This window comes from Oncorhynchus keta, unplaced genomic scaffold (assembly GCF_023373465.1).
Source record: "Oncorhynchus keta strain PuntledgeMale-10-30-2019 unplaced genomic scaffold, Oket_V2 Un_contig_8889_pilon_pilon, whole genome shotgun sequence".
NCBI lineage: Eukaryota > Metazoa > Chordata > Actinopteri > Salmoniformes > Salmonidae > Oncorhynchus > Oncorhynchus keta.
In genome coordinates, this window is record NW_026290289.1 from 6,532 (window position 1) to 78,620 (window position 72,089).

The following is a 72,089-nucleotide window of genomic DNA, read 5'->3' on the forward strand; positions in this document are numbered from 1 at the left end:
CGGGAACGCACTGGTAGAGAGCTTCTCTTTCATGGTCTGGCAGCTGGGAAAGTGGCTCAAATTTTCTTTCCGCATCTGCGTCTCCCACAGAGTCAGTTTGGTTTTAAATGCCTTCACTGTACTGTACATATCAGAGATGACACGATCCCGACCCTGCAGCTGCAAGTTCATTGCATTCAGATGACTCGTAATGTCACACAGAAAAGCCATTTCACACAGAAAAATTTCGTCTCGGAGTTGTGTTGTGTCTTTCCCTTTGCTGTCCAAGAACAGACAAATCTCCTCACGAAGCTCGAAACATCTTTGAAGCACCTTTCCCTGGCTTAGCCATCGCACCTCTGTGTGATAAGGCAAATCACCATGCTCCGTTTCTAACTCCGTCAGAAATGCCTTGAACTGGCGGTGATTCAAACCTTTGGCTCTGATAAAGTTAACTGTGCGCGTGATGATGCTCATTACATGCTCCATTTTCAAGGCTTTACCGCACAACGCTTCCTGGTGTATGATACAATGATAAGCTGTCAGCTCACCTGTCGCGTTTTCCTCTTGCATCTTTTCCCGTATCTTCGCCACCAGTCCGCTCCTGTGTCCACACATCGCAGGTGCTCCGTCGGTTGTCAAACCCACGAGTTTTTCCCAAGGCAGCTCCATCTCATTTACACATCTTGACACCTCTTCATACAAATCATGCCCCGTAGTTGTGCCATGCATAGGACGTAAAGCCAAAAACTCCTCTGTCACGCTTAGGCTGGAGTCCACTCCGCGGATGAAAATTGACAACTGGGCAATGTCAGAAATGTCGGTGCTCTCATCCACAGCCAAGGAATATGCAATGAAATCTTTTCCCTTTTTCACAAGCTGCTCTTTTAGATTGATGGACAACTGGTCTACTCTCTCGGCAATGGTGTTTCTGCTCAGACTCACATTTAAAAAGAGTTGCCTTTTTTCTGGGCAAACTTCGTCACAAACTTTAATCATGCAGTTTTTGATGAAATCCCCTCCGTAAATGGCCGGGCTGATTTAGCGATCTCTTCTGCCAAAATAAAACTGGCCTTGACAGCAGCCTGGCCTTGTGATTTGGCTTTTTTTGAACAGAGCCTGTCGAGATTTGAGGCCTCGTTTTAATTCCTCTGCCTTTTGTAGCCTTTGTTCCATGTCCATATTCTTGTTTTTGTCCGCGTGTTTCGTTTCATAATGTCGTCTCAGATTATACTCTTTCAGTACCGCCACACTTTCTCCACACAGAAGACACACAGGTTTTCCAGCTACCTCCGTGAACAAATACTCCGACTCCCACCTTGTTTGAAACCCCGGTTCTCAGTGTCCACCTTCCGTTTTGCCATTTTTGATGGGTATCTGAAAGTTAATTTTACTGTGATGCTGACAACTGCTGTGCCAATAAATATTGAAATGAAGCAGCCTACTGCTCGGTGCGTCACCGTTGCATTGTGGGAAATGTAGTATTGGTGCGTGTAAAAGATCTGCGGGCTGCCGGCTTGCTGCGGTCTGCGGGCCGGTTCTAATAATAAATCAAGATCATCCCAGGGGCCGTAAAAAACCTTCTCGCGGCCGGATGTGGCCCCGGGCCTTGACTCTGACATATGTGTGCTAAGCATTCAAAATGTAACGAGTACTTTTGGGTGTCAGGGAAAATGTTTGGAGTAAAAAGTACATACTTGTCTTTAGGAATGTAGTGAAGTAAAAGTAAAAGTAGTCAAAAATATAAAAAGTAAAAAATGACTTAAATAGTACTTTGAAGTATTTTTACTTAAGTACTTTACACCACTGCTTTGGATGCTTACGTAGATATAATAGACAGGCTCCACAGGAACAGATTATGTTCCAGAGGCATGCAGAGTTGCATCCACATGTCAATCAATAAACTCAATCCACAAAAGCATTATTTTCCAGAGCTCAATATCTAGCCTAACCTCAAGCTAAGGGGTCAGTGAGTCAACGAACGCTAACAGCTAATCAAATCCTATTGTGATGCAGAGAGGGACACCATTTGGCAAGAGGACACTATTTGGCATGACAGGCGCCGCAGGCTGAATGAAGAACACAGCTTCCTTCTATGCTCTGGATAAGATTATAACAGAGGAACTGTCAGGGTTTACCAGAATTGGACCCAGAAGCAGACCAGGACAAGGTGAGTATAAAGATGGTGAGTATTTATTAATGAATGAGAACGTGGAGGTAGATAGTTCCGGGTGGAGGAGAGGGCAGCGGAGGTGGGTTGATGGGAGTGGATAGGCTGATCCAATGGATAACAACACACTGGTGACGAGCAGACAGAGATGGGGTATGTCAGGGATGGGGTATGACAGGGATGGGGTATGACAGGGATGGGGTATGACAGGGATGGGGTATGTCAGGGATGGGGTATGACAGGGATGGGGTATGACAGGGATGGGGTATGACAGGGATGGGGTATGTCAGGGATGGGGTATGTCAGGGATGGGGTATGGGTTCTGGGTGGAGGAGCGGGCAGCGGAGGTGGGTTGATGGGAGTGGATAGGCTGATCCAATGGATAACAACACACTGGTGACGAGCAGACAGGGATGGGGTATGACAGGGATGGGGTATGTCAGGGATGGGGTATGACAGGGATGGGGTATGACAGGGATGGGGTATGACAGGGATGGGGTATGACAGGGATGGGGTATGACAGGGATGGGGTATGTCAGGGATGGGGTATGGGTTCCGGGTGAATGGCTGTAGACAAAACAAACGGCAGTAAGTTAAAGGCAAGCAAGACGTACAAAACAATAAAACAAAACAAAACAGAGTCTCTAAACTGGAGGCTGGTTCGTGGGCACAACATACTGTTCATGGCTAACGATCCGGCAGGGAATGGATGTCAGGTCAGAGCTTTTGAAGGAGAGAGGTGATGATCAGGACAGGTGTGCAGATTACTGATGGGATACAGGTGCGGGTGAACATCGATCTCCCAACAAGCTAATTCGCCCGGCAACCAGACAGGGTGCGTTCCAGGACACCGGAAACACACTCCAGGACAGAACCACAGGCAAACACAGACTCAGGAAGCGGGATTCGTGACAGTACCCCCCCTCCGACGAACGACCACCGGGCGGACTACCTGGAGCGCCAGGGTGGAGGCGGTAGAAGTCACGAAGCAGGTCGTCATCAAGGATCTGACGCCGAGGAATCCAACTCCTCTCCTCTGGACCATATCCTTCCCAATCCACGAGATATTGAAACCTCGACCCCGCCGTCTGGAATCCATTATGCGGCGCACCGTGTAGGCAGGCACCTCCGATCATCCGAGGAGGAGGAGGGGGCAACAGAGGACTGAGGAGAACCGGCTTGAGGCAGGAGACATGAAAGGTGGGGTGTACTCGAAGCGTTGCCGGCAATTTGAGTCGGATCACAACAGGGTTAATGATTCTCTCCACCACAAACGGACCAATGAACTTTGGTGACAGTTTCCTCGACTCAGTCCATAGAGGAAGATCCCGTGTAGCCAATCAAACCTTATCTCCGATGGTATAAGCGGGAGCAGGAATACGGCTACGATTCGCCTGGATCTGATACCGGTCAGAAACTCTAAGGAGGACCTTCCTGGTCCAATACCAGGTCCGGTGGCAACGACGAATGTGGTCCTGGACAGAAGGAACCGAAAGATCCCTCTCCTGAGAAGGAAACAAGGGAGGTTGGTATCCGTACAGGCATTGGAAGGGGGACATCCCAGTGGCAGATGAGGGAAGGGTATTATGGGCATACTCGACCCAGGGTAATTGAGATGACCAAGAGGTGGGATCAGAGGAGACAAGACAACGCAGCGTGGACTCCATCTTCTAGTTGGCTCTCTCCGCCTGACCATTAGATTGTGGGTGAAATCCAGAAGTGAGACTGACTGTAGCTCCAATGGCCAAACAGAAGGATCTCCAGACAGCAGAGGTAAACTGAGGACCACGGTCAGAAACAATGTCACAGGCAAACACAGACTCAGGAAGCGGGATTCGTGACAGGAACTTTAACACATGAGGTATTATAAGTGACTACTGCATTCTACATGGCTATTTAATAGATTTTAGATTCAATAACTTCTGCTATTTATTCATTCTCAAATGGGAAAGCATGCAGTATGTACAGTATGATTTCTGGTTTAATACTAAATCTCAGCTGTTTTCACAAGATAAAACATAAAAAGTCAATGACGTTTTCCAGGCTGTAGTCATAGTTACAAAATAAAAACATTGAAAGCTCTTAGCCTGAGACTGAACTGCAAACTATCATATTCAGAAACACAAACCAAATGCATCTCTGAAAAATAACAAATATATTACTTCATGGGCATTGCTTTATTTCTCTCTGTAAACTGCAATTTTTTGTGGGGACATGATAACCAAAATATTGCATGTGCTTATCCAACCTTTTCTGACCACAGTTGACAACCCTGTGTACACAAACTGTCACATCTTGACAATATTCAGTGGCGGCCCCTTCAACAACACGTTTGACAAGTGATTTAAAACACAACCTGGTATGTATCCACAGAAACAAACTAACTACAGTCCCACGGTAACGTTTGACAAGTCATTTAAAACACAACCTGGTATGTACCCACAGAAACAAACTAACTACAGTCCCACGGTAACGTTTGACAAGTCATTTAAAACACAACCTGGTACGTACCCACAGAAACAAACTAACTACAGTCCCACAGTAACGTTTGACAAGTGATTTAAAACACAACCTGGTATGTATCCACAGAAACAAACTAACTACAGTCCCACGGTAACGTTTGACAAGTCATTTAAAACACAACCTGGTAGGTACCCACAGAAACAAACTAACTACATTCCCACGGTAACGTTTGACAAGTCATTTAAAACACAACCTGGTAGGTACCCACAGAAACAAACTAACTACAGTCCCACGGTAACGTTTGACAAAATCATTGCTACAAAAAAATGGATAAAATATAAAGCCTACATTTTAGGCTTTTACATTGTTCAAGTTCAAGTCTATTCATCATATACACATGATATACAGAACATGGAGTAGACATTTGGTACAAAGAACATGGGGTACACTTAGATATTACCACTCCTAATTGGACGATGTTACCACTCCTAATTGGATGATATTACCACTCCTAATTGGATGATATTACCACTCCTAATTGGATGATATTACCACTCCTAATTGGATGATATTACCACTCCTAATTGGATGATATTACCACTCCTAATTGGACGATGTTACCACTCCTAATTGGACGATATTAACACTCCTAATTGGATGATATTACCACTCCTAATTGGATGATGTTACCACTCCTAATTGGATGATGTTACCACTCCTAATTGGATGATGTTACCACTCCTAATTGGATGATATTACCACTCCTAATTGGATGATATTACCACTCCTAATTGGATGATGTTACCACTCCTAATTGGATGATATTACCACTCCTAATTGGATGATGTTACCACTCCTAATTGGATGATATTACCACTCCTAATTGGATGATATTACCACTCCTAATTGGATGATGTTACCACTCCTAATTGGATGATATTACCACTCCTAATTGGATGATGTTACCACTCCTAATTGGATGATATTACCACTCCTAATTGGATGACGTTACCACTCCTAATTGGATGATGTTACCACTCCTAATTGGATGATGTTACCACTCCTAATTGGATGATATTACCACTCCTAATTGGATGATATTACCACTCCTAATTGGATGATGTTACCACTCCTAATTGGACGATGTTACCACTCCTAATTGGATGATATTACCACTCCTAATTGCCATCTCTTCAGTCTAAGCCTACATGAAAGTGGGTGCCTCAGGCCCAGAGGGAAGCAAAAGTAATTCTGCTACCCAAGAATAGTAAAGCACCCTTCACTGGCTCAAACAGTCAACCAATCAGCCCTTAGTAAACTTTTTTTTTTTTACCAGATACAATACTATTTCTCAGAAAACAAATTAACAACAGATTTTCAGCACGCTTGTAGGGAAGGGCATTCAACATGTACGGCACTTACACAAATGACTGATGATTAGCTGAGATCAATTTATAATAAAAAGATTGTGGGAGCTGTTTTGTTAGACTTCAGTGCGGCTTTTTACATTATTGATGATAATCTGCTGCTGGAAAAACGTATGTGTAATGGCTTTACATCCTCTGCTATATTGTGGAACAAGAGTTACCTGTCTAACAGAACACAGATGGTGTTCTTTAATAGAAGTGTCACGGTTCATGAATCCACTGCCTCCCTTTCTCTCTCTCTCTCTCTCCCGTGTTTGTGTGGGCGTGGTTCCCAATCTCGGCCTGATTGTCTGCGCCAGCTGGAACCACTTATCTTCCCTTTATATGTTCTGTAACCAGTGTTTCTTGTTGTCAGATCGTTGTTACTTCCTGAGGTTGTGTCGTGTGTCTGTGCTCTTCTCTCGCCGTCCTTGTGTGGATTATCTGCTGTGCTCCTTCCTACCCATCCGGACACACTCCCTGGATTTCTCAGCACGCTATCATTGGAAGATGCGCCCTAGTCCCTGGGTCGGATTCCGTCTAAGTACAGTCTGTCTGTCCTGTTGCTGTTGTAAACTGTATTCATTAAACCATCGTTGCTTGCATCTTGCATCCGCTCTGTGTTGTCACAGAACGATCTGACCAGACCATGGATGCAGCGAGTTCAACGAGTCTGACCGATTCATTTCCCGCAGTATCACGAGAATGGATCAACAAGAGGAGAACATCTCCAGCACCGGTCAGGCAGTACAAGCCCTTGCGACGCAGGTAGCCCAGCTGATCCAACAATTACACCATCTGAGGGGTTCCGCCACGCCACCTACACCGGCAGTTCAACCCGCCCCGCCAGAACCGGGATTCCCAGCTAGAGCCACGGCTACCGACACCAGAGGGTTATTCAGGTGATCCTGACTATTGCAGAGCCTTTCTTACGAGATGTTCCATGCATTTCTCGTTGCAGCCACGGACCTTCAACCGTGAACAGTCTAAGGTAGCATTCGTACTCACACTGCTATCAGGCAAAGCGGCCCTTTGGGGAACGGCGGTGTGGGCGAACCAGGACCCATGCTGCACCTCTTTCCAGACACTCTCCGAGGAGATGAGAAGGGTCTTCGATCGGGCCGTGGCGGGTAGGGAGGCGGCCAGACTACTCGCTGACCTTCGCCAAGGAGACCGTTCAGTATCGGAATACTCCATCCATTCCGCACTCTGGCCGCAGAGTGTCAGTGGAACGAGGAGGCGCAGTGGGACATGTTCCTGCATGGGCTGGAGGACCGGATCCAGAAGGAGATTTATGTTCTGGACCTTCCCAGGAGTTTAAACGGACTAGTGGAACTAGCCTTGAGGGTCGACGCTCGTCTGAGTCGATTGGCCGCCGAGCATGCCCTAACAGACCGTATAACGACACGGGAGGGCGGGCATGCCAGCGGCGGGAACACGGCCAGTTCAGCCTCCGCTCACGAACCCATGCAGCTGGGAGAGCTCGCCTCTCCCGGGAAGAGAGGGAGAGGCGGAGATCCCAAGGACTCTGTCTCTACTGTGGTAGAGCGGGCCACTTTATCCACTCCTGCCCGGTAAAAGATCAGGCCCGGTAGTAAACATGAGGCTACTATCGGGTGGTGTCACCACAGAGAAGACCTCATCATCTACTCTCCTCCCGGTAAGACTAAGATGGGCCACCCACACGCACGACACCCAAGCCTTACTGGACTCAGGAGCAGAGGGTAATTTCATGGACTTCAAGCTCGCTCACAAACTCCAGATTCCTATCACCTCACTCACGCACAAGATATCCGTCAACGCTCTCAATGGTCAAGAACTCCCCAACATTTCTCACACCACTGAACCTATCACACTCATCACTTCTGGCAATCACACTGAGACACTATCATTTCTACTCATGGACTCACCCCTTGCACCATTAGTCCTCGGCCACCCTTGGCTCACCTAACACAACCCCAGAGTTGACTGGGGTCATAACTCTATATCCATGTGGAGTAACAAGTGTCTTGAGTCCTGTTTAGTGTCTGCCTGTTCGTCTGTGTCTGATTCTGTGTTTCTAGAGGAGGCAGTGGATTTGTCTAACGTGCCCGTTGAATACCTCGACCTGAAGGAGGTGTTCAGTAAGTCCCGTGCTGCTTCTCTTCCTCCGCATCGTCCCTATGACTGTGCAATAGAATTATTGCCAGGTGAGTCTCCGCCTAAAGGCAAGTTATATTCACTCTCTGTTCCTGAGAGGGAGGCTATGGAGAGATACATCTCTGATTCTCTGGCATCTGGATTCATTCGTCCTTCCTCTTCTCCAGCGGGGCGGGGTTCTTCTTTGTGGGGAAGAAGGACGGATCTCTGCGTCCTTGCGTTGATTACCGTGGGTTGAATAACATCACAGTGAAGAATACCTATCCCTTACCGTTGATGTCCTCAGCCTTTGAAAGGTTACAGGGAGCATCCGTGTTCACTAAGTTGGATTTACGTAATGCATATCATTTGGTTCGCATAAGGGGGGACGAATGGAAGACCGTTTAACACCCCCAGAGGGCACTTCGAATATTTGGTCATGCCTTTTGGGCTATCCAACTCCCCAGCGGTTTTCCAGGCACTCGTCAATGACGTGCTGAGAGATATGATTGATCAGTTCATATATGTTTACCTGGATGACATACTGATTTTTTCTTCTTCTCTCCAGGAACACGTTCAGCACGTCAGACGAGTGCTTCAGAGGTTGTTGGAGAATGGACTTTTTGTCAAGACGGAGAAATGCATTTTTCATGCACAATCCGTTCCATTCCTAGGTTACATCGTCTCGACTGAAGGTATTCGCATGGATCCTGACAAGGTTAAGGCTGTGGTGGATTGGCCAAGTCCAGATTCCCGTAAGGCCCTACAGAGGTTTCTGGGATTCGCCAATTTCTACCGGCGTTTCGTTCGCAACTTTAGTCAGATAGTCGCTCCTCTTACCGCCTTAACCTCCCCCAGAGTGACGTTCAGGTGGTCCGATACAGCCGAGGCTGCATTCGCCAAACTCAAGAGCCGCTTTGTTTCGGCTCCCATCCTCATAGCTCCCGATCCCGCGTCAGTTCGTAGTAGAGGTGGACGCTTCAGAGGTGGGGGTAGGTGCGGTACTTTCCCAACGTTCCTCTTCTGACGACAAGATGCACCCTTGTGCGTTCCTTTCCCATCGGTTATCACCTGCGGAACGCAACTACGACATTGGCAACAGAGAGTTGTTGGCAGTGAAGTTAGCACTGGAGGAGTGGCGCCATTGGTTAGAGGGTTCGGGGTACCTTTTATAGTTTGGACCGATCACAAAAATTTGGAATATATCAGAACCGCCAAGCGACTCAACTCCAGGCAGGCGCGGTGGGCACTCTTTTTCGGACGTTTTGACTTCTCTCTCTCGTATCGCCCAGGTTCCAAGAATGTCAAACCCGATTCCCTTTCTCGCATTTTTGACCATTCCGAACGCCCATCCACTCCCGAGTGCATCCTACCCGGGACCCTAGTAGTATCCACACTCACATGGGAGGTTGAATCGAGGGTCAAAACGGCCTTAGAAGGGGTCACGCCTCCGCCCGGTTGCCCGCCTAATCGGTTGTTTGTGCCGGAGGGGTGTCGGTCCGATGTTATTCGGTGGGGGCATTGCTCCAACGTAGCGTGTCATCCAGGAGTCAGCCGCACTAGCTTTTTGGTTAAGCAACGCTTTTGGTGGCCACTGATGGCTCGTGACATTCACAGTTTTGTCTTGGCTTGCTCGGTTTGTGCCACTGGGAAGACTTCTAATCGACCCCCAGATGGGTTACTCCAACCGCTGTCGGTCCCTTCGAGACCCTGGTCCCACATCGCGCTAGATTTTGTTACCGCCCTCCCGCCCTCCCAGGGCAAGACGGTGGTGTTGACCGTGGTGGACCGGTTCTCGAAGGCAGCTCATTTTATTCCCTTGCCTAAATTACCATCTGCCAAGGAGACAGCGGTAGCTGTCGTCGATCACGTCTTTCGCTTACATGGCCTGCCGATGGACGTAGTTTCTGACAGGGGGCCCCAATTTGTGTCCAAGTTTTGGCAAGAGTTTTGTAGGTTACTGGGAGCGAGTGTCAGCCTGTCTTCAGGGTTTCATCCCCAGAGCAACGGTCAAACGGAGAGGGCCAACCAAGATTTGGAGAGAGTGTTGCGATGTTTGGTTTCTAAGAATCCCTCTTCCTGGAGCCAACAACTCTCTATGGTTGAGTACGCTCACAATTCGTTGCCAGTGGCAGCTACGGGTCTCTCTCCGTTTGAGTGTAGTTTAGGTTACCAGCCACCTATCTTTCCCAGTACGGAGTCCGAGGTCACTGTTCCTTCCGCTCACGCTTTCATCCAGAGGTGCCGTCACGCATGGAGCAGAGCCCGTGAGACTCTTCTCCGGGTGGGGGCGCGCACCAAGGCTAAGGCCGATCGCCACCGGGTCGAAGCCTCCGGTATACGTCGTTGGCCAAAGAGTGTGGCTTTCTACTAAGAACATTCCACTCCGATCCGTTTCGAACAAGCTTGCCCCCAAATTTATCGGCCCGTTCAAAGTCATCAGGATCATTAGTCCGGTGGCGGTCCGGCTCAAGCTTCCTCCAGCGTATAGGAGAATTCATCCTACCTTTCATGTGTCTAAAATAAAACCTGTGTTTCAGGCACGCATTAACCCGCCGGTCCCGGTTCCCCCGCCGCCACGACTTGTTGATGGGGAACCCACCTTTTCTGTCAATCGTATTTTGGACTCTAGAAGGAGGGGACGCGGATTCCAGTACCTGGTGGACTGGGAGGGTTACGGCCCGGAGGAGAGAAGTTGGGTACCTGCTAGGGACATTCTGGATCACTCCCTTATCGATGATTTCAATCGACAGGTAAATTCGCCTGGGAACGCCAAGAGGCGTTCCTAGGGGGGGGGGGGTATTGTCACGGTTCATGAATCCACTGCCTCCCTTTCTCTCTCTCTCTCTCTCTCCCGTGTTTGTGTGGGCGTGGTTCCCAATCTCGGCCTGATTGTCTGCGCCAGCTGGAACCACTTATCTTCCCTTTATATGTTCTGTAACCAGTGTTTCTTGTTGTCAGATCGTTGTTACTTCCCTGAGGTTGTGTCGTGTGTCTGTGCTCTTCTCTCGCCGTCCTTGTGTGGATTATCTGCTGTGCTCCTTCCTACCCATCCGGACACACTCCCCTGGATTTCTCAGCACGCTATCATTGGAAGATGCGCCCTAGTCCCTGGGTCGGATTCCGTCTAAGTACAGTCTGTCTGTCCTGTTGCTGTTGTAAACTGTATTCATTAAACCATCGTTGCTTGCATCTTGCATCCGCCTCTGTGTTGTCACAAGAAGCCTTTCCAACATAATCCATGTAGAGTCAGGCATTCCCCAGGGCAGCTGTTTAGGCCCCTTAATTTTTTCAATCTTTACTAATGACCTGTCACTGGCTCTGAGTAAAGCCTGTGTGTCTATGCATGCTGATGACTCAACACTATACATGTCAGCTAACACAGCAAGTGAAATCACTGCAACACTTAACAAAGAGCTGCAGTCACTTTCAGAATGGGTGACAAGAAATAAGTTAGTCCTAAATATTTCAAAAACTAAAAGCATTGTATTTGGGACAAATCATTCACTAAACACTAAATCTGCCTTCTTAACAATGCTATTAACAAAGCAGGAACTACAGGCCCTAGTTTTGTCGCACCTGGACTACTGTCCAGTCGTGTGGTCAGGTGCCACAAAGAGGGACTTACAATTGGTCCAGAACAGGGCAGCCCAGCTGGCCCTTAAATGTATATGGAGGCTTAACATTAATAATATGTATGTCAATCTCTCCTGGTAGAGGAGATATTGACTTCATCACTACTTGTTTTTGTGAGAACTATCGACGTGCTGAATGCATCGAGCTGTATGTTTAAACTACTAGCACACAGCTCGGACACCCATGCATACCACACAAGACATGCCACAAGAGGTCTCTTCACAGTCTCCAAGTCCAGAACAGACTATGGGATGCTCACAGTACTACATAGAGCCATGACTACAAGGAACTCTATTCCACATCAAGTAACTCAGGCAAGCAATAAAATCACATTTAAAACATATAAAAATACACCTTATGGAACAGCGGGCACTGTGAAGAGACACACACACAGGCACAGATATACACACACACACACACACGCACATTATAACATACACAGTATACACACACGTACACATGGATTTTGTGTTGTAGATGTGTGGTAGTAGAGTATTGGCCTGTGTTGTGAAATCTGCTGTGAAATGGAATGTTTTTAATTGTATATACTTGCCTTCATTTAGCTGGACCGCAGGAAGAGTAACATTACATTTACATTACATTTAAGTCATTTAGCAGACGCTCTTATCCAGAGCGACTTACAAATTGGTGCATTCACCTTATGACATCCAGTGGAACAGCCACTTTACAATAGTGCATCTAAATCTTTTAGGGGGGGTGAGAAGGATTACTTTATCCTATCCTAGGTAACTGCTGCACTGCCAGGAACTAATAGGGATCCATAATAAACCCCAGGAAGAGTAGCTGTTGTATTGGCAGGAACTAATAGGGATCCATAATAAACCCCAGGAAGAGAAGCTGCTGCCTTGGCAGGAACTAATAGGGATCCATAACAAACCCCAGGAAGAGAAGCTGCTGCCTTGGCAGGAACTAATAGGGATCCATAATAAACCCCAGGAAGAGAAGCTGCTGCCTTGGCAGGAACTAATAGGGATCCATAATAAACCCCAGGAAGAGAAGCTGCTGCCTTGGCAGGAACTAATAGGGATCCATAATAAACCCCAGGAAGAGAAGCTGCTTCCTTGGCAGGAACTAATTGGGATCCATAATAAACCCCAGGAAGAGAAGCTGCTGCCTTGACAGGAACTAATAGGGATCCATAACAAACCCCAGGAAGAGAAGCTGCTGCCTTGGCAGGAACTAATAGGGATCCATAATAAACCCCAGGAAGAGAAGCTGCTGCCTTGGCAGGAACTAATAGGGATCCATAATAAACCCCAGGAATAGAAGCTGCTGCCTTGGCAGGAACTAATAGGGATCCATAACAAACCCTAAGAAGAGTAGCTGCTGCCTTGGCAGGAACTAATAGGGATCCATAACAAACCCCAGGAAGAGAAGCTGCTGCCTTGGCTGCCTTGGCAGGAACTAATAGGGATCCATAATAAACCCTAAGAAGAGTAGCTGCTGCCTTGGCAGGAACTAATAGGGATCCATAACAAACCCCAGGAAGAGAAGCTGCTGCCTTGGCAGGAACTAATAGGGATCCATAACAAACCCCAGGAAGAAAAGCTGCTGCCTTGGCTGCCTTGGCAGGAACTAATAGGGATCCATAATAAACCCCAGGAAGAGAAGCTGCTGCCTTGGCAGGAACTAATAGGGATCCATAATAAACCCCAGGAAGAGAAGCTGCTGCCTTGGCAGGAACTAATAGGGATCCATAATAAACCCCAGGAAGAGAAGCTGCTGCCTTGGCAGGAACTAATAGGGATCCATAACAAACCCTAAGAAGAGTAGCTGCTGCCTTGGCAGGAACTAATAGGGATCCATAATAAACCCTAATACATAATAAATACGAATACAGTGCAGTGAAATGTGTCCTTGCAGGTTCACTTCTCGACAATGCAACAACAATAGGAGAAGTAAGTCAGTGAATATAAAGAGTAATACAAATAAAAAAACTCAATGAATAAAAATGAGGAGAAACACTTCCCTATAGTACAGTTCAAGAAGGCAGTCAGATGACTTGAAGTAGGGTGTTTACACATGCAGGGAGATTGTTCAATAGATTGTGCATGAATGTATCAACAGAGATAGTACTATAACAGAATACTGTGATGTCTCATTGGGAAATTTCCCACACAACACAGGCATAACTTGCTGCATGGTGTCCGAAACTCAGTCCCCCCACAACCCCCTGGGTGCACATCTTGGTTTTTGCCCTAGTACTACACAACTGATGCTAATAATGAAAGCTTGAAGATAATTTGGTTATTTGAATTAGCTGTACAGTTCTAGAGCAAAAAAAAAAGGTGTACCCAGGGAGGGCCTCGAGACCCAGTTTGGGAAACCCTGGCCTACTTGGTACACAGACATAGACATTGCAAGACATAAAGGCAAGACAGACTAAATACCACACAGTTCACTTTTGCACATCTATACTCTTATGACTCCTCTACGTATGTATTAACAGCCCTGGCTTCAATGAGCAACACTCACTGGTCCAGTGTTTGGGGGTAAGAAGGCAAACAATTAAGACAGGGTCGTAGTTCACAGCAGTGTTTACATTTCTGATGAATGAAAGCCTCTGTTCTCCAAAACTTCCTATAGAAACAACCAGGTTCAATCAGCACAACACACCAAGGTGCAGCCGTCGATCAGGATACTTGTTAGTAGGAGTGTGTGTTTGTGTGTGTGTGTGTGTGTGTGTGTGTGTGTGTGTGTGTGTGTGTGTGTGTGTGTGTGTGTGTGTGTGTGTGTGTGTGTGTGTGTGTGTGTGTGTGTGTGTGTGTGTGTGTGTGTGTGTGTGTGTGTGTGTCCACACCAAACCTGTGTGTGACATGACATTCTATGACCTGTAAATTACAGCAGTGTTTTGTTATGGACGATAAAAGGCAACATGAAACTTGAACTCAGCTGCAGAGCCGTGAACTTGGAGAAGTGGAAAAGAGAAACAAACACTTCTCATTTAGCTAATTAACCCACCGGACTAAACATCTCCTCTACTACCACCATGCTGTTACCCTCAACTACCACCATGCTGTTACCCTTCAACTACCACCATGCTGTCTACCCCCTCTACTACCACCATGCTGTTACCCCTCAACTACCACCATGCTGTCTACCCTCTACTACCACCATGCTGTTACCCTCAACTACCACCATGCTGTCTACCCCTCTACTACCACCATGCTGTTACCCTCAACTACCACCATGCTGTTACCCCTCTACTACCACCATGCTGTCTACCCTCTACTACCACCATGCTGTTACCCTCAACTACCACCATGCTGCTACCCTCAACTACCACCATGCTGTCTACCACCATGCTGCCCCTCTACTACCACCATGCTGTTACCCCTCAACTACCACCATGCTGTCTACCCCCTCTACTACCACCATGCTGTTACCCCTCAACTACCACCATGCTGCTACCCCTCTACTACCACCATGCTGTTACCCCTCAACTACCACCATGCTGTCTACCCCTCAACTACCACCATGCTGTTACCCTCAACTACCACCATGCTGTTACTACCCCTCAACTACCACCATGCTGTCTACCCCACAACTACCACCATGCTGTTACCCCTCAACTACCACCATGCTGTTAGCCCTCAACTACCACCATGCTGTTACCCCTCAACTACACCCTCAACTACCACCATGCTGTTACCCTCAACTACCACCATGCTGTTACCCCTCAACTACCACCATGCTGTCTACCCCTCTACTACCACCATGCTGTTACCCTCAACTACCACCATGCTGTTACCCTCAACTACCACCATGCTGTTGCCCCTCAACTACCACCATGCTGTTACCCCTCAACTACCACCATGCTGTCAACTACCACCATGCTGCCCTCAACTACCACCATGCTGTTACCCTCAACTACCACCATGCTGTTACCACTCAACTACCACCATGCTGTTACCCCTCAACTACCACCATGCTGCTACCCCTCTACTACCACCATGCTGCTACCCCTCAACTACCACCATGCTGTTACCCCTCAACTACCACCATGCTGTTACCCCTCAACTACCACCATGCTGTTACCCCTCAACTACCACCATGCTGCTACCCCTCTACTACCACCATGCTGCTACCCCTCAACTACCACCATGCTGTTACCCCTCAACTACCACCATGCTGTTACCCCTCAACTACCACCATGCTGTTACCCCTCAACTACCACCATGCTGTTACCCCTCAACTACCACCATGCTGCTACCCCTCAACTACCACCATGCTGTTAGCCCTCAACTACCACCATGCTACTACCCCTCAACTACCACCATGCTGTTACCCCTCAACTACCACCATGCTGTTACCCCTCAACTACCACCATGCTGTCTACCCCACAACTACCACCATGCTGTTACCCCTCAACTACCACCATGCTGTTAGCCCTCAACTACCACCATGCTACTACCCCTCAACTACCACCATGCTGTTACCCCTCAACTACCACCATGCTGTTACCCCTCAACTACCACCATGCTGTCTACCCCTCAACTACCACCATGCTGTTACCCCTCAACTACCACCATGCTGTTACCCCTCAACTACCACCATGCTGCTACCCCTCAACTACCACCATGCTGCTACCCCTCAACTACCACCATGCTGCTACCCCTCAACTACCACCATGCTGTTACCCCTCAACTACCACCATGCTGTTACCCCTCAACTACCACCATGCTGTTACCCCTCAACTACCACCATGCTGCTACCCCTCAACTACCACCATGCTGTTACCCCTCAACTACCACCATGCTGTTACCCCTCTACTACCACCATGCTGTTACCCCTCAACTACCACCATGCTGTTACCCCTCAACTACCACCATGCTGTTACCCCTCAACTACCACCATGCTGTTACCACCATGCTGTTACCCCTCAACTACCACCATGCTGTTACTCAACTACCACCCTGCCCTCAACTACCACCATGCTGTTACCCCTCAACTACCACCATGCTGTTACCCCTCAACTACCACCATGCTGTTACCCCTCAACTACCACCATGCTGTTACCCCTCTCAACTACCACCATGCTGTTACCCCTCAACTACCACCATGCTGTTACCCCTCAACTACCACCATGCTGCTAGCCCTCAACTACCACCATGCTGTTACCCTCAACTACCACCATGCTGCTACCCTCAACTACCACCATGCTGTTACCCTCAACTACCACCATGCTGTTGCCCCTCAACTACCACCATGCTGTTACCCCTCAACTACCACCATGCTACCCTCAACTACCACCATGCTGTTGCCCTCAACTACCACCATGCTGTTACCCTCAACTACCACCATGCTGTTACCCTCAACTACCACCATGCTGTTACCCCTCAACTACCACCATGCTGTTACCCCTCAACTACCACCATGCTGTTACCCCTCAACTACCACCATGCTGTTACCCTCAACTACCACCATGCTGCTACCCCTCAACTACCACCATGCTGTTACCCTCAACTACCACCATGCTGTTATGCCCCTCAACTACCACCATGCTGTTACCCCTCAACTACCACCATGCTGTTACTACCCCTCAACTACCACCATGCTGTTACCCTCAACTACCACCATGCTGTTACCCTCAACTACCACCATGCTGTTACCCCTCAACTACCACCATGCTGTTACCCCTCAACTACCACCATGCTGTTGCCCTCAACTACCACCATGCTGTCAACTACCACCATGCCCCTCAACTACCACCATGCTGTTACCCCTCAACTACCACCATGCTGTTACCCTCAACTACCACCATGCTGTTGCCCCTCAACTACCACCATGCTGTTACCCTCAACTACCACCATGCTGTTGCCCTCAACTACCACCATGCTGTTACCCCTCAACTACCACCCCTCAACTACCACCATGCTGTTACCCCTCAACTACCACCATGCTGTTACCCTCAACTACCACCATGCTGTTGCCCTCAACTACCACCATGCTGCTACCCCTCAACTATGCCCCTCAACTACCACCATGCTGTTACCCCTCAACTACCACCATGCTGTTACCCTCAACTACCACCATGCTGTTACCCCTCAACTACCACCATGCTGTTGCCCTCAACTACCACCATGCTGTTACCCCTCAACTACCACCATGCTGTTGCCCCTCAACTACCACCATGCTGTTACCCTCAACTACCACCATGCTGTTACCCCTCAACTACCACCATGCTGTTACCCCTCAACTACCACCACTCACTACCACCATGCTGTTACCCCTCAACTACCACCATGCTGTTACCCCTCAACTACCACCATGCTGTTACCCTCAACTACCACCATGCTGTTACCCCTCAACTACCACCATGCTGCTACCCTCAACTACCACCATGCTGTTAGCCCTCAACTACCACCATGCTGTTACCCCTCAACTACCACCATGCTGTTACCCTCAACTACCACCATGCTGTTGCCCTCAACTACCACCATGCTGCCCCTCAACTACCACCATGCTGTTACCCCTCAACTACCACCATGCTGTTACCCCTCAACTACCACCATGCTGTTACCCTCAACTACCACCATGCTGTTGCCCCTCAACTACCACCATGCTGTTACCCCTCAACTACCACCATGCTGTTACCCTCAACTACCACCATGCTGTTACCCCAACTACCACCATGCTGTTGCCCCACCATGCTGTTGCCCCTCAACTACCACCATGCTGTTACCCTCAACTACCACCTCACCCTACCACCATGCTGTTACCCCTCAACTACCACCATGCTGTTACCCTCAACTACCACCATGCTGTTACCCCTCAACTACCACCATGCTGTTACCCTCAACTACCACCATGCTGTTACCCCTCAACTACCACCATGCTGTTACCCCTCAACTACCACCATGCTGTTACCCCTCAACTACCACCATGCTGTTACCCCTCAACTACCACCATGCTGTTACCCCTCAACTACCACCATGCTGTTACCCCTCAACTACCACCATGCTGTTACCCCTCAACTACCACCATGCTGTTGCCCTCAACTACCACCATGCTGTTACCCTCAACTACCACCATGCTGTTACCCCTCAACTACCACCATGCTGCTACCCCTCAACTACCACCATGCTGTTACCCTCAACTACCACCATGCTGTTACCCTCAACTACCACCATGCTGTTACCCCTCAACTACCACCATGCTGTTACCCCTCAACTACCACCATGCTGTTACCCCCTCAACTACCACCATGCTGTTACCCTCAACTACCACCATGCTGTTACCCTCAACTACCACCATGCTGTTACCCTCAACTACCACCATGCTGCTACCCCTCAACTACCACCATGCTGTTACCCTCAACTACCACCATGCTGTTACCCTCAACTACCACCATGCTGCCCTCAACTACCACCATGCTGTTGCCCCTCAACTACCACCATGCTGTTGCCCTCAACTACCACCATGCTGCTACCCCTCAACTACCACCATGCTGTTACCCCTCAACTACCACCATGCTGTTACCCTCAACTACCACCATGCTGTTACCCTCAACTACCACCATGCTGTTGCCCCTCAACTACCCCCTCAACTACCACCATGCTGTTACCCTCAACTACCACCATGCTGCTGCCCCTCAACTACCACCATGCTGTTGCCCCCTCAACTACCACCATGCTGTTACCCCTCTACTACCACCATGCTGTTACCCTCAACTACCACCATGCTGCTACCCCTCAACTACCACCATGCTGTTACCCCTCAACTACCACCATGCTGTTACCCTCAACTACCACCATGCTGTTACCCTCAACTACCACCATGCTGTTGCCCTCAACTACCACCATGCATGCTGTTACCCCTCAACTACCACCATGCTGTTGCCCCTCAACTACCACCATGCTGTTACCCCTCAACTACCACCATGCTGTTCTCAACTACCACCATGCTGTTACCCCTCAACTACCACCATGCTGCTACCCTCAACTACCACCATGCTGTTGCCCCTCAACTACCACCATGCTGCTACCCTCAACTACCACCATGCTGTTACCCTCAACTACCACCATGCTGTTACCCCTCAACTACCACCATGCTGTCTACCCCCTCAACTACCACCATGCTGTCAACTACCACCACCCCTCAACTACCACCATGCTGTTACCCCTCAACTACCACCATGCTGTTACCCTCAACTACCACCATGCTGCTACCACCATGCTGTTGCCCCTCAACTACCACCATGCTGTTGCCCCTCAACTACCACCATGCTGTTACCCCCTCAACTACCCCTCCACCATGCTGTTACCCTCAACTACCACCATGCTGTTACCCCTCAACTACCACCATGCTGTTACCCCTCAACTACCACCATGCTGTTACCCCTCAACTACCACCATGCTGTTACCCTCAACTACCACCATGCTGTTACCCTCAACTACCACCATGCTGTTACCCTCCTCACCACTACCACCATGCTGCTACCCTCAACTACCACCATGCTGTTACCCCTCAACTACCACCATGCTGTTACCCTCAACTACCACCATGCTGTTACCCTCAACTACCACCATGCTGTTACCCTCAACTACCACCATGCTGTTACCCTCAACTACCACCATGCTGTTGCCCCTCAACTACCACCATGCTGTTGCCCTCAACTACCACCATGCTGTTGCCCTCAACTACCACCATGCTGTTACCCCTCAACTACCACCATGCTGTTACCCTCAACTACCACCACTGTTGCCCCTCAACTACCACCATGCTGTTACCCTCAACTACCACCATGCTGTTACCCTCAACTACCACCATGCTGCTACCACCATGCTGTTGCCCCTCAGCACCACACCCTCAACTACCACCATGCTGTTACCCTCAACTACCACCATGCTGCTACCCCTCAACTACCACCATGCTGTTACCCTCAACTACCACCATGCTGTTGCCCCCTCAACTACCACCATGCTGTTACCCCTCAACTACCACCATGCTGCTACCCTCAACTACCACCATGCTGTTATCCCTCAACTACCACCATGCTGCTACCCTCAACTACCACCATGCTGTCTACCCCTCAACTACCACCATGCTGCAACTACCCCTCAACTACCACCATGCTGCTACCCTCAACTACCACCATGCTGTTACCCTCAACTACCACCATGCTGTTACCCCTCAACTACCACCATGCTGTTACCCCTCAACTACCACCATGCTGCTACCCCTACCCCTCACTACCACCATGCTACCCTCAACTACCACCATGCTGTTATCCTCAACTACCACCATGCTGCTACCCCTCAACTACCACCATGCTGTTACCCCTCAACTACCACCATGCTGTTACCCCTCAACTACCACCATGCTGCTACCCCTCAACTACCACCATGCTGTTACCCCTCAACTACCACCATGCTGTTACCCCTCAACTACCACCATGCTGTTACCCCTCAACTACCACCATGCTGTTACCCCTCAACTACCACCATGCTGTTACCCCTCAACTACCACCATGCTGTTACCCCTCAACTACCACCATGCTGTTACCCCTCAACTACCACCATGCTGTTACCCCTCAACTACCACCATGCTCAACTACCACCATGCTGTTACCCTCAACTACCACCATGCTGCTACCCCTCAACTACCACCAACTACCACCATGCTGTTACCCTCAACTACCACCATGCTGTTGCCCTCAACTACCACCATGCTGTTACCCTTACCACCATGCTGCCCCTCAACTACCACCATGCTGTTACCCCTCAACTACCACCATGCTGTTACCCTCAACTACCACCATGCTGTTACCCTCAACTACCCTCAACTACCACCATGCTGTTGCCCTCAACTACCACCATGCTGTTACCCTCAACTACCACCATGCTGTTACCCTCAACTACCACCATGCTGTCAACTACCCCTCAACTACCACCATGCTGTTACCCTCAACTACCACCATGCTGTTGCCCTCAACTACCACCATGCTGCTACCCCTCAACTACCACCTCAACTACCACCATGCTGCTACCCCTCAACTACCACCATGCTGTTACCCCTCAACTACCACCATGCTGTTACCCCTCAACTACCACCATGCTGTCTACCCCTCAACTACCACCATGCTGTTACCCCTCAACTACCACCATGCTGTTACCCCTCAACTACCACCATGCTGTTACCCCTCAACTACCACCATGCTGTTACCCCTCAACTACCACCATGCTGTTACCCCTCAACTACCACCATGCTGTTACCCCTCAACTACCACCATGCTGTACCACCATGCTACCATGCTGTCTGCCCTCAACTACCACCATGCTGTTACCCTCAACTACCACCATGCTGTTACCCCTCAACTACCACCATGCTGTTACCCCTCAACTACCACCATGCTGCTACCCCTCAACTACCACCATGCTGTTACCCCTCAACTACCACCATGCTGCTACCCCTCAACTACCACCATGCTGTTACCCCTCAACTACCACCATGCTGTTACCCCTCAACTACCACCATGCTGTTACCCCTCAACTACCACCATGCTGCTACCCCTCAACTACCACCATGCTGTCTACCCCTCAACTACCACCATGCTGTCTACCCTCAACTACCACCATGCTGTTACCCTCAACTACCACCATGCTGTTACCCCCCTCAACTACCACCATGCTGTCTACCCTCAACTACCACCCCCCTCACTACCACCATGCTGTTACCCCCCTCAACTGCTACCCCTCAACCACCATGCTGTTACCCCTCAACTACCACCATGCTGCTACCACCCTCAACTACCACCATGCTGTCTACCCCTCAACTACCACCATGCTGTTACCCCTCAACTACCACCATGCTGCTACCCCTCAACTACCACCATGCTGCTACCCCTCAACTACCACCATACTGCTACCCCTCAACTACCACCATGCTGTCTACCCCTCAACAACGGCCAGGCTGTCTACCTCTCAACAATGACCAGGCTGTCTACCTCTCAACAATGACCAGGCTGTCTACCTCTCAACAACGACCAGGATGTCTACCCCTCAACAATGACCAGGATGTCTACCCCTCAACAACGACCAGGCTGTCTACCCCACAACAACGACCAGACACTTCAGGGTCAAAGCCAAGCACAATCAGCTGGCCGGAGATTCACTGAGAGGTACACTATTCAGTCTTCTGTGTCTATCTGCATATAGAGACCATAGCTGGACAGGCACATATACACACACACACACACGCGCACGCTGCAAACACACGCACGCGCACACACACACGCACGCACGCGCACACACAACACACAAACACACGCACACACACGCACATCACTGCTCAGACAGTGCTATGGTGGTGAAGTCAAAGTAGTTCACAGACACTCCTGGTCAATTCAGGCCCGTATTTTCAGGTTAAGAGATGCTATTCAGTCTGTGTAGAACAGGGCTGGGGCTGACATAACATCCACTCGTTAAAACACATTCAGGTTGATGAGAGGGAAGAGTCTGAGGCCCAGGGATGTGGGCTACATGCTCCACGAGGGCTGTTGAATTCAGGCTAGTTAGTGGGACATTCACATCTCACTGCTAAGCAGGGCACAGACACAGACAGAACCATCCCAGTTCAGACTTCAAACCCCAAATCAAAACACCACCTACAACCAAGACTGCTTGATGGTTGACCTCTAAACACTATGTAGTCCCTTAGGAAAGGCCCTCCAGTTGTACTATCCTGTAGGGAGGTGTACCACCACGCTATTAAGACGCTATGACGCATTATGTAGCCTTATGTCAGCCTGTCATATCCAAAACAACACTTTCCACGTCCGTCTAATCCCTCCAAGGCCTTGACGTGCAACATATCAGAGGTACTGAAACATAAATAGATCCCATTGTTCAGGGGAAAAGTCCAGTACAGAAAATTCAGAAGCCACATTTCATTTGAGATTTCCTCAGGAGGAGTTAATACTGTCTGCTGTACACTCCTTCTGTTCTGACACTCAGACACTCTGCCCTAACCCTACAGGCAGGTACGCTGCTTAGGACTGAGTCTCCACTACAAGTCAGAACCCACAAACCCAAACTCAGACATGCCACACTTACACTCTCTACAACAGTACGCTGCTTAGGACTTTCGACTACATCACAGAACAGAAGCCCAAACTCAGACAATACAGGAAGTACGCTGCTTAGGAAGAATCAGAACCCACAAACCCAAACTCAGACATGCCAATGATTCACAGACAGTTTTCACAAACAGAAGCTAAATATGGTCCTGAATCAAATTAAATGATTCATGAAAAAATTTGATAGTGGTCCTGCCTTTAAAAAAATATAGTCTGAAATCTACCAAGGACCCACAGGAGAAACGCTGTCGGTCCCAAAAGGCATCCTATTCCCTTTACAGTGCACTTCTTTTGACCAGAGCCCTGGCACTATAAAGGTAGTAGGGAGCTATTTGAGATGCTGCATAGCTGTCTGAATTTTATTTCGATTTCAGAGGGCCAGCCAGAGGCTAGAGCATGATGAGGGGGAGAATTATATTATATATATTGGGTTTATGCTTCATTACATTTCATATTAGTTCTCTTGAATATTCCCACAGCTGCTGTTGCAATATTTTTTTTAAATTAAAGATTAGCATAGCAATGAACATGTTCTATCAGATCAAATGATCATTATCCTACTATAGCTTGGCAAGAGTTTGTCCAGTACTGGCATCAAAAGAGAAACAGACGAGTGTTAACATGTTTTACTCAGTTACTGTACCTTCAAGTAGGTATTAATTCACTTGTTCACCTGATAAACAACTCATGAGGCACCATCACCCTCTAGTGACCATGCTGTGTAGGCTGAGATCACCCTCTAGTGACCATGCTGTGTAGGCTGAGATCACCCTCTAGTGACCATGCTGTGCAGGCTGAGATCACCCTCTAGTGACCATGCTGTGTAGGCTGAGATCACCCTCTAGTGACCATGCTGTGCAGGCTGAGATCACCCTCTAGTGACCATGCTGTGCAGGCTGAGATCACCCTCTAGTGACCATGCTGTGCAGGCTGAGATCACCCTCTAGTGACCATGCTGTGTAGGCTGAGATCACCCTCTAGTGACCATGCTGTGCAGGCTGAGATCACCCTCTAGTGACCATGCTGTGCAGGCTGAGATCACCCTCTAGTGACCATGCTGTGCAGGCTGAGATCACCCTCTATTGACCATGCTGTACAGGCTGAGATCACCCTCTAGTGACCATGCTGTGCAGGCTGAGATCACCCTCTAGTGACCATGCTGTGCAGGCTGAGATCACCCTCTCGTGACCATGCTGTGCAGGCTGAGATCACCCTCTAGTGACCATGCTGTGCAGGCTGAGATCACCCTCTAGTGACCATGCTGTGCAGGCTGAGATCACCTTCTAGTGACCATGCTGTGCAGGCTGAGATCACCCTCTAGTGACCATGCTGTGCAGGCTGAGATCACCCTCTAGTGACCATGCTGTGCAGGCTGAGATCACCCTCTAGTGACCATGCTGTGTAGGCTGAGATCACCCTCTATTGACCATGCTGTACAGGCTGAGATCACCCTCTAGTGACCATGCTGTGCAGGCTGAGATCACCCTCTATTGACCATGCTGTGCAGGCTGAGATCACCCTCTAGTGACCATGCTGTGCAGGCTGAGATCACCCTCTATTGACCATGCTGTGCAGGCTGAGATCACCCTCTAGTGACCATGCTGTGCAGGCTGAGATCACCTCTAGTGACCATGCACACAGGCTGAGATCACCCTCTAGTGACCATGCTGTGCAGGCTGAGATCTAATCCCTCTAGTGACCATGCTGTCAGGCTAGATCAGCATTTTCTAGTGACCATGCTGTGCAGGCTGAGATCACCAAACTGTGACCATGCTGTGCAGGCTGAGATCACCCTCTAGTGACCATGCTGTGCAGGCTGAGATCACCCTCAGTGACCATGCTGTGCAGGCTGAGATCACACAAGTGACCATGCTGTGCAGGCTGAGATCACCCTCTAGTGACCATGCTGTACAGGCTGAGATCACCTGTCTAGTGACCATGCTGTGCAGGCTGAGATCACCCTCTAGTGACCATGCTGTGCAGGCTGAGATCACCCTCTAGTGACCATGCTGTGCAGGCTGAGATCACCCTACTAGTGACCATGCTGTGCAGGCTGAGATCACCCTCTAGTGACCATGCTGTGCAGGCTGAGATCATCCCTCTCGTGACCATGCTGTGCAGGCTGAGATCACCTCTAGTGACCATGCTGTGCAGGCTGAGATCACCCTCTAGTGACCATGCTGTGCAGGCTGAGATCACCCTCTAGTGACCATGCTGTGCAGGCTGAGATCACCCTCTGTGACCATGCTGTGCAGGCTGAGATCACATTCTAGTGACCATGCTGTGTACAGGCTGAGATCACCCTCTAGTGACCATGCTGTGCAGGCTGAGATCACCCTCTAGTGACCATGCTGTGCAGGCTGAGGTTCTTCTACATTCATACAACTAAATTAACTTCAACATTCAATGTGATTCTACCTCTAATCCACTGTGAAGAATTCTCATTCAGTCAGTAAATTAACAAAGCATTTTTTTATTAACGACATGTCTGACAAATCAGGCAACGAATCAGCAAACTGATCACAATACTGTAGCAGTATCCTACATGTACACAAGAGGCCATACTGTGTACAAAACACAATACTGTAGCAGTATCCTACATGTACACAAGAGGCCATACTGTGTACAAAACACAATACTGTAGCAGTATCCTACATGTACACAAGAGGCCATACTGTGTACAAAACACAATACTGTAGCAGTATCCTACATGTACACAAGAGGCCATACTGTGTACAAAACACAATACTGTAGCAGTATCCTACATGTACACAAGAGGCCATACTGTGTACAAAACACAATACTGTAGCAGTATCCTACATGTACACAAGAGGCCATACTGTGTACAAAACACAATACTGTAGCAGTATCCTACATGTACACAAGAGGCCATACTGTGTACAAAACACAATACTGTAGCAGTATCCTACAATGTACACAAGAGGCCATACTGTGTACAAAACACAATACTGTAGCAGTATCCTACATGTACACAAGAGGCCATACTGTGTACAAAACACAATACTGTAGCAGTATCCTACATGTACACAAGAGGCCATACTGTGTACAAAACACAATACTGTAGCAGTATCCTACATGTACACAAGAGGCCATACTGTGTACAAAACACAATACTGTAGCAGTATCCTACATGTACACAAGAGAGGCCATACTGTGTACAAAACACAATACTGTAGCAGTATCCTACATGTACACAAGAGGCCATACTGTGTACAAAACACAATACTGTAGCAGTATCCTACATGTACACAAGAGGCCATACTGTGTACAAAACACAATACTGTAGCAGTATCCTACATGTACACAAGAGGCCATACTGTGTACAAAACAATATTAACAAAATACTGTACAGCAGTATCCTACATGTCACATTTCAACCTCTCTGAGGCCATGCTGTGTAGCAAAGTCCAGGTCACAAGGTCAAACTAGTTGTATCTGTGCAGTACTCCTGACTCCCTCCTCATGTCTCTCCAGAGGCCATACTGTGTCAAAACACAATACAACTCTCTGTCCCCAGACCTCCAGGTATCCTACATGTACACAAGAGGCCATACTGTCTGTACAAACACAATACTCAGGGTAGCAGTACTCCCCTACATGTACACAAGAGGCCATACTGTGTACAAAACACAATACTGTAGCAGTATCCTACATGTACACAAGAGGCCATATCTGTGTAGGGTAAAACACAATACTGTAGCAGTATCCTACATGTACACAAGAGGCCATACTGTGTACAAAACACAATACTGTAGCAGTATCCTACATGTACACAAGAGGCCATACTCTGTACAAAACACAATACTGTAGCAGTATCCTACATGTACACAAGAGGCCATACTGTGTACAAAACACTCCTCTCTGTCCAGCAGGTCTATCCTACATGTACACGTTGAGGCCATACTGTGTACAGACCTCCAGGTCTAATATCTGTAGCAGTACTCCCCTACATGTACTCCAGAGAGGCTAGTTGTATCTGTGTAGAAAACACAATCCCCTCCTCTCTGCAGTCCAGACCTCCAGGTCATGTATCTGTGTCAAGAGGCCATCTCTGTCTGTACAGACCTCCAGGTCAGTTGTACTCAGGGTACTGCACCGTTGACTCCCCTCCTCTCTGTACTCAAGAGGCCATCTGTGTATCAAACAGGGTACTGCACCGTTGACTCCCCTCCTCTCTGTCTCTCCAGAGAGGCCATATCTGTGTCACAAACGTTGACTCCCCAATACTGTCTCCCAGACCTCCAGGTCATGTATCACAAGAGGCCATCTCTGTCTCCCCAAAACACAATACTGTGTAGCAGTATCCCTACATGTACACAAGAGGCCATAGTTGTATCTGTGTACAAAGTACAATATTAAACAAAATACTGTCCACTCTGCCTGTCCAGACAACATCTGAGACTCCAGTTTAAGGGTCACATTTCATGACCTCTGAGGCAGATGGTGGTACTGCAGGAAGACTCCTCCTCAAAGTTCAAGGTCAAACTAGTTGCGTCTGTGTCAGGGTACTTCACCGTTGACTCCCCCTCTCCATTACCCTGCACGCTCTCCCCTCCTCTCTGCCTGTCCAGACCTCCAGGTCTAGTTGTATCTGTGTCAGGGTACTGCACCGTTGACTCCCCTCCTCTCTGTCTCTCCAGACCTCCAGGTCTAGTTGTGTCTGTGTCAGGGTACTGCACCGTTGACTCCCCTCCTCTCTGTCTCTCCAGACCTCCAGGTCTAGTTGTATCTGTGTCAGGGTACTGCACCGTTGACTCCCCTCCTCTCTGTCTCTCCAGACCTCCAGGTCTAGTTGTATCTGTGTCAGGGTACTGCACCGTTGACTCCCCTCCTCTCTGTCTCTCCAGACCTCCAGGTCTAGTTGTATCTGTGTCAGGGTACTGCACCGTTGACTCCCCTCCTCTCTGTCTCTCCAGACCTCCAGGTCTAGTTGTATCTGTGTCAGGGTACTGTGTTACCACTCCACTAGCCTGTGACTTTCCATTCCACTCCTGTTGCCTCTCCCCAGCTCTCTGGCCCTGCTCCAGCCTGTAGGTCAGGCTATGTGGGATGGCCAGTAAGGGGCGGTAGCAGCCAGGGAGGTTCAGTTTGAGAGGAGTGACTCTGAAACGACAGCTCTGTAGTCCATCCCTCGCCAGTCTCTCCTGGTACCAGCCCCCTACAGGGTTCTCTGGGTACTTCACACTGTTGCCAAGCATGGGAAGAACCACCTGATGGAAGAGCACAGCAGAAGTGAACAATGGATTCAATAGAATCATAAGCCATTTGATTTGTGTAGTGTTTTGTGGATGTAGGTTTCAACGGGCTCGGCAACACACTCAGACAACACACTCATGTTTGCAGAGTAGATTAATAGTTAAAATGGTACAAGGTACTGTCGAACAGGGGAGTGGACAGGTGTGTGTGTGTGTGTGTACATACCTGTCCTAGTGAGTAGACTTCCTCCTCCTCCTCTGCAGCAGTAACAACATGAATCTGGGGGAATAGAGAGTGCAAAGGTCCATCTCAGTACCATCTTTATGACTGGTTCAATCTCAGTGAGCGAGTATCACTGGGTGTCACACTCAAAGATAGAGCCGAGAGGCCAACTCTCTAGCACCGATTAAAAATGATTTACACAAGTGACTTTGACTGTTTATTTGACTCCGTTATTAAGTCATCCTGGAACTGAACTACCTGAGGTAAGCTGGTTTCTCCCGCCTCTATCCCCTCCTCTCTCCTCTGCTTCCAGACCAGATCTCCCTGCCTGGCCCTGTGGCCCAGCGTGGTCAGCCTGTGTGCAGCCGCCTCGTTCCAGACCCGGCTGCAAATCAAAACAATCTTTATTGATATAGTATACTTCAAACAAAGTGAGTGAAGAGGAAGAAGGAAATACAAATGAAAGTAGGAATACAAAATAGAACCATAAAGGATTCAGAATATTTAAATCAGTTAAACAGGTGATATGAATCCCAGACCTGCAGTATGCGTGGGGGTAGAAGACCCTCATCCCATGGGGTAGGCTGAGCCAGGCACGGGTGCAGCCCTCTGGGCCCGTCCCATAGCGATGTAGGGCCCTCAGCATCATCCTCTCTCTGGCCTTGGACATGGGCATCAGAGACAGGGCCTCCTTGGCATTATCTGAGGAGGTGGGGGAGGAGAGGGGTGGAGGAGAGGGGTGGAGGAGAGGGGTGGAGGAACAGGGTCAGAATGGAGAAGAGTAGAAAATGAAAAACATAAAAAGAAAAATCCTACTGTATTATTGACTGTATGTTTGTTTATTCCTTGTGTAACTCTGTGTTGTTGTTTGTGTCACACTGCTTTGCTTTATCTTGGCCAGGTCGCAGTTGTAAATGAGAACTTGTTCTCAACTGGCCTACCTGGTTCAATAAAGGTGAACATTTTTTAATCTGAAAAAGGGGTCCATATAAACAGAGAACATGGTAAACAGGAAATGGTGACTAGTGTAAGCAGGAATTTCTCACCAGTCTGGAGGAAGTGTCTCTTGGCAACGCTCTGAGGATCATCACCCTCTTCTGGTGTGAAAAACAGACGGACAGCTGCCACCTGAGACACATGAAAGACAACCCAGTCCAACCCACACCACGAGTCAGACAGAACAAATAGAAACATTGACATCCACTGTTTTCAGTTTCTTGTAATATAAGACCACAGAAGATGTAACTGTACCATTTCCTCTTTGAGCAGGGCCAGTCCGACGCGGTCAGACTGAACACTCTGTCCAGTCCCAAACCTCTGAGGTCCATAGTAGTTCACAAACCCCTTGACCTAAAAGAATTGACATTTAATTACTTCTCACTACAGATCAGAGAACAACTCTCCTCAATTACACACAGTGCAGTGGAAATGACTATTAAAGTGCACAGAGAAATCTACATTTGTTTCCAAGTTTGGGTCTGGGGGCCAACAGGGTCTGATGTTTTTATTCAGCCAATCAAGCGCTTGGTGATTAGGTTGATTAGTTACATTGAGTGCTTCAGTGCTGGGCTGGACAAAACCCTGCATCTCTCCAGGACCAGGGTTGAATGGAGGCCACAGAATAGGAGTGTCTCACCTTTACGTTCTCCACAGCCTCCTGCACCAGTGAGTCCAGCTCCATCAGTGTGCCATGACCCTGGTGTGGCCTCAGATCCCGTACCACCAGGTCAAAGTGGTTCCCCTGGAGTCTACCCAGATGAAGAGGCTCAGAGACGGAGCGGACGGAGGAGAGGACCAGCCCTCCCCCCTCTTCTCAGTGAAAACTCAGCCCTCCCATCAGCACTAGTCTTCTCAGTGGACAGTGAACTCAGCCTGACAACACACAGCCCTCCCATCAGCACTAGTCTGACCGGTCAGTGGACAGTGAACTCACTGGTCTTCTCTCTCAGCCTGACAACACACAGCCCTCCCATCAGCACTAGTCTGACCGGTCAGTGGACAGTGAACTCACTGGTCTTCTCTCTCAGCCTGACAACACACAGCCCTCCCATCAGCACTAGTCTGACCGGTCAGTGGACAGTGAACTCACTGGTCTTCTCTCTCAGCCTGACAACACACAGCCCTCCCATCAGCACTAGCCTGACCGGTCAGTGGACAGTGAACTCACTGGACTAGCATGTTAGAAATGCATGAATGTGGTGGTGATGGATGAGTTGAGTTTGCCCCCAATAGAATGTAGCACTTTGTAAATATTCATCATCATCATCATCAAACCATAGCCAAGGATAGCCTGGTGATCCAGTCTGTTAGTGCTTTTGTCAGCTCTCTGTTTGTAGTCTAGGGGAGTTGACCACAGCACATAGGCTAAGCCAAGGACTTTGAATGGAAACAGCAACACATTCTATCTAACAACTGTACTGTATCTACCGTTGTGGTGAGATCTTCTTGACCACCATGGACTGGTAGGTGATGGCCCTCTTGTCCTTGATGCCAGCGTAGGTGAAGTCAGAGGGCAGCACCCCCAGGACAGCTGCCATGTAGCTGATAGCCTCCAGAGTCTCTAGGTTCTCCTTCCTCAGAGTGAACGCTGCAGGGGAGGGAAACCCATGCTAATAGTATCCACACTAACTTCATAGAATACATGCCCAACACATTGCTTCATTCTAAGCAGTATGCAAGTATGGCCAGGGGAATAGAGTGTTATGAGTGGGTTGAGGTTCGTCTTAGACACGGGTTTAAGGTCAGTTTTCTGGGGTCCATGTTCAGGATTTGGGAAGGATAAATCCAAGGATATGTTTTTTTTTTGTCACGTACAGTTTAAAGCAGCTATATAAATGCTTACTTGGGCTAATAACATTTTTCTTGCTGTACATACAGAATCATAAGAGAAAAACATCAAGTAGGAGAGAGAAATAGGAGAGGGAGTAAACTGGGAGAGAGAAATAGGAGAGAGATATAGAAGAGAAACAGGTTCTCTATAGACCTCTCACCTGTATAGACCTCTTCCTCTTTACTGTCATCAGCCGTCCTCTTCCTGGGTTTCCCTTTTTCTCTCAACCGGACCGTAATGGCCGTAGTCTTCTGCTGCTGGTCACTGAAGCTCTTGGTCTCCACCAGTTTACCAAACCGTCTACTGAGGAAGTGGTGCACTGCCGTCCTGTGCTCCTTACTGTCATCACTCCTGAATGTGTACACAGAATTAGGCATCTTGGTGTCGATGAACCTGATAAAGTCTTCGGCCTCCTCCTCGGAGACCAAACCTGATAGGAGCTTAAAGTCAGGGTCCTCCTTAACCCTGATCTCTGATTGGTTGGTTACTGTCAACAGGAAGGGAAAGCTGTGTCGGACAGCGCGGTGGACATTAGCTCTTTGGTGTTTGTCTGGGAATGAACCCAGGGATAACTCTTGATTGGCCATCTTCTTCTCACTGCCATTGGATGATTCTTGGTTGGCCAGCTTCTTCTCAACGCCATCATTGGGACTTGATGACATCTCTCTCAATAAAGCAGTGAACTGCTCTAGCTCTTCACAGACAGCCTGACCCAGTATTATGCTCAGGTCAAAACAGTCTTGGCTGGCAGTGGATGCGATGTCTCCATTCTGACTGGGTCCAGGTTCTGAATTCTCTTCTTTGAGGATGTGTTGATGTTTTGGGCTAATAATATTTGTCTTTCCTTCAGACTTGGCACCTGGACATGCCTCAGTAATGATGGATGATTGAGAAACATCAGCTACACTGGGTTTAGTGACCATCTGGCCATGGATGTCTATCTCTGTGACTACAAAGTCTCTGCTGAAGTTCTTGATGGTTCCATAGAACCCTTCATGTTCTGAGATGTAGCACTCAGGGACACTCGGTGCTTCCTCCGTCATAGTCATGGTAGATTGACTGTCCTGTCGCAAAGAAAGGGATCAAACCAATATTATACCCCAAGTTATGTAAAAATCAATGAATTGATCATCAGAAGCCATGTATTAAGCCATGGTCTTACCAGTTATGTGACGTGTCAGTGCTACAAATGTTTCATGTGCTAAATGAATCAATGTGACACCATAACACACTATAACATTGTAGCTAGCTAGCACTGTTCAAATACGTTACTGTTTACCAAGCTCAACCAACAGCAGAAATCGTAGTCTTTAAGCAATTTGTCATTTCACTTATATCATCTAATTATAAATTAATGCAATAATAAATGTCCTAAAACGACATATTTCTAGCAATAAATGTCTAATACACAAACACATGTGCAACTGTAGCATGAGATTGTAATTCTTCCGCATCATGTCATGTGACGAAAAGTTCTTAAAGGGAAAGTGCTCTTTTATTTATCTCAAACTCCTGTTCTGGTCTTCTGATGACTAATCACCTGTTAATAATTATATTGCACAGTATAGACTAGAGAGATAGATACACCATAAGTAAATCATTAGTATGTTTTGACAAACAATTTGCATTTAAAAGGTCATTTCTGATTTGCTGAACTGTATGAACAGGCTACTATGTATCTAACTGATGCGAGTCATGGTAAAATAATGTTCTGAGATAACTGGAAAGACATTTTCATTAATTGAGATCTACATTACTACAAAGGTTTATTAGAGATTAGGCATGTAGCAGGTATGCCTTTAATTTGTATCATCTGACATCAGCTGATCTGCAGCCAGCCAACATGACTTATTCATTGTAATCTTTTATGTGCCAGGCCAAAGGTTGACCCTTACCACCGCTGCCAATGAGTGGGATTACAACGTGATGGGAAATGAAGATTTGGCCTACTATTCCCCCCTTCACTGCCAACTCTATTCAGAGAGCAATGCTTTATTCAGTAAGCTCACACCTCTCAGTGGTCACTAAGCTTGCATAGTAGTTCTGATACTGCTACTAATAATATATCAGGCAAGAAACACATTAGTGAATAGAATTTAAATATTTTAATGTATTTCATTTCCTTACACAATTTAATTCATAGAAAAAAAAAACATTTGAGACATTACATAACATGATAGTTTCAAGGTACTAGGACTCCTTCAGAATGACATAATGCCATAGTAATCTAGTACAGCATGAACATGTCATAGTGGTTTGCCTTTTCATGGAATCAGTAGACAGATTCTCCATGACATTTTACCTGGGAATCACAGTCCCTTCCCTTCGTTGTGGTTCTAATAAACATCACATGCGTACACACAGTGTCACGTGGGGAAAGACCTGCAGCATTGTGGTTGAAAAGCATTGCATATTATGTGGGATTAATATCACTGATGTGAAATGCACAAACGAGCAACCCTGACAAACAGGTCTGCGTCTGAAATGGCACCTGGGTCAAAAGTAGTGCACTATATAGGGAATGGGGTGCCTATTCTGATGGGCTCTGGTCAAAAGTAGTGCACTATATAGGGAATAGGGTGCCTTTTCCGATGGGCTCTGGTCAAAAGTAGTGTACTATATAAGGAATGGGGTGCCTATTCTGATGGGCCCTGGTCAAAAGTAGTGCACTATATAGGGAATGGGGTGCCATTCCGGACGCACACAGGCACTCTCTCTCTCACACAGACCGACAAACAGATAACGGTTGCCATTCAACTGATTCAGAATGTGACCTCTCAGTCGCAGAACACCACACACACATACAGTACATCACAGACCTAGAAAAATACTTTCTATAAGATGTTTCATTCTTCAGTAAAAGAACATGGAAAGAGAAATCACTAACTAGATTTTGGACTGACATGTAATCATATAGTTGTTATGGACATGGTAGTGGTAGTACAAATTAGATGCATACAGTAAAATGTAGGCTTCTTAACAACATCCACAGACCCACACATGGCCTCTCTTTCTCCCAATTCAAGATTCTACATCAGCATGGTCCTATTCATTAGGCACAGCATAGCTAAACGTTTTCAAACATTTATCAACGGAAAGCGAAAACAAGCTATTCTTATTGGACAAGTCTAGGTGGTCCCTCTCTGTTTTCTCCATTTAGTGTCACATGAATAGGACCCAGTCCTCAACTCTGATCCTGAAGGGCTAGCGGTTGTGGAACAACATTCTCTATTGATTGACTTTACACAAGGCATTATACAATTGCTACAACATTGTCGGCATTGAATCAGCACTAATAACAAGGTGAAGTGTTCAGATCAGTATCACATGCTCACTAGAAAAATCACAAGGTCTTTCCTCTCACACACCTCCAGAACCTCTAGCTCTCCAGAACCTCTAGCTCTCCAGGACCTCCAGAACCTCTAGCTCTCCAGGACCTCCAGAACCTCTAGCTCTCCAGGACCTCCAGAACCTCTAGCTCTCCAGAACCTCTAGCTCTCCAGGACCTCCAGAACCTCTAGATCTCCAGGACCTCCAGAACCTCAAGCTCTCCAGGACCTCCAGAACCTCAAGCTCTCCAGGACCTCCAGAACCTCTAGCTCTCCAGGACCTCCAGAACCTCTAGCTCTCCAGGACCTCCAGAACCTCTAGCTCTCCAGGACCTCCAGCTCTCCAGGACCTCCAGAACCTCTAGCTCTCCAGGACATCCAGAACCTCTAGCTCTCCAGGACCTCCAGAACCAGGATTGGGAACCATATATCTTAAAAACACATCCAGCTCTCCAGAACCAGGATTAGGAACCATATATTTTAAAAACATTGTCAAATAATATGAGAAATAAAAAATCATTAGCTATTATAGCTCTAAAGGGAAATGTTGGCTCTCTCTCTCTCATCATCATGAAAACACAGCACCGACTGTCTGTCTAAATAACAAGCTACTAATGTAAGTAAGTTCACAGGTTTGAGTGTCATGGCTTATATTAGTGTGGTGGTCTGTGTGTGCATAGTTCATATAGTCTACAGGCTGGTTGTCTATGAGGTTAAAGGGCATTAGGAGGGATTCATGTCAATGGTCTATGTCCTACATGGAACCCTATCCCCTATATAGTGCACTCCTTTTAACCAGACCCCTATAGGCCCTAGTCAACAGTAGTGCACTATAAAGTGAATAGGGGGGCCATTTGGGAGTCAACCAGATAAAGGGTTCTTATATACTAAGTGGAATGTTCCATTGTGGACTAAAATGGAGGGGTGTTTTATTAGTCTTCTTCGCCATCCCCTGGTGGTCTAGTGATCCGGCGCCCCCCTTTCTTCCCCGCGGGGCCTTTAGGTTTGGGAAAGGCCTGCTTGTGTGCATGCTGCTTAGGGTGGACCTCTTCGTACATGAATTCTGCGGTGAGCTCATCACCGTTATCAATCTCCAGCTAGGGGAGGGAATCAGAATGCATCAGTTAGTAGGGATACTCCTACTAATAGGAATACAATAAATCACATCACGGAGGGGCAAACTAGACTTACTCTATAAAAAATACATTGCAGCAAAAATCCAGTCTACACTGGCATAATGTTACAGTATTTTCACAGGGGTGTTTTAAACTGTTGAAAGTCACTCATGTGACTCACTGCAGTGAACCTGAGTGGTATTAATTAGGTACCAAATAATATGGGTTAAAGCAGAACTAAAACCCCACGTATTTTTGGTCAGATCCTTATGTTTACGCAGTCTGTCCACGAGAGATCAGGTTCCAAATGAAAGAAATTAAATGGTTGGACTATCTGACTTAATATAATGTGAAGTGCATGTTTAAATGTTCTGTTGCAAAACATTTAGCTACAGTGTGATATAATGAACATGACCCAGCTCTTACCTTTTTGGCTATCTGGATGTGCTGGTTGTGTAATGAACATGACCCAGCTCTTACCTTTTTGGCTATCTGGATGTGCAGGTTGTATAATGAACATGACCCAGCTCTTACCTTTTTGGCTATCTGGATGTGCTGGTTATATAATGAACATGACCCAGCTCTTACCTTTTTGGCTATCTGGATGTGCAGGTTATATAATGAACATGACCCAGCTCTTACCTTTTTGGCTATCTGGATGTGCAGGTTATATAATGAACATGACCCAGCTCTTACCTTTTTGGCTATCTGGATGTGCAGGTTATATAATGAACATGACCCAGCTATCTGGTACCAGGTTTTTGACTATCTGGATGTGAAGGTTATATAATGAACATGACCCAGCTCTTACCTTTTTGACTATCTGGATGTGAAGGTTATATAATGAACATGACCCAGCTCATACCTTTTTGACTATCTGGATGTGAAGGTTATATAATGAACAAGACCCAGCTCTTACCTTTTTTTTGACTATCTGGATGTGCAGGTTATATAATGAACAAGACCCAGCTCTTACCTTTTTGGCTATCTGGATGTGAAGGTTATATAATGAACAAGACCCAGCTCTTACCTTTTTGGCTATCTGGATGTGCAGGTTGCTATCTCAGGTTGCTCTCCACAGTATCGATGAGAGGGTTCTTACAGCTGGAGTAGAGCATCCTCTCTCTGATGCTACATTTATACCCCGGCATGGAGTAGATGAACACTGCAACACACACAGGAAACCACTTTAAAATACCACCTTAACACATTGTTATTATATTTAATTAACATAATACAATTATGAATAAGAGTAGATCAAGCTAAAAAATGACTGTGTGGTATAATATCAACGTATAAAAAAAACCATGGCGTAATATCTTCTCATAATGTTTTAATGTGTTGTCTTTACCTGTAGACTCGAGGTAGTCTCCCTCGTGGGAATGCTTGTACAGGAAGAAGTGGTATCGGGCTGCATCCTTGGGGATCCTCTTGGGCAGATCCTTCAGTTCTGTAGGAGTGGTGCTGGACTGCTTGATACACTCATTCCTAAAATCTATCTCCTGTTGATACAGATGATGATGCATTTTTTCAAAAAACAATCCTCAATAAGCTTTGTAATGTAAACCATCCAATACAATAAGGCTTTGAGTATCATGTTTCATGTAACATGGTGCCAGTTAGTTAGTTTGTGTTATAGCCATCACATTGTAGTCTTCTATGGTAATTATATGGCATTGTTGAATCCAGAAACATGCTAGTCAGAGACACCTACTGCTAATGAAACAACACAGTGATTGTCTGTCTCTGTGCTCTAATAAAAGGAGGTGAGACTCCAGACAGTACTGACACTAACCAGCTGTACTTGTTGGTTCTATTCTCTCTTAATTGTTCCAGATACGGGATGGCGTCTCTCTACGATACTATACTTTCCTATATTATTATATACTATGATGTACTAAACTATATTATTCTATACTAGTATATAGTATTCTCTACTATAATATTCTCGAATCTATTGTTCTATAATGGTGTACTATACTACATTATATCCTATATTATTCTATACTACTCTATGATATACTATACTTTGATGCATTATACTATATTATTATACACTGTGATGTACTATAATATATTATTCTATACTATGATGTACTATATTAGTATATACTATATTATGATGTACTATACTATATTATTGTACACTATGATGTACTGTAATATATTATTCTATACTATGATGTACTATACTATATACTATGATGTACTATACTATATACTATGATGTACTATACTATACACTATGATGTACTGTAATATGTTAATCTGTACTTTATGCACGATACCATACACTATGATGTACTATACTATACACTATGATGTACTGTAATATATTAATCTATGATGTACTATACTATACACTATGATGTACTATACTATACACTATGATGTACTGTAATATGTTAATCTGTACTTTATGCACGATACCATACACTATGATGTACTATACTATACACTATGATGTACTGTAATATATTAATCTGTACTTTATGTACGATACTATACACTATGATATACTATACTATACACTATGATGTACTATACTCACCAGCTGTACGTAGTTGATCTTCTTCTCTCTGAACTGTTCCAGAGCCTGGATGGCGTCTCGCTGCATAGGGAAGGCCACGCCCGTCAGAGTCTGTTGCTTAGTGTCCACACTGATGTCTGTCTGTACCTGGACGGACGGACACACATGGTCACTTGGTGTTGTTTTAACTAAATCACCAGGCTTTCTTTCTGAGAAGGGCCCGGGCCCAGACTAATGGTCTGGAACTAAAATAACAACAAAAACAGTCATTAGGTGTCACACACACTAAGACAACCCCAACATTGGTCACCAGGCCGTGGTTTGAGAAGGGTCCGGGCCCAGACTAATGGTCTGGAACTAAAATAACAACAAAAACAGTCATTAGGTGTCACACACACTAAGACAACCCCAACATTGGTCACCAGGACGTGGTTTGAGAAGGGCCCGGGCCCAGACTAATGGTCTGGAACTAAAATAACAACAAAAACAGTCATTAGGTGTCACACACACTAAGACAACCCCAACATTGGTCACCAGGACGTGGTTTGAGAAGGGCCCGGGCCCAGACTAATGGTCTGGAACTAAAATAACAACAAAAACAGTCATTAGGTGTCACACACACTAAGACAACCCCAACATTGGTCACCAGGCCGTGGTTTGAGAAGGGCCCGGGTCTAGACTCACTACTATAACAGGAAGTCTATCCTTACCACAATGTTGTGTTTGTGTCACCAATCATTTGCAAAAGATAAACAGAAAGATACATTTTTAAAAAGGCACAAAAAACATATTTAACTTGGGGGGAAAAAGGAATTGATAAAGCTTGTGGTAACATTTAAAGTCTTACATGGAACAAAACAATCTCCATGTGATATGAGATAAATAAACTGTTCTGAATAATATATCCAATAATAATAATAATAATATAATGATAATATTATCATAATGATAATTTTATCCAATAGAAATAATAATAATTGAATAACATCAGTATGTAAAAGGTCTGCACTGACCTTTCATGTGTTAGTACAGCCCTCATAACATTCACACTCCTGACATGCCATGTTCGGCTTGACTGAATGAGATTACCACTGACCTGTCATGTGTTAGTACAGCCCTCATAACATTCACACTCCTGACATGCCATGTTCGGCTTGACTGAATGAGATTACCACTGACCTGTCATGTGTTAGTACAGCCCTCATAACATTCACACTCCTGACATGCCATGTTCGGCTTGACTGAATGAGATTACCACTGACCATTCATGTGTTAGTACAGCCCTCATAACATTCACACTCCTGACATGCCATGTTCGGCTTGACTGAATGAGATTACCACTGACCTGTCATGTGTTAGTACAGCCCTCATAACATTCACACTCCTGACATGCCATGTTCGGCTTGACTGAATGAGATTACCACTGACCTGTCATGTGTTAGTACAGCCCTCATAACATTCACACTCCTGACATGCCATGTTCGGCTTGACTGAATGAGATTACCACTGACCTGTCATGTGTTAGTACAGCCCTCATAACATTCACACTCCTGACATGCCATGTTCGGCTTGACTGAATGAGATTACCACTGACCTGTCATGTGTTAGTACAGCCCTCATAACATTCACACTCCTGACATGCCATGTTCGGCTTGACTGAATGAGATTACCACTGACCTGTCATGTGTTAGTACAGCCCTCATAACATTCACACTCCTGACATGCCATGTTCGGCTTGACTGAATGAGATTACCACTGACCTGTCATGTGTTAGTACAGCCCTCATAACATTCACACTCCTGACATGCCATGTTCGGCTTGACTGAATGAGATTACCACTGACCTGTCATGTGTTAGTACAGCCCTCATAACATTCACACTCCTGACATGCCATGTTCGGCTTGACTGAATGAGATTACCACTGACCTTTCATGTGTTAGTACAGCCCTCATAACATTCACACTCCTGACATGCCATGTTCGGCTTGACTGAATGAGATTACCACTGACCATTCATGTGTTAGTACAGCCCTCATAACATTCACACTCCTGACATGCCATGTTCGGCTTGACTGAATGAGATTACCACTGACCTTTCATGTGTTAGTACAGCCCTCATAACATTCACACTCCTGACATGCCATGTTCGGCTTGACTGAATGAGATTACCACTGACCATTCATGTGTTAGTACAGCCCTCATAACATTCACACTCCTGACATGCCATGTTCGGCTTGACTGAATGAGATTACCACTGACCTTTCATGTGTTAGTACAGCCCTCATAACATTCACACTCCTGACATGCCATGTTCGGCTTGACTGAATGAGATTACCACTGACCATTCATGTGTTAGTACAGCCCTCATAACATTCACACTCCTGACATGCCATGTTCGGCTTGACTGAATGAGATTACCACTGACCTGTCATGTGTTAGTACAGCCCTCATAACATTCACACTCCTGACATGCCATGTTCGGCTTGACTGAATGAGATTACCACTGACCTGTCATGTGTTAGTACAGCCCTCATAACATTCACACTCCTGACATGCCATGTTCGGCTTGACTGAATGAGATTACCACTGACCTGTCATGTGTTAGTACAGCCCTCATAACATTCACACTCCTGACATGCCATGTTCGGCTTGACTGAATGAGATTACCACTGACCTGTCATGTGTTAGTACAGCCCTCATAACATTCACACTCCTGACATGCCATGTTCGGCTTGACTGAATGAGATTACCACTGACCATTCATGTGTTAGTACAGCCCTCATAACATTCACACTCCTGACATGCCATGTTCGGCTTGACTGAATGAGATTACCACTGACCTGTCATGTGTTAGTACAGCCCTCATAACATTCACACTCCTGACATGCCATGTTCGGCTTGACTGAATGAGATTACCACTGACCTGTCATGTGTTAGTACAGCCCTCATAACATTCACACTCCTGACATGCCATGTTCGGCTTGACTGAATGAGATTACCACTGACCTGTCATGTGTTAGTACAGCCCTCATAACATTCACACTCCTGACATGCCATGTTCGGCTTGACTGAATGAGATTACCACTGACCTGTCATGTGTTAGTACAGCCCTCATAACATTCACACTCCTGACATGCCATGTTCGGCTTGACTGAATGAGATTACCACTGACCTTTCATGTGTTAGTACAGCCCTCATAACATTCACACTCCTGACATGCCATGTTCGGCTTGACTGAATGAGATTACCACTGACCTTTCATGTGTTAGTACAGCCCTCATAACATTCACACTCCTGACATGCCATGTTCGGCTTGACTGAATGAGATTACCACTGACCTTTCATGTGTTAGTACAGCCCTCATAACATTCACACTCCTGACATGCCATGTTCGGCTTGACTGAATGAGATTACCACTGACCTGTCATGTGTTAGTACAGCCCTCATAACATTCACACTCCTGACATGCCATGTTCGGCTTGACTGAATGAGATTACCACTGACCTGTCATGTGTTAGTACAGCCCTCATAACATTCACACTCCTGACATGCCATGTTCGGCTTGACTGAATGAGATTACCACTGACCTGTCATGTGTTAGTACAGCCCTCATAACATTCACACTCCTGACATGCCATGTTCGGCTTGACTGAATGAGATTACCACTGACCTGTCATGTGTTAGTACAGCCCTCATAACATTCACACTCCTGACATGCCATGTTCGGCTTGACTGAATGAGATTACCACTGACCTTCATGTGTTAGTACAGCCCTCATAACATTCACACTCCTGACATGCCATGTTCGGCTTGACTGAATGAGATTACCACTGACCTGTTCATCTCTTGTACCTAAAGGATTGGGCTGCTGTTTTTTCATCCATCTACTTATTACAAGGAACGGGTCTCTCAGCAAATGAATAATAAATATCTGAAAGCCTCTTTACTCGCATGTAGATTAGTGGATAATCATCTTTCCCACACAGCTGGTGATTGGGAAGGGGATGTCAATATAAACCTTCCCAGTTGGTTGAGGCTACTGTATTTGTGAGGGTGGCTCTATGAAATAGGCCTATAGGGCAGAAGAAGAATGACCCTGTCCTTTTATGGAGTCATGAGGGTGTATACACATCAAGCAGTATAGTCCACAGATACCCTGGATTCCACGTTGTTACGTGACAGCCTTGTTCTGAAATTGATTAAAGCCTTTTCTGTCTTCTCATCAATGTACTATACACACACAATACCCCATAATGACAAAGCAAAAATGTGTTAGTACTTTGTTGAAGCACCTTTGTCAGCGTTTACAGCAGAGTCTTCTTGGGTATGATGCTACAAGCTTGGCACACACGTTTCTGCACAGCTATTTTCAGGTTTCTCCAGAGATGTTCAATCGGGTTCAAGTCCGGGCTCTGGCTTGGCCACTCAAGGACATTCAGATACTTTTCCCTGCCACTCCTGCATCGTCTTGGCTGTGTGCTTAGGGTTGTTGTGCTGTTGGATGGTAAACCTTCACCCCAGTCTGAGGTCCTGAGCACTTTGGAGCAGATTTATCAAGGATCTCTCTATGCTTTGCTCAGTTCATCTTTGCCTCGATCCTGACTAATCTCCCAGTCCCTGCCGCTGAAAAACATCCCCACAGGATGATGCTGCCACAACCATGCTTCACCGTAGGGATGGTGCCAGGTTTCCTACAGACACAATCCTGTCTCTGAGCTCTACGGACAATTCCTTCGACTTCATGGCTTGGTCTTTGCTCTGACATGTACTGTCAACTGTGGGACCTTATATAGACAGGTGTGTGGCTTTTCAAATCATGTCCAATCAATTGAATTTACCACAAGGTGGACTCCAATCAAGTTGTAGAAACTTCTCAAGGATGATGAATGGAAACAGGATGAGCTCAATTTGAAGTCTCATAGCATAGGGTCTGAATACTTATGTAAATAAGGTATTTCTGTACTTATTTTTAATACATCTGATAATAAAAAATAATTTTTAAAAAACTTTTCAATTTGTCATTATGGACTATTGTGTGTAGATTGCAGAATTTTAAAAAACATTTTTCATACATTTTTGAATAAGGTTGTAATGTAACAAAATGTGGAAAAAGTCACAGGGTGTGAACACTTTCCGAAGGCACTGTAGGTATATTGGCAGAGGTAGCTCCACTCCAGCTGAGACAGGTAGCTCCACTCCACTGAGACAGGTAGCTCCACTCCACTCCACCGATACAGGTAGCTCCACTCCACTCCACTGAGACAGGTAGCTCCACTCCACTCCACCGACACAGGTAGCTCCACTCCACTCCACCGACACAGGTAGCTCCACTCCACTCCACCGAGACAGGTAGCTCCACTCCACCGAGACAGGTAGCTCCACCCCACTGACACAGGAAGCTACACTCCACCGGTATCGGAAGCTACACTCCACCGGTTATAGGAAGCTACACTCCACCGGTATAGGAAGCTACACTCCACCGGTATAGGAAGCTACACTCCACCGGTATAGGAAGCTACACTCCACCGGTATAGGAAGCTACACTCCACCGGTATAGGAAGCTACACTCCACCGGTATAGGAAGCTACACTCCACCGGTATCGGAAGCTACACTCCACCGGTATAGGAAGCTACACTCCACCGGTATAGGAAGCTACACTCCACCGGTATAGGAAGCTACACTCCACCGGTATAGGAAGCTACACTCCACCGATACAGGAAGCTACACTCCACCGGTATAGGAAGCTACACTCCACCGGTATAGGAAGCTACACTCCACCGGTATAGGAAGCTACACTCCACCGGTATAGGAAGCTACACTCCACCGGTATAGGAAGCTACACTCCACCGGTATAGGAAGCTACACTCCACCGGTATAGGAGGCTACACTCCACCGGTATAGGAAGCTACACTCCACCGGTATAGGAAGCTACACTCCACCGGTATAGGAAGCTACACTCCACCGGTATAGGAAGCTACACTCCACCGGTATAGGAAGCTACACTCCACCGGTATAGGAAGCTACACTCCACCGGTATAGGAAGCTACACTCCACCGGTACAGGAAGCTACACTCCACCGGTATAGGAAGCTACACTCCACCGGTATAGGAAGCTACACTCCACCGGTATAGGAAGCTACACTCCACCGGTATAGGAAGCTACACTCCACCGGTATAGGAAGCTACACTCCACCGGTATAGGAAGCTACACTCCACCGGTATAGGAAGCTACACTCCACCGGTATAGGAAGCTACACTCCACCGGTACAGGAAGCTACACTCCACCGGTATAGGAAGCTACACTCCACCGGTATAGGAAGCTACACTCCACCGGTATAGGAAGCTACACTCCACCGGTATAGGAAGCTACACTCCACCGGTATAGGAAGCTACACTCCACCGGTATAGGAAGCTACACTCCACCGGTATCGGAAGCTACACTCCACCGGTATAGGAAGCTACACTCCACCGGTATAGGAAGCTACACTCCACCGGTATAGGAAGCTACACTCCACCGGTTACAGGAAGCTACACTCCACCGGTATCGGAAGCTACACTCCACCGGTATAGGAAGCTACACTCCAGCTACACTCCACCGGTATAGGAAGCTACACTCCACCGGTATAGGAAGCTACACTCCACCGGTATAGGAAGCTACACTCCACCGGTATAGGAAGCTACACTCCACCGGTATAGGAAGCTACACTCCACCGGTATAGGAAGCTACACTCCACCGGTATAAGAAGCTACACTCCACCGGTATAGGAAGCTACACTCCACCGGTATAGGAAGCTACATTCTTAGGAAAAAAAGGGTTCCAAAACGGTTCTTCGGCTGTCCCCACAAGATAACCTTTTTTGGTTCCAGGCAGAACCCTATGTGAAAAGGGTTTTACATAGAACCCCAAAGAGTTCTACCTGGAACCAAAAGGGTTCTATCTGGAATTAAAAGGTTTCTTCAAAGAGTTGTCATATTTAATACAATTATAATTTTTTTTTTTATAATATTGGGACAGCAGAAGAACCCTTTTAGGTTCCAGATACACTCAGAAAAAAAGGTGCTATGTGTTTTTGGTGAAGTAAATTCACATGCTATTTTTACTATGCTTTACAGTGTGAATGTATAGTTGGGAACTACATAAACCTTTTAGTATGAAGTCTGATGGGTATACAGCAGGGGTGTCAAAGTCAAATGGACGGAGGGCCAAATAAAAAATTTAGCTACAAGCCGAGGGCCGGACTGTTCGAATGTTCATTGAAAAATTTTTAAATGACGCATATAGTCTAGTGAACCTAATTGAACCTACTGAAAACCTAACAAATATATTCCAATATGATCAGATAAATAAAGCAATATTTTCTTATGGCTCTGTCAGTAATCTTTAATTTTCAACAGACACAAAAGACAAATTTCCTTTATATAAAAATCCCCATAACATGAACATTAAATGAAAGAAACCGGTATTCAAGGCACCATCAGTAGCCTATATTTTCTATTTTAGCAAAAAGTGGGCTAAATTTACTTCAAAGAAAAAAACAATAATAGCAATTTTCTATCATCCACTCAACTGAAATATTTTTAAAATATAATTGGATTGAAATACAATAAAATAAAGTGCAAAAATCTATTAATCAAAAACAACACTTTGTTTAAGGAGAAGTAACATGCAGTGAAAACAAATATTAAACTTTAACTTTTAAACTTGAACTGAGTAAAAACTCTAAATATGTGATTGCACAGTAATGTTCACTTGTTTGAGGTTGAGGGTGATACTTGGTGGTGTCCCATCTTTTCCACAAGTTCATCAATGTTCTCCAGGCTCTGAGCTGAGGAAATCCTCAGAATTGAGTGGAGGTGTTCAGCAGTAAGTCACTTCTGTGTGATGTTTTGTTCAAGTTCATCAAAGAAAACAGTTGTTCACACAGGTATGTGCCACCAAACATAGACAACGTTTGAGCAGCCTGGATGCGCAGCTGGGGCATTTTGTCGGGAGGAAACGGGCGAACTCCGCAGCACCCACTGCCGCATATTTTGCCCTCAGTGCATCATTGCATTGGAGGTCAATCAACTCCATTTGGAGGTTTGGTGGTGAGCTTTCCACGTCAACAGCAAATGGGTTACCGAGCAGTTCCAACCTGCTTTTTGTGCTTCAAAGTCAGCAAATCCACGTCGAAAGTCAGCGGCAAGCATACCTATTTTATCAGCCAACTGTGCGCTCGGGAACGCACTGGTAGAGAGCTTCTCTTTCATGGTCTGGCAGCTGGGAAAGTGGCTCAAATTTTCTTTCCGCTACGTCTCCCACAGAGTCAGTTTGGTTTTAAATGCCTTCACTGTACTGTACATATCAGAGATGACACGATCCCGACCCTGCAGCTGCAAGTTCATTGCATTCAGATGACTCGTAATGTCACACAGAAAAGCCATTTCACACAGAAACATTTCGTCTCGGAGTTGTGTTGTGTCTTTCCCTTTGCTGTCCAAGAACAGACAAATCTCCTCCACTCGAAACATCTTTGAAGCACCTTTCCCTGGCTTAGCCATCGCACCTCTGTGTGATAAGGCAAATCACCATGCTCCGTTTCTAACTCCGTCAGAAATGCCTTGAACTGGCGGTGATTCAAACCTTTGGCTCTGATAAAGTTAACTGTGCGCGTGATGATGCTCATTACATGCTCCATTTTCAAGGCTTTACCGCACAACGCTTCCTGGTGTATGATACAATGATAAGCTGTCAGCTCACCTGTCGCGTTTTCCTCTTGCATCTTTTCCCGTATCTTCGCCACCAGTCCGCTCCTGTGTCCACACATCGCAGGTGCTCCGTCGGTTGTCAAACCCACGAGTTTTCCCAAGGCAGCTCCATCTCATTTACACATCTTGACACCTCTTCATACAAATCATGCCCCGTAGTTGTGCCATGCATAGGACGTAAAGCCAAAAACTCCTCTGTCACGCTTAGGCTGGAGTCCACTCCACCGGATGAAAATTGACAACTGGGCAATGTCAGAAATGTCGGTGCTCTCATCCACAGCCAAGGAATATGCAATGAAATCTTTTCCCTTTTTCACAAGCTGCTCTTTTAGATTGATGGACAACTGGTCTACTCTCTCGGCAATGGTGTTTCTGCTCAGACTCACATTTAAAAAGAGTTGCCTTTTTCTGGGCAAACTCCACAAACTTTAATCATGCAGTTTTTGATGAAATCCCCCTCCGTAAATGGCCGGGCTGATTTAGCGATCTCTTCTGCCAAAATAAAACTGGCCTTGACAGCAGCCTGGCCTTGTGATTTGGCTTTTGAACAGAGCCTGTCGAGATTTGAGGCCTCGTTTTAATTCCTCTGCCTTTGTAGCCTTTGTTCCATGTCCATATTCTTGTTTTTGTCCAGGCGTGTTTCGTTTCATAATGTCGTCTCAGATTATACTCTTTCAGTACCGCCACACTTTCTCCCACAGAAGACACACAGGTTTTCCAGCTACCTCCGTGAACAAATACTCCGACTCCCACCTTGTTTGAAACCCCGGTTCTCAGTGTCCACCTTCCGTTTTGCCATTTTTGATGGGTATCTGAAAGTTAATTTTACTGTGATGCTGACAACTGCTGTTTTAATAAATATTGAAATGAAGCAGCCTACTGCTCAGATGCGTCAGTTGCAAAAAAATGTAGTATTGGTGCGTGAAAAGATCTGCGGGCTGCCGGCTTGCTGCGGTCTGCGGGCGGTTCTAATAATAAATCAAGATCATCCCAGGGGCCGTAAAAAACCTTTCGCGGGCCGGATGTATGGCCTTGACTCTGACATATGTGGTATACAGAGATTAATAAATAAAGCAAATGGACTGGCAGAGAGGAGTTATCTGGTCTAGTCTCCTCCAGCCTACAGGGACAACCCATATCAACCTGCTGAGACTGTTTGTTTCATGGAGTGTGTGTGTGTGGGGGGGGAAATTGGTTATTCTATTCTTGTGGAGACCGAAAATCCCCAAAATACCCCACAAGGATAGTAGAACAAGGAAAATTCTCCCTCGTCGGGACATTTCCCACATCCCCATGAGGACAAAGGCTATTTTAACCCTAGGGGTTAGGTTTAGGGTTGCAATTAGGGTTAGTTTTAAGAGGTTGGTGGTTAGATTTAGGAGCTAGGTTCAGGGTTACGGTTCAGGTTAGGGAAAATAGGATTTTGAATTGTTGGCAGAAGATCAAAACGCGTGTGTGTGTGACATCATCACTCCGATATAAATAGAAAAATGCCTCATAGTATTATTATGAATGCATGCAGCCAGGGGAATCTGGGGCAGAAGTTGGGCTGTTTAGTCCAGTGTGTAAACATCTTTCCACGTCATTGATCTGTTATTGATTGCCTGCTGTGAATTGCTCGATGCCTCTCTCCCCACTAAAGCCTAATAATAAATAAAAAAATCTAAACGTGCCAGCTGCAAAGTCCTTTGTTGTGGAAATTATTTTGTGTGTGTGTGTAAACTCTTAGAAAAAAGGGTTCCAAAAGGGTTCTTCGGCTGTCCTCATAGGAGAACCCTTTTTGGTTCCAGATAGAACCCTTTTTGGTTTCATGAAGAACCCTCTTTCAAAAGGGCTCTACAAGGAATCTAAAAGGGTTCTACTTGGAACCAAAAAGGGTTCTTCAAAGTGTTCTCCTATGGGGACAGCCGAAGAACCCTTTTAGGTTCTAGATAGCACCTTTTTTCCTAAGAGTGTATGTACATCTGCGTGTGTGTGTGTCTCTCTACCTCACTCAGTTTGATCTGCCTCAGCTCCTCCTCAGCAGCAGTCAGTGGTTGTGGAGCAGCCTGTGCTATCAGGTACTTCCTGTACCCACTCAGCGACACATCATCCTGGGGAGAGAGAGGACCGTGAGAGAGGTGGACTGGAGCTCAGGGTTCGCATTTAGAGTAGCAGTGCTTATATAGGATCCTCTCTTCACTCCCTCCCCAGCCTCCCCCCAATGCTGCAAAGAGTGAAGTGAATTTATTAAATCACTTCCTTGTTGTTAAATGACCCCACAGCTCTCCAAGGCATACATAATATTAATAATTAAAAGAAAGTCCACAAATAGCATTTTCTCAAAAAGCTATCTACTTTATTTTTTGTGTGGTGTTTAATTATTTAAATCGGTTCCTTTTGTTGTCCTTAAAGGATTCTATTTTGTTTTGCGTTGGATAATTTGTCATGAGGGAATGAGGGACAGCATAAACATGTCATGATGTCACCTAGCGACAAATGGCGCAACCAACAGCGACTTTCCTTGAAACATTATTGCCAAACTTGCAAGCCCACTTAGGCCAATAAGCCAGAAAATAATGAGGAGTTTCTTCAGATTCGTCAACATACCTCCACTGTGCCAAATATTTCATCTTTAATGTGTCCACCCCCAAACTCCTTCTTCAGTGTAGCTCTTGTAGCAGCATATAACATCTTCTGTCTAACCTATAGAAGTGGGAGGAATTCATGTTTTTAGTACTGCACTAACGGCTACATATGACTGTAGGTTGCAATCTAAACAAGAACACAATGCTATTTCATACAGACATCTCAGAAACATCGACCATTTCATTGAGGTTTGGGATGGAAGCCAGGTTCATGCTTCCTGCTAGCTAACATTAGAATTACAAATATGCTAGTTTAGCACAACAATAAGCTAGCCTTTTTGTTCAACAGTCTCTTCAAACTGTTGGCATTAGCTAAGCATAAATAAACACTTTTTTCAAATGGGGGGCAGCTTTTGACATACTTATATGAACCATAAGAGGATTTTCCTTCATCTAAAAACCTGTTTAAAGTCAACAGTTCTCTCACCCAGTGGTAAGGGTTCCTCCTCTATAGTTAGCCAACCACAGACCAGATGTGTGTTTGAAAGCAGCACTGTGTGTGGCCTGTTACATTCTCCCTGTTGTGCTTTACCTGTAGTGAGGACTAGACTGTGGGTTTATAGTTCTCTAAATAGAGTCTTATTGTAGACAGTATTCTGGCTTATTAGACTATGGAATAAACAGAGAGAATTTTAAATGCCCTAACGGACACCATGACAGTTGTGTTAAGAAGGTGAAACAGTAGTTTAAGTGAAGTAAAAACTGTCATGTCTATGGCATTCCAGAGGTAGTCTTGACTAACAACAAAAAAGAAGAGAATTTGCTCGCAACCAATATATTGATGAATGAACAAAGTCAGAAAGAAACAGATAAACATATCAACATACAGGTGAGCGGTCAGGTGACCAGGCCAGGAAGATCCACTCATATCCCTGGTTGTTAGTAGAGTCCAGCCTGTACAGGAGATAGGAGGGCATGTCCTCCTGTAGGAGAGGCAGCACATAGGCATCATACTCCTGGTCCCACTTCTTAGACGCATGCTTGGTGCCTCCCAGCACCAGAGTCTCTGGAATAACAACAAGGAGGGACATGGTGGATTTATTACACTGATATACAATATGTAACTATGGGAACAGGTACATATCAACATACATCAAATCTGGTCTGTCTTTTCAGGTAAGATCTACAGTATCTGAGATTGCAGTAAAGGCAACCAACCAACAGATATCTTACAAATGACATGAAGTGTAATAACTAATTCAGTACAATACAATAAAGCACACTGCAATACAGTACAAGACAGTGCAATACAATTCAGTACAATACAATCTACGTTTCAGATCACAGTATGTCTTCAACATCACAGTAAATATAACCAGTTGTAACCAATCAACAAACTACTGAACTTATCTTTTTACCCATTGATCATGTTGCATACAGCGATGGGTAGGACTCATCTCTGATCAATAGGTGTGATTGAGTTGATCAGCTGTAGGCAGGCTACATACTCACCCATCTCAATGACGACCTTCAGCAGGCGATAGGCTCCGTTCCTCGCCTTAGCAAAGATGTCTTTCACTTCCTCCGCAGCTGTGAAGTCAAAGCAAGCAGTCACCTTTTTATACACACACATTGGCTCAAGAGAGACGTCGGCTATTCATACAACAGGGACATTCAGGGAACACAAGCATGGGGGATAGCCTATTACCTAACAGTCAAGTGTAGAATATACTGGTCAAATGAAATATGGATTGGTGTGTTTATCAAAAAATGGTTTCAAGAAAATATTAGTACAGGCAGCTGATCTATCTTGGGTCATTGACTATAGTATAGAGACAGAGAATGAACGTCAAGTATTCAAGACGCATAAGAGCAGAAAACAAAAACAGCAATGACTTCAATGTACCGTAATTGTATAACACGTTGTCGTGCCATGATAAATAAAGATAGCTCTGATAGCCTACTGGCCAAAATAGGTGACCCACATTTTACTAGACAGTCAGTTGTTACATAAAAACCGACACAGTTGCATCAAACGTTATCTCATCCCCAAAACAAACAAACATCAAAAGGGCAACAGTCATCTTGGCCATAAATGTCACCCAGATTAACTTTAGGCATTTGATGAATGGGCGGCTTGTTCCCTTGTAAAAGACCTTTGAAACACGCGTTAGACCAGAGCCTGCTGCAGCAGCACGGGGCTTGAGGACAAACTGCTAGTGTTTATGCGGCGTAACAATCTCAGTTGAATCGCAGCAGCACGACCATATTAGTACAACGCATCGCTGAATACACTTGTCATAGATTCTTCTCATTCGCCCAGTGCACCGTGAAGCCCGAAGCAACTTCCACAGACCAGAAAGCACTGCTTATTCTCGCTGATGATGCAGAACGACACACATACAACATTATTTTTCCCTATGACTTTAATATTTTTTAAATCAAATCTGTCATGGACGACGATTGCATCGTCTATTCCGTTGTGGTTTCAACAGCTGGAGACAATAAGCAAAAATGTGCGTATTTACCTTGTATGCCCGTTTGATGGGACATTATGTCTGTCTGCTTTGCTTTGGGTCGCCCGGGCCGGTAGATGACTGAAGGGAAAGAACAAGGAAGAAGAAACCGAACTACAGTAACTCGACCTGCCTCGAGCTGTGATGTCATCACGCAGCATCAACTGTATCATGTGACGATGGAGCAGTAACGCGCACGTAGTTGATACGTTCCAATGTTGAATACTACTACTATATTATCATTATTATTATTATTACTTGGTCTCTCTATGATACAGTTTTTTCAATCATTCATTTTTGTTATGATGAGGAGGAGAATGTGTACAATTGAACTGATTGTTACACTTTCACAGAGCACCAAACACACCAAGACAGTTGTGAAGAGAGCACAACAAAGCCTATTCCCCCTCAGGAAACTAAAAAGATGTGGCCTCAGATCCTCAAAAGGTTCTACAGTTGCAACATCGAGAGCATCTGGTTGCATCACTGCCTGGTACGGCAACTGCTCAGCCTACAACTGCAAGGCACTACAGAGGGTAGTGCGTACGGCCCAGTACATCACTGGGGCTAAGCTGCCTGCCATCCAGGACCTCTACACCAGGCGGTGTCAGAGGACGGCCCTAAAAATTGTCAAAGACCCCAGCCACCCCAGTCAGACTGTTCTCTCTACTACCGCATGGCAAGCGGTACCGGAGCGCCAAGTCTAGGACCAACAGGTTCAACAGTTTTTACCCTAAAGCCATAAGACTCCTGAACAAGTAATCAAATGGCTACCCAGACTATTTGCATTGTCCCCCCAACCCCCCTCCCCAACCCCTCTTTTACGCCACTGCTACTCTCTGTTTATCATATATGCATAGTCACTATAACCATACCTACATGTACATATTACCTCAATCAGTCCGACGAACCGGTGCCTGTATATAACCTCACTACTGATATTTTCAAATGTCTTTTTACTGTTGTTTTATATCTTTACTAATCTATTGTTCACCTAATACCTATTTTATTACTTAAAAATCACACTGTTGGTTAGGGCCTGTAAGTAAGCATTTCACTGTAAGGTCTACTACACCTGTTGTATTCAGCATTTCACTGTAAGGTCTACTACACCTGTTGTATTCAGCATTTCACTGTAAGGTCTACTACACCTGTTGTATTCAGCATTTCACTGTAAGGTCTACTACACCTGTTGTATTCAGCATTTCACTGTAAGGTCTACTACACCTGTTGTATTCAGCATTTCACTGTAAGGTCTACTACACCTGTTGTATTCAGCATTTCACTGTAAGGTCTACTACACCTGTTGTATTCAGCATTTCACTGTAAGGTCTACTACACCTGTTGTATTCAGCATTTCACTGTAAGGTCTACTACACCTGTTGTATTCAGCATTTCACTGTAAGGTCTACTACACCTGTTGTATTCAGCATTTCACTGTAAGGTCTACTACACCTGTTGTATTCAGCATTTCACTGTAAGGTCTACTACACCTGTTGTATTCAGCATTTCACTGTAAGGTCTACTACACCTGTTGTATTCAGCATTTCACTGTAAGGTCTACTACACCTGTTGTATTCAGCATTTCACTGTAAGGTCTACTACACCTGTTGTATTCGGCATTTCACTGTAAGGTCTACTACACCTGTTGTATTCAGCATTTCACTGTAAGGTCTACTACACCTGTTATATTCGGCATTTCACTGTAAGGTCTACTACACCTGTTGTATTCGGCATTTCACTGTAAGGTCTACTACACCTGTTGTATTCGGCACAGGTGACAAATACACTTTGATTTGATTTGTTATACAAATCAAATCCATTAATATTACTATTGAACAGATGAATAATTGTCATTCAACAAATAGGTCACAACAACAACTATCTCATTCTAATATCTGAACTGTATCCTATCTATCCAGTATAACACTGCTCAACACCAATACACCATGCATACTGCAATAGGCCTTCAACCCCTCAAAGGATTTACACTTTCTCAAACTGTCAGAAGAGCTACAGCTCCTAGGAGTTTTACACCACAGATTCCAACTAAAACGCTGGGTGTTGCCACGTTTTCCTCAGCAGCTACTAATCTAGTGGACCTGCTCAGATTCTACCATGTAATTTCCCCCTCGGATTCATAGCAGCCGTGTGGTTTGAAGCTTTACCTCCACACACTCCTCTTGTAGTCCTGGACCCACAGAGGCAGAGCAGGGTAATATTAACCCCAGGGAAGGAGTGCTCAGGGTGGGGCACCTCCACCACACCCTGTCCCAGAGGGAGACCTGCTATTACTGCTGTTCTCCTGAAGGCAGAAGGACAGAGTGTTTAGTACAGTCACAGTCATGTAAATGGGTTAGACTCATAGACAAATATATTCAAACTACTATAGATAAGATCTGATGGTTTGTCAACGGTTGACTGTGTATTAACAATGACAGGCACTTCATTGTTTGGTTGTTCACTTTGATTAGTGTGCCCGGGAGAAATCTGTTTTTATACCTACTGATAATACAGCTTGAAATAAATATTTCAGTCTATTAAACACAAAAACAACTTTTTAGGTGAGAGTTTTGGCAGCTATATTCTCCCCTACAGTACCCAGTTGTCCCTGTCATACCTCATGTTGGTGTTTCAACTCCAACACTACTCTGTCCACCACCATACAGTACAGTCAGAGTTTTGGCAGCTATATTCTCCCCTACAGTACCCAGTTGTCCCTGTCATACTCATGTTGGTGTTTCAACTCCAACACTACTATGTCCACCACCATACAGTACAGTCAGAGTTTTGGCAGCTATATTCTCCCCTACAGTACCCAGTTGTCCCTGTCATACCTCATGTTGGTGTTTCAACTCCAACACTACTATGTCCACCACCATACAGTACAGTCAGAGTTTGGGCAGCTATATTCTCCCCTACAGTACCCAGTTGTCCCTGTCATACCTCATGTTGGTGTTTCAACTCCTACACTACTCTGTCCACCACCATACAGTACACAGAGTTTTCAATAGTCCTTTCAAACATGTCAGTTCCCTCCTAATCAGAATATGCTTTAGATTCAGAACAACTCATTTTGTGATTCAGAAGGAATGTTTCAACAGAAATCGTGAAAGGGAATCATAAACAGACCAGTGTACTCAGTGGATGTACACAGTAAGCCTCTTACAGTGGATGTGTCTGCATGTCCACTATGTGGGAGTGTCCCAGATGGCACCCTATTCACTTTATAGTGGACTACTTTAGATCAAAGTAGTGCACAGAGGGAATAGGGTGTCATTTAGATCCTTTCTGTGACATCACGCAAAAAAATACATTTGTCTAGTCATTATAATCTATGTTCTATTACAGTAGTAGTTCATGTTAAATTACTGTACAAATCAAAACAGTAGTATCTAAGCATAGCCTTTAAAGTCAACTGTACCTCACGTGGTCAAATGCTTTGAGTAAAGCAATAGTAGTGCAGTCATAGATTGTGGAGTTGCTGCCAACTTAGGCAGGACAATGGGCGGGTTAGAGCGGATCACTTTTATCAAGTCAGTGACCAGTTGGTCACTGCCTTTCAAAGTGTGTTGTGTTTATGGTTACATTGTACTGACTTGCGACTTCATGAACTTTACAAAAATCATGTGATCAAAGGTCATGCAGTTTTTGATGAAGTCAGTCTTTAGCACCCTGCAGTTGCTTTCATGAGTCTCTGATTTTCTATAGGCATCCATCCTTCTCGCCTCATAAAAACATTGGCTGCGTCTCAGTCTATATAATAAGTCTGGCAACACAGAAGATTGGTAAACATATAGAACATTGAGAAATCAGGTAACTAAACAGAACCAAAAAGAAGAAGAAACTGTACTATGGAACACACATACATGATTTAAAGAACTATAGTGAAAATCTCTGGAGTACCTTAAATCAAATTCTAGGCAGAAAAACTCATTCAGCTCCACCCTTGATTGGGCTGATGACTCATTCAACTACACCCTTGAAGGGCTGATGACTTGTCAGCTCCACCCTTGATTAGTCTGATGGCTCATTCAGCTCCAACACTACTTGATTAAGTCTGATGACTCATTCAGCTCCAGTTTTGATAGGGCTATGAATTCAGCTCCACCCTTGATTACAAATGACTCATTCAACCCATGATTAGGCTGATGGCTCATTCAGCTCCACCCTTGATTAGGGCTGATGACTCATTCAGCTCCAGTTTTCAATAGTAAGGCTGATGACTCATTCAGTTCCACCCTTGATTAGGGCTGATGGCTCATTCAGCTCCACCCTTGATTAGGCTGATGACTCATTCAGCTCCACCCTTGATTAGGGCTGATGACTCATTCAGCTCCACCCTTGATTAGGCTGATGACTCATTCAGCTCCACCCCTGATGGCTCATTCAGACCAGTTATTAGGCTGATGGCTCATTCAGCTCCACACTTGATTAGGGCTGATGTGCTCATTCAGCTCCACCCTTGATTAGGGCTGATGACTCATTCAGCCCTTGATTAGGGCTGACTTTGACTCATTCAGTCCACTTGATTAGGGCTGATGACTCATTCAGCTCCACCCTTGATTAGGGCTGATGACTCATTCAGCTCCACATTTGATTAGACTCATTCAGCTCCACCCTTGATTAGGGCTGATGGCTCATTCAGTTGATTAGGGCTGATGACTCATTCAAAACCCTTGATTAAGGCTGATGACTCATTCAGCTCCACCCTTGATTAGGGCTGATGACTCATTCAGCTCCACCCTTGATTAGGGCTGATGGCTCATTCAGCTCCAGCCTTTGATTAGGGCTGATGGCTCATTCAGCTCCACCCTTGATTAGGGCTGATGACTCATTCAGCTCCACCCTTGATTAAGGCTGATGACTCATTCAGCTCCACCCTTGGGCGGGCTGATGACTCATTCATCCACCCTTGATCAGCTGATGGCTCATTCAGCTCCCCCTTGATTAGGGCTGATGACTCATTCAGTCTTACCTTGATTAGGGCTGATGGCTCATTCAGCTCCACCCTTGATCTGCTGATGGCCCAAAGCTCCAGTTTTTGATAAGACTCATTCAGCTCCACCCTTGATTAGGGCTGATGGCTCATTGAGCTCCACCCTTGATTAGGGCTGATGGCTCATTCAGCTCCACCCTTGATTAGGGCTGATGGCTCATTCAGCTCCACCCTTGATTAGGGTTGATGGCTCATTCAGCTCCACCCTTGATTAGGGCTGATGGCTCATTCAGCTTGATTAGGGCTGATGACTCATTCAGCTCCACCCTTGATTAAGGCTGATGAACATTCAGCTCCATTGATTTAAGGCTGATGGAAAATCTCAGTCCACCTTAAATCAAATTCTAGGCAGAAAAACTCATTCAGCTTCACCCTTGATTAGGGCTGATGACTCATTCAGTTCCACCCTTGATTAGGGCTGATGACTCATTCAGCTCCACCCTTGATTAAGGCTGATGGCTCATTCAGCTCCATGATTAGGGCTGATGGCTCATTCAGCTCCACCCTTGATTAGGGCTGATGACTCATTCAGCTCCACCCTTGATTAGGGCTGATGACTCATTCAGTTCCACCCTTGATTAAGGCTGATGACTCATTCAGCTCCACCCTTGATTAGGGCTGATGACTCATTCAGCTCCACCCTTGATTAAGGCTGATGACTCATTCAGCTCCACCCTTGATTAAGGCTGATGGCTCATTCAGCTCCACCCTTGATTAGGGCTGATGACTCATTCAGCTCCACCCTTGATTAGGGCTGATGGCTCATTCAGTTCCACCCTTGATTAAGGCTGATGACTCATTCAGCTCCACCCTTGATTAGGCTGATGACTCATTCAGCTCCACCCTTGATTAGGGCTGATGACTCATTCAGTTCCACCCTTGATTAGGGCTGATGGCTCATTCAGCTCCACCCTTGATTAAGGCTGATGACTCATTCAGCTCCACCCTTGATTAGGGCTGATGACTCATTCAGCTCCACCCTTGATTAAGGCTGATGACTCATTCAGCTCCACCCTTGATTAGGGCTGATGACTCATTCAGTTCCACCCTTGATTAGGGCTGATGACTCATTCAGCTCCACCCTTGATTAAGGCTGATGACTCATTCAGCTCCACCCTTGATTAAGGCTGATGACTCATTCAGCTCCACCCTTGATTAAGGCTGATGACTCATTCAGCTCCACCCTTGATTAAGGCTGATGACTCATTCAGCTCCACCCTTGATTAAGGCTGATGACTCATTCAGCTCCACCCTTGATTAGGGCTGATGACTCATTCAGCTCCACCCTTGATTAGGGCTGATGACTCATTCAGCTCCACCCTTGATTAGGGCTGATGACTCATTCAGCTCCACCCTTGATTAAGGCTGATGACTCATTCAGTTCCACCCTTGATTAGGCTGATGACTCATTCAGCTCCACCCTTGATTAGGGCTGATGACTCATTCAGTTCCACCCTTGATTAGGGCTGATGGCTCATTCAGCTCCACCCTTGATTAGGGCTGATGGACTCATTCAGCTCCACCCTTGATTAGGGCTGATGACTCATTCAGCTCCACCCTTGATTAAGGCTGATGACTCATTCAGTTCCACCCTTGATTAGGGCTGATGACTCATTCAGCTCCACCCTTGATTAGGGCTGATGACTCATTCAGCTCCACCCTTGATTAAGGCTGATGACTCATTCAGTTCCACCCTTGATTAGGGCTGATGACTCATTCAGTTCCACCCTTGATTAAGGCTGATGACTCATTCAGCTCCACCCTTGATTAAGGCTGATGACTCATTCAGCTCCACCCTTGATTAAGGCTGATGACTCATTCATAACAAACCCTTTGATATTGCCAACCACTTTTGTTTTTGTTGACAAGATTAGCAAACAACAAATGCTGAGCCTTTATATTCATGCATAACTGTAACGGTTTTCCTCCTGGGAAGGAGAGGAGGACCAAAATACAGCGTAGTTCATGTTCAACATGTTTAATGAAGACGATAACGTGAACACTACACAAATACAAAATACAAAAGAACGTGACAATAACGGACCAAATAATGAAAGACAAGCACTGTGGCTTAGGATTCCGCAAAGTTAGTGTGGAAGAGGTGAAACAATTATTGCTATCTATAAATAAGGACAAACCACCTGGAACCGACAACCGGGATGATAAATGACTGAGGTTGGTAGCGGAATATGTTGCGACTCCTATTTGCCACATCTTCAATCTAAGCCCAGAAGACGGAGTGTGCCGTCAGGCCTGGAGGGAGGTAGAGGTCTTTCCGCTGCCCCAAAATAGCAAAGCACCTGTTAATGGTTCAAACAGAATACCGATCAGCCTGTTACCTCTGCTTAGCAAACCTTTTTTTTAAAATTGTGTTCGACCAAATATGTTGGTATTTTATTATTGTGTTATTTTACAGAAAACAAATGAACAACAGACTTTCAGCATGATTATAGGGAAGGGCACTCATCACGCTCGGTACTGAAACAAATGAACAACAGACTTTCAGCATGATTATAGGGAAGGGCACTCATCACGCTCGGCACTGAAACAAATGACTGATGATTGGATGGATATTAATGGATAATAATATGTTGTGGGAGCTGTTTTGTTAGGCTTCAGTGCAGTCTTTGACATCATTGATCATAATGTATTACTGAAGAAACAGCTGTTTTGTTAGGCTTCAGTGCAGTCTTTGACATCATTGATCATAATGTATTACTGAAGAAACAGCTGTTTTGTTAGGCTTCAGTGCAGTCTTTGACATCATTGATCATAATGTATTACTGAAGAAACAGCTGTTTTGTTAGGCTTCAGTGCAGTCTATGACATCATTTATCATAATGTATTACTGAAGAAACAGCTGTGTTGTTAGGCTTCAGTGCAGTCTTTGACATCATTGATCATAATGTATTACTGAAGAAACAGCTGTTTGTTAGGCTTCAGTGCAGTCTATGACATCATTGATCATAATGTATTACTGAAGAAACAGGTGTTTTGTTCAGTGCAGTCTTTGCCATCATTGATCATAATGTATTACTGAAGAAACAGCCATTGATCATACATCATTGATATTATTACTGAAGAAACAGCTGTTTTGTTGCTTCAGTGCAGTCTATGACATCATTGATCATAATGTATTACTGAAGAAAAGCTGTTTTGTTAGGCTTCAGTGCAGTCTTTGACATCATTAATCATAATGTATTACTGAAGAAACAGCTGTGTTGTTAGGCTTCAGTGCAGTCTTTGACATCATTGATCATAATGTATTACTGAAGAAACAGCTGTGTTGTTAGGCTTCAGTGCAGTCTATGACATCATTGATCATAATGTATTACTGAAGAAACAGCTGTTTTGTTAGGCTTCAGTGCAGTCTATGACATCATTGATCATAATGTATTACTGAAGAAACAGCTGTTTTGTTAGGCTTCAGTGCAGTCTTTGACATCATTGATCATAATGTATTACTGAAGAAACAGCTGTTTTGTTAGGCTTCAGTGCAGTCTATGACATCATTGATCATAATGTATTACTGAAGAAACAGCTGTTTTGTTGCAGTCTTTGCATCATTGATCATAATGTGCAGTCTATGACATCATTGATCATAATGTATTACTGAAGAAACAGCTGTTTTGTTAGGCTTCAGTGCAGTCTATGACATCATTGATCATAATGTATTACTGAAGAAACAGCTGTTTTGTTAGGCTTCAGTGCAGTCTATGACATCATTGATCATAATGTATTACTGAAGAAACAGCTGTTTTGTTAGGCTTCAGTGCAGTCTATGACATCATTGATCATAATGTATTACTGAAGAAACAGCTGTGTTGTTAGGCTTCAGTGCAGTCTTTGACATCATTGATCATAATGTATTACTGAAGAAACAGCTGTTTTGTTAGGCTTCAGTGCAGTCTTTGACATCATTAATCATAATGTATTACTGAAGAAACAGCTGTGTTGTTAGGCTTCAGTGCAGTCTTTGACATCATTGATCATAATGTATTACTGAAGAAACAGGTGTGTTGTTAGGCTTCAGTGCAGTCTATGACATCATTGATCATAATGTATTACTGAAGAAACAGCTGTTTTGTTAGGCTTCAGTGCAGTCTATGACATCATTGATCATAATGTATTACTGAAGAAACAGCTGTGTTGTTAGGTTTCAGTGCAGTCTATGACATCATTGATCATAATGTATTACTGAAGAAACAGCTGTTTTGTTAGGCTTCAGTGCAGTCTATGACATCATTGATCATAATGTATTACTGAAGAAACAGCTGTGTTGTTAGGTTTCAGTGCAGTCTATGACATCATTGATCATAATGTATTACTGAAGAAACAGCTGTTTTGGATTAACATCCTCTGCCTTATCATGGTTGGACAATACAACACAGAGGGGTTTCTAATAGAAGCCTCTCTAATGCAAATTCGGTGTACAAATGTGGTGTACTGCAGGGCAGCCTGCTTGGACAATTATTGTTCTTGTGTTTACTAATGACCTTCCACTGACCTTGAATTAAGCCTGTGTGTCTATGTACGCTGACGACTCAGCCATATACACACACGTCGGCTGCAACTGTAAAATAAATAACTGACACCATTAATATAGAGCTCCAGTCAGTTTTAGAATGAGTAACTAGCAATGGGCTAGTGCTAAATATCTCAAAAACAAATCACTCGCTCAACCTTAAACCTCACCTGGATCTATTATTGAATAATGTGGCTATTGAGAAAGTTGAGGAGACTAAACTGCTGGGTGTCACCCTAGATAGAAAGCTATCATGTCAAAACAGATACTCAATGGTTACTACAATGGGAAGAAGTCTGTCCATGATAAGGCGTTGCTCTGCATTCTTGATATCTCAGTGAACCAGACAGGTCCTACAGACCCTAGTTTTGTCTCACCTGGACTACTGCCCAGTTGTGTGGTCAGGTGCGGCAAAGAAGGTCATAGGTCAATTGCAGTTTGTCCAGAACAGAGCAGCACGTATTGCACTCAGATGTACACAGAGGGTGAATGTCAATGACATGCATGTCAATCTCTCCTGGCTCAAAGTTGAGGAGTGATTGACTGCATCACTATTGATCTTTGTGCAAGGTGTCTATGTGTTGAAGGTACCCAACTGTCTGTTCAAGCAGTTGGACCACAGTTCAGACACTCACCGGTACAACACAAGACATGCAACCAGAGGTCTCTTCACAGTCTCCAGGTCCAGATCAGAGGCTGGGAAACACACAGTTTTAAACAGAGCCATGACTACATGGAACTCTCTGCCTCCCCAGGTCACTCAAGTAATAAAACCAGATAAAAGAACACCTTACGGCACAACATGGACTGTGAAGAAACACACAGACATTTTGATGCATTACGTATTGTATTATGTATTGTATTTGTATTGTGTTATGTATTGTATTATGTATTATGTATTGTATTATGTATTGTATTATGTATTATGTATTGTATTATATATTGTATTATGTATTGTATTATGTATTGTATTATGTATTATGTATTGTATTATGTATTGTATTATGTATTGTATTATGTATTGTATTATATATTGTATTGTGTTATGTATTGTATTATATATTGTATTGTATTATATATTGTATTATGTATTATGTATAGTATTATGCATTGTATTATGCATTGTATTATATATTGTATTCCATTTTGTATTGTATTATATATTGTATTATGTGTTGTATTGTATTATGTATTGTATTATGTATTGTATTATTGTATTGTGTTATGTATTGTATATATTGTATTGTATTATATATTGTATTATGTATTATGTATAGTATTATGCATTATATTATGCATTGTATTATATATTGTATTCCATTTTGTATTGTATTATATATTGTATTTTGTATTGTATTATATATTGTATTGTATATTGTATTTTGTATTGTATTATGTGTAGTATTATGCATAGTATTTTGTTTTGTATTATATATTGTATTTTGTATTGTATTATGTATAGTATTATGCATAGTATTTTGTTTTGTATTTTGTATAGTATTATATATTGTATTATGCATTGTATTATGTATTGTATTATATATTGTATTATGTATTGTATTATATATTGTATTCAATTTTGTATTGTATTATGTAGTGTATTTTATATTGTATTATATATAGTATTATGCATTGTATTTTGTATAGTATTATGTATTGTATTATATATTGTATTATGTATTGTATTATGCATTTATTATGTATTGTATTTATATTGTATTATGTATAGTATTGTGCATTGTATTTTGTTTTGTATTATATATTGTATTATGTATTGTATTATATATATTGTATTATGTATTGTATTATATATTGTATTCAATTTTGTATTGTATTATGTAGTGTATTTTATATTGTATTATATATAGTATTATGCATTGTATTTTGTATAGTATTATGTATTGTATTATATATTGTATTATGTATTGTATTATGCATTGTATTATGTATTGTATTATATATTGTATTATGTATAGTATTGTGCATTGTATTTTGTTTTGTATTATATATTGTATTGTATTATGCATTGTATTATGTATTGTATTATATATTGTATTATGTATAGTATTGTGCATTGTATTTTGTTTTGTATTATATATTGTATTATGTATTGTACTATATATTGTATTGTATTATGTATTGTATTATATATTGTATTCAATTTTGTATTGTATTATGTATAGTATTATGCATAGTATTTTGTTTTGTATTTTGTATGGTATTATATATTGTATTATATATTGTATTTTGTATTGTATTATGTATAGTATTATGCATAGTATTTTGTTTTGTATTTTTTATAGTATTATATATTGTATTATATATTGTTTTATGTATTGTATTATGCATCGTATTATGTATTGCATTATATATTGTATTATGCATTGTATTTTGTATAGTATTATGTATTGTATTATATATTGTATTATGTATTGTATTATGCATTGTATTATGTATTGTATTATATATTGTATTATGTATAGTATTGTGCAATGTATTTTGTTTTGTATTATATATTGTATTATGTATTGTATTATATATTGTACTCAATTTTGTATTGTATTATATATTGTATTATGTATTGTATTATGTATTGTATTGTGTTATGTATTGTATTATATATTGTTTTGTATTATATATTGTATTATGTATTATGTAGTGTATTATATTGTATTATGCATTGTATATGTATTGTATTATTTTGTATTATATATATTGTATTATGTGTTGTATTGTATTATGTATTGTATTATGTATTGTATTGTATTGTATTGTATTATGTATTGTATTATATATTGTATTATATATTGTATTATGTATTATGTATAGTATTATGCATTGTATTATGTATTGTATTATATATTGTATTCCATTTTGTATTGTATTATATATTGTATTTTGTATTGTATTATATATTGTATTGTATATTGTATTTTGTATTGTATTATGTGTAGTATTATGCATAGTATTTTGTTTTGTATTATATATTGTATTTTGTATTGTATTATGTATAGTATTATGCATAGTATTTTGTTTTGTATTTTGTATAGTATTATATATTGTATTATGCATTGTATTATGTATTGTATTATATATTGTATTATGTATTGTATTATATATTGTATTCAATTTTGTATTGTATTATGTAGTGTATTTTATATTGTATTATATATAGTATTATGCATTGTATTTTGTATAGTATTATGTATTGTATTATATATTGTATTATGTATTGTATTATGCATTGTATTATGTATTGTATTATATATTGTATTATGTATAGTATTGTGCATTGTATTTTGTTTTGTATTATATATTGTATTGTATTATGCATTGTATTATGTATTGTATTATATATTGTATTCAATTTTGTATTGTATTATGTAGTGTATTTTATATTGTATTATATATAGTATTATGCATTGTATTTTTGTATAGTATTATGTATTGTATTATATATTGTATTATGTATTGTATTATGCATTGTATTATGTATTGTATTATATATTGTATTATATATTGTATTATGTATTGTATTATGCATTGTATTTTGTATAGTATTATGTATTGTATTATATATTGTATTATGTATTGTATTATGCCTTGTATTATGTATTGTATTATATATTGTATTATGTATTGTAATGCTCCGGGTGTCGTGGGTGTGGAGTCAAAATGCAGGAGACAGAGTTCAATGCTGTGCGTCTTTTACTAGCACCAACGCACCATCGAGTGCTCACAAAAGTAACGTTCCCAAACACAGGGGAAAAATTACAAAGAAGAAATACACGACTAGGCACTAAACACGTACCTCTACAACAGAGCCGAAGGTTACAATGAAAATAATCCCGCACAACAACCAGGCGGGCCGGCTGTCTAATAAAGACAAACTAATTAAACTAATTAAACTAATTACACATGAACAGGTGCTACCACTAAACATACAAGGAGGGAGAGGAAAACAATCAGTGGCAGCTAATAGGCCGGTGATGACGACCGCCGAGCGCCACCCGCCCGGGAAGGGGAAACACCCTCGGTCGGACTCGTGACAGTACCCCCCTCCTGACGCGCGGCTCCCGCAGCGCGCCGACACCGGCCTCGAGGTCGCCCGGAGGACGAGGTGCAGGGCGATCCGGATGGAGGCGATGGAAATCCCTCAACATGGATGGATCCAAGATGTCCCTCACCGGTACCCAGCACCTCTCCTCCGGACCGTACCCCTCCCAGTCCACGAGGTACTGCAGGCCCTCACCCGGCGTCTTGAGTCCAGAATGGCCCGGATCGTGTACGCCCGGGGTCCCCTCGATGTCCAGAGGGGGGAGGGACCTCCGGTACCTCACTGTCCTGCAGGGGACCAGCTACCACCGGCCTGAGGAGAGACACATGAAACGAGGGGTTAATACGATAATAGGAAGGGAGTTGTAATCGATAACACACCTCGTTTATTCTCCTCAGGACTTTAAAGGGCCCTACACACTGCGGACCCAGCTTCCCGGCAGGGCAAGCGGAGAGGTAGGTTTCGGGTCGAGAGCCAGACCCTGTCCCCCGGTACAAACACGGGGCCTCACTGCGGTGGCGGTCAGCACTCCTCTTCTGCCGTCCACTCGCTTGTCGTAGAGATTCCTGGACGGCCCTCCAGGTCTCCTTGGAGCGCTGTACCCATTCCTCCACCGCAGGAGCCTCGGTCTGGCTCGGATGCCATGGTGCCAGGACCGGCTGGTATCCCAACACACACTGAAAAGGGGACACGTTAGTAGAGGAGTGGCGTAGTGAGTTCTGAGCCATTTCAGCCCAGGGAATGTATCGTGCCCACTCCCTGGCCGATCCTGGCAATACGACCGCAGAAACCTACCCACCTCCTGGTTCATTCTCTCCACCTGCCCATTACTCTCGGGGTGATAACCGGAGGTCAGGCTGACAGAGACCCCCAAGCGTTCCATGAACGCTCTCCATACCCGAGACGTGAATTGGGGTCCCCGATCAGAAACGATGTCCTCCGGCACCCCGTAGTGCCGAAAGACATGGGTAAATAATGCCTCCGCAGTCTGCAGGGCTGTAGGGATACCGGGCAACGGGAGGAGACGGCAGGACTTAGAAAACCGATCCACAATCACTAGAACCGCGGTGTTCCCCTGAGACGGCGGAAGATCGGTCAGGAAATCTATGGACAGATGTGACCATGGCCGCTGTGGAACGGGGAGGGGTTGTAGCTTCCTCTAGGAAGGTGCCTAGGAGCCTTACTCTGAGCGCACACTGAGCAAGAGGAGACATAACCCTTAACGTCCTTAACCAACGTAGGCCACCAATACCTCCCCTGAAGGCTCCCCACTGTCCTCGTCACCCCAGGGTGACCCGAGGAGGGTAGGACGTGAGCCCACCGAATCAGCTTGTCCCGAACATCAAGCGGCACGTACCTTCGCCCGCTGGACACTGAGGAGGCGCGGGTTCAGCCCGTAACGCCCGCTCGATGTCCGAGTCCACCTCCCATACCACTGGGGCTACCAGCTTAGAGGCGGGAAGGATGGGAGTAGGTTCGGTGGACCCATCCTCGGTGTCGTAAAGGCGGGACAGTGCGTCAGCCTTCACGTTCTGGGAGCCCGGTCTATAAGACAAAGTAAACCGGAACCGGGTGAAGAATATGGCCCACCTTGCCTGACGTGGGTTAAGTCTCCTTGCAGCCCGAATATACTCCAGATTCTGGTGGTCGGTCCAGATGAGAAAAGGGTGCTTAGCCCCCTCAAGCCAGTGTCTCCACACCTTCAGAGCTCTAACCACCGCTAGCAACTCCCGGTCCCCCACATCATAGTTACGCTCCGCTGGGCTGAGCTTCCTTGAGAAGAAAGCGCAGGGGCGGAGTTTTGGTGGCGTACCCGAGCGCTGTGATAGCACGGCACCCACCCCAGCCTCGGACGCGTCCACCTCCACTATGAATGCTAGAGAGGGATCCGGATGCGCCAACACGGGCGCATCAGTGAACAGCGCCTTCAACTTGTTGAATGCTCTGTCCGCCTGTGCTGACCACTGCAATCGCACCGGGCCCCCTCAGCAGTGAGGTAATGGGAGCCGCTATCTGGCCAAAACCCCGGATAAACCTCCGGTAGTAGTTGGCAAAACCCAAAAACCGCTGCACCTCCTTTACCGTGGTTGGAGTCGGCCAATTACGCACGGCCCTAATGCGGTCACCCTCCATCACCACCCCGAGGTGGAAATGCGATATCCCAGAAAAGAGACGGCTCGTTTAGAGAACACGCATTTCTCAGCCTTGACGTATAGGTCATGCTCCAGCAGTCTACCAAGCACTTTGCGCACCAGAGACACATGCGCGGTGTGAGTGGCCGAGTAGATCAGAATGTCATCGATATAAACAACCACTCCCTGCCCGCACAGGTCCCTGAGAATCTCGTCTACAAAGGATTGGAAAACGGCTGGAGCATTCTTTAACCCATACGGCATGACGAGGTACTCATAGTGGCCGGATGTAGTACTAAATGCGGTTTTCCACTCGTCTCCCTTCCGAATACGCACCAGACTATACGCGCTCCTGAGATCCAGTTTTGTGAAGAACTGCGCTCCGTGGAACGATTCCACCGCCGTAGCGATGAGAGGTAGAGGGTAACTATACCCCACTGTGATGGCGTTTAGACCTCTATAATCGATACACGGACGCAAACCTCCCTCCTTTTTCCTCACAAAAAAGAAACTCGAGGAGACGGGTGAAATGGAGGGCCGAATGTACCCCTGTCCCAGCGACTCCGTGACATATGTCTCCATTGCCAACGTCTCCTCCTGGGACAGTGGGTACACGTGACTCTTGGGAAGCGCAGCGTCTACCTGGAGATCTATCGTACAATCCCTTCCCGGTCGATAAGGTGGTAATTTAGTCGCTTTCACTTTACTGAAAGCGATTGCCAAATCGGCATACTCGGGGGGAATGCACACCGTGGAACCCTGGTCTGGACTCTCCACCGACGTGGCACCGATGGAAACTCCCAAACACCTTCCAGAACACTCCTCTGACCACCCCTGGAGAACCCCCTGTCTCCACGAAATTTTAGGATTGTGCCGGGCCAGCCAGGGAGTCCCCAGCACCACTGGAAACGCAGGCGAATCAATAATAAAAAAACTGATATGCTCCCTATGATTCCCCTGCGTCACCATGTCCAGTGGGACCGTGGTCTCCCCGACCATCCCTGACCCTAATGGCCGGCTATCTAGGGAGTGCACGGGGAAAGGAGAATCTATCGGCACCAGCGGAACCCCTAACTTAAGGGCGAGTCCGCGATCCATAAAGTTCCCAGCTGCGCCTGAATCGACTAGCGCCCTATGCTGGGAAGAGGGAAAAAAAGTGAAGGAAAGAGATTAAGACAAACATATGGCCAACAAGGGATTCTGGGTGAGTCTGATGCTGACTCACCTGGGGTGACCGAGAAGCGTTCCGCCTGCCATCTCTACTCCCAGACGGACCCCCCCAGCACCGATCAGACGTGTGCCCTCTCCGACCACAGTTGGTGCAGGGAAGGCCGCCTCCTCCGGTACCCCTCGGTGTAGCCCCTCCCAACTCCATGGGAATGGGAGCGGAGGGGCTGGGTGGTGGAACGCACAGAACCCTCTCTGAACGCCCGCGGGCAGCCAGCAGATTATCCAGTCGAATGGACATGTCGATCAGCTGATCCAGTGACAGAGTGGTGTCCCGACACGCTAACTCCCGGCGGACGTCCTCTCGGAGACTACACCTGTAGTGGTCCATAAGGGCCCTGTCGTTCCACCCAGATCCGCTGCCAAGGTCCGGAACTCCAGCGTAATCCTGGGCGCTCCTCTTCTCCTGCCTGAGATGAAATAGTCGTTCTCCCACCGCTCGGCCGTCTAGAGGGTGATCAAACACGGCACGGAAACGGCAGGAAAACTCTGTGTAGTGCTCCCGCGCTGAGTCTGGGCCATTCCAGACTGCGTTCGCCCACTCCAGAGCACGACCCGTGAGGCAGGAGATGAGGACACTCACCCTCTCTGCTCCTGAGGGAGTGGGTCTGATGGTGGCCAGGTATAGCTCCAGCTGAAGCAGAAACCCTGGCAACCCGCCGCTCCATCATAAGCCCTCGGTAGCGTCAGACGGAGGGTGCTGGCGTCGGGAGATGGGGAGTCCGGAACCGTGGGTGCCGAAGGTGGAGAGAGGAGACCACTCCTCTCCCATCGGTCCATTCTCTCCATCACTTGATCCATCGCGGATCCGATCCGATGGAGGACGGTGGTGTGGTGGAGAACCCGTTCCTCCATCGATGGGAGAGGGTTGGCTGCTGCTCCTGCTGACTCCATCAATCTAATAGGTGCGGGATTCTGTAATGCTCCGGGTGTCGTGGGTGTGGAGTCAAAATGCAGGAGACAGAGTTCAATGCTGTGCGTCTTTTACTAGCACCAACGCACCATCGAGTGCTCACAAAAGTAACGTTCCCAAACACAGGGGAAAAATTACAAAGAAGAAATACACGACTAGGCACTAAACACGTACCTCTACAACAGAGCCGAAGGTTACAATGAAAATAATCCCGCACAACAACCAGGCGGGCCGGCTGTCTAATAAAGACAAACTAATTAAACTAATTAAACTAATTACACATGAACAGGTGCTACCACTAAACATACAAGGAGGGAGAGGAAAAACAATCAGTGGCAGCTAATAGGCCGGTGATGACGACCGCCGAGCGCCACCCGCCCGGGAAGGGGAAACACCCTCGGTCGGACTCGTGACATGTATAGTATTGTGCATTGTATTTTGTTTTGTATTATATATTGTATTATGTATTGTACTATATATTGTATTGTATTATGTATTGTATTATATATTGTATTCAATTTTGTATTGTATTATGTATAGTATTATGCATAGTATTTTGTTTGTATTTTGTATGGTATTATATATTGTATTATATATTGTATTTTGTATTGTATTATGTATAGTATTATGCATAGTATTTTGTTTTGTATTTTTTATAGTATTATATATTGTATTATATATTGTTTTATGTATTGTATTATGCATCGTATTATGTATTGCATTATATATTGTATTATGCATTGTATTTTGTATAGTATTATGTATTGTATTATATATTGTATTATGTATTGTATTATGCATTGTATTATGTATTGTATTATATATTGTATTATGTATAGTATTGTGCAATGTATTTTGTTTTGTATTATATATTGTATTATGTATTGTATTATATATTGTACTCAATTTTGTATTGTATTATATATTGTATTATGTATTGTATTATGTAGTGTATTTTATATTGTATTATGTATTGTATTATGCATTGTATTTTGTATTGTATTATATATTGTATTATATATTGTATTATATATTGTATTATATATTGTATTATATATTGTATTATGTATTGTATGATGCATTGTATTTTGTATTGTATTATATATTGTATTATGTATTGTATTATATATTGTATTATATATTGTATTATATATTGTATTATATATTGTATTATGTATTGTATTATGTATTGTATTATATATTGTATTATATATTGTATTATGTATTGTATTATGTATTGTATTATGTATGTGATAGGGGGTTGGGATACCACTGTGATACAGTTTGTGTT

The 72,089-nt window shown here is 44.9% G+C and overlaps 2 protein-coding genes across 2 annotated transcripts; both read right to left on the minus strand.

The window, feature by feature from the left end:
* Positions 1–28,308: 28,308 nt before the first annotated feature.
* LOC127926994 (pseudouridylate synthase PUS7L-like) lies at positions 28,309–33,598 on the minus strand. Its single transcript, XM_052512611.1, has 10 exons — positions 33,304–33,598; positions 32,302–33,205; positions 31,739–31,898; positions 30,948–31,059; positions 30,563–30,661; positions 30,358–30,439; positions 29,851–30,013; positions 29,570–29,696; positions 29,315–29,368; positions 28,309–29,103 (listed from the first exon to the last, which is right to left on the minus strand). Exons 2-10 carry the CDS (start codon positions 33,188–33,190, stop codon positions 28,309–28,311), a joined length of 2,481 nt encoding a protein of 826 aa, XP_052368571.1. The 5' UTR covers positions 33,191–33,205; positions 33,304–33,598.
* A 633-nt stretch (positions 33,599–34,231) lies between these two features.
* Positions 34,232–53,123, minus strand: LOC118377177 (twinfilin-1-like). The gene is made up of 11 exons (XM_052512612.1): positions 52,958–53,123; positions 51,942–52,019; positions 51,317–51,495; positions 50,452–50,547; positions 49,851–49,955; positions 39,137–39,262; positions 37,937–38,087; positions 37,658–37,750; positions 37,562–37,590; positions 35,821–36,567; positions 34,232–35,777 (listed from the first exon to the last, which is right to left on the minus strand). Exons 1-10 carry the CDS (start codon positions 53,094–53,096, stop codon positions 36,403–36,405), a joined length of 1,161 nt encoding a protein of 386 aa, XP_052368572.1. The 5' UTR covers positions 53,097–53,123; the 3' UTR covers positions 34,232–35,777; positions 35,821–36,402.
* Between the last annotated feature and the right edge of the window lie 18,966 nt (positions 53,124–72,089).

Coding starts and splice junctions, on each gene's coding strand:
- LOC118377177 (XM_052512612.1), bottom strand. CDS start 53,096: ATGACATCACAGCTCGAGGCAGGTCGAGTTACTGTAGTTCGGTTTCTT. Junction 49,956..50,451: donor AAATATTTGGCACAGTGGAG/GTATGTTGACGA, acceptor CTCTCTCCCCAG/GATGATGTGTCGCTGAGTGG. Junction 37,751..37,936: donor AGACTACCTCGAGTCTACAG/GTAAAGACAACA, acceptor TGTGTGTTGCAG/TGTTCATCTACTCCATGCCG.
- LOC127926994 (XM_052512611.1), bottom strand. CDS start 33,190: ATGACTATGACGGAGGAAGCACCGAGTGTCCCTGAGTGCTACATCTCA. Junction 30,440..30,562: donor CCCTGCTCAAAGAGGAAATG/GTACAGTTACAT, acceptor CATGTGTCTCAG/GTGGCAGCTGTCCGTCTGTT. Junction 30,014..30,357: donor GAGACACTTCCTCCAGACTG/GTGAGAAATTCC, acceptor CCACCTCCTCAG/ATAATGCCAAGGAGGCCCTG.